This window comes from Pelmatolapia mariae, unplaced genomic scaffold (genome assembly GCF_036321145.2).
Source record: "Pelmatolapia mariae isolate MD_Pm_ZW unplaced genomic scaffold, Pm_UMD_F_2 NODE_ptg000742l+_length_55287_cov_1, whole genome shotgun sequence".
In the NCBI taxonomy this organism is placed as follows: domain Eukaryota; kingdom Metazoa; phylum Chordata; class Actinopteri; order Cichliformes; family Cichlidae; genus Pelmatolapia; species Pelmatolapia mariae.
In genome coordinates this window covers 1-55287 of record NW_027052419.1, presented here as the reverse complement: position 1 = coordinate 55287, position 55287 = coordinate 1, and the positions used below count along the sequence as shown (strand labels likewise).

Here is a 55287-nt window from a genome sequence, read left to right as displayed (position 1 = left end):
GGTTTCTGTTAAGCTATAGTCTCAGCAGTCTGGACAATGGACAAAAGAGGAAAACTGAACAATGTTTATCAATCCTTGCAGCTTACAGGCAGCTGCATTTATAACTATGTAAGTAAATGAAGAATGATTTGGTCTTTAAACTCTAACGATGTAGGGTTTAATGCCTAACCCAACCAGTAAGTAAATCGTGACCTTGTGCCTGAACCAAACTGGGTGAAGATTCATTCACAGGTTTAGAGACCAGCTGCTGCCCCCAGCTGGTTGGTGAGTGACTGCTGACAGTTGCAATGTGAAATTGCTCACATAAAGGTGAGCAATTAGAAATTCCTTCTCAGTTGCCTTAACCCTTACTCACATCTTGCATGAGTGAGGGTTGTGACCAGTTTCACTTAGCGACTACCAACAACGGAGAGGACATTTTTTTCCTAGCGACTCGTAGTTGCTGACTGGTTTCTAAGACTGAAGCCTTACTCCTATTCTTTAATGACTATATTTTAAGCCATAGAACATATTCAACTGAAGCAACAAAACAAATATAAATCATTAACTGTAAACACCTCACTGACTTAAGGCAAACTTTGACAAGTTTCTCAGACGCTGCTTTGTTTTACTCATAACAAGTGGTGAGAACTGGTATACCAGTTCACTAAGGTTCTTTCTGCCATTATACAATAGCTTTTTCCAGTCATTAGTAAGATTTGTTGTAGGAATTCTAAAACTGTAGAAAATAATCTAGTTATCAACACTGATGTACACTGTGAAACTGTTAACCCAGACAGAAGCTCTCCAGTGAAACTACAAAGTGTGTGCTACAAATCTCACTTCTCACCTTTCCTCCGCATGTGCAGGTCACATTGTTGGCTCAAAGCTCCATTCAGTCTACAAGTCTACAGGATGTTTACAGTTTGTTTGCCTGCTTTTGTCTGTTGTCACACAGTAACTGGCTGTGGGGAAGCTGGTCTGCCCTTTGAACTAATCCAGGACATAACAAAAATCAGACAGATAGAGATACAAACAGGGGTTTAAAAAAAGAAAGAAAGAGTCTGGGAATAACTGTACATGAATAACCCACAAACAAAACAGAAGTCAGAAATGTCTGTATAGGCCAGCATGATGCCTGCTATCTGAAAGGTTACTGGGTTACTGATATTAAAAATTGTAGGTACCACAGCATATGTGTCTATTTGAATATCAAATGGGTACCAAACTGTCAGTTATACACAGACTGGAAAAGCAGTCTAAAGTACACAGCTTGTAGACTGTGTCAACTGACAATCCCCTCTGACCAGCCACGCTTATAAGCTGCTGTGTCTCAGATGAATCATATAAATTGGATTAACAGTGCTAAGGCTGTCATTGATTATCTAAAATTACCATTAAGGAAAAAAGGTGTTTATTCACAGGCCCGCATCAAACTTGGTACAATTACAGCTGAGAATTTTAAAGAAAACATATATAATAGGACTTATTATACGACTAACTGACAGGAAAGACAGAATGGCAATGGCCCCATCCTGTATATGGTGCTGCTCATATAATCATCAGCTATTTATACTGGTTGTTATTTAATATGATTTCTGTTATTTGTAAACACTGATCTACTTATAACTCACAAACCTAAATAACTCAATTACTAACAAATTACTACTAAATAGGATTTTGAGCTGTGGAATTAATAGTATTATAAATAATAGGGGGGCTTTTTAATTGTAAACATAGAAATTAACATGGAAATGACAGAAAAGGCAAGGAATTACTGGCCACAACCCCTGTTCACAGCAACTACTTGGGGCCTTTTATGTCTATCATGGTTCTTTGGATGTAATAATATCTGGAAATATTCTCCTCTCTCTGTCATTTGTTCTGACTTTCTTTCACCCTCAGTTAATGGCACAGAATGATAAAGACACGCCAGATTAGAAGTAAAAAAATAAGTTAAAAATTGTGAAATTCTTAAAACTTAAACCATGTGGTGACTGTTCAAATGTATGTGTAATGTGAACATGAATGTGTGTAAAATGGTTACACCTTTTCATACACAAAGACACAGAAACAGTGCTTCTCATTTGAAGTATATCTTTGAATCCGTCATCATAAAGATTTGTTTGTTGAGGAACAAAGTAAAAAATAGTAAAAAAGTAAAAATTTTAGAGGACTTCATTAAATGAACATTAATATACAAAACAGCTGATTTGGGGTTTATTCTAACTGGCTGAGTAACTGATCACTACGATTTCAACATTTTCAAAGGTGATTAAAGGGATAATTTTTATTAGAAGTCATCTCTGGTGCAAGCTGACTTGCACCAGTTAATCCTATTAACTGTTCCACCCTAATTATTCTTCATCTGATGTTTCATCTGTCTAATTGCTCTGTTGTATTTGAATAACTGCATCCGGGTGGGGGTTGCCAGATCAGCTGATGCCTGTGCCTCTCTTTAAGACATGAGGCAACACTAGCAAAATGTCTTAACCCTCTTGAAACAAATGTGTTCAAAATTTTAAACAAATATGGAAATCACCTTTGATATGTTTGGATTCTAGATGGCATATAACCATAAAAAAATTGATAAACATAAACTTTTTTTTCTTTGGATATGTCATTCTAATCGATCAAAAGTGGATTAAAAAACAGTAACGTTGCCTTAAACGACTTTTTCTCGTGCGTTTTTTTTTTTCATGTTGAGAAGTCTTAATTTAATGACTCAGTCTGTTAACTGGCCTCTCTTTGCTCTTTTCATTTCAATGAGGACCACTTGTCTGGAAGTCACAGCTGGGAAAGCTGACAGAGATCCATGCTCCCAGCTGGTCCCCTCTTCACCCCTCCTTCCTCCTCCTCCTCCTCCTCCTGCAGGGCTGCTGATGCTGAGAGCAGCCTGCAGTATCCAAACACAGGCATCACACACCCAAGGTCTACCAATTAATCACACCTCTTTCTCCCTGCCTCCTCCTTTTCCTGTCTTCGTCTGTGTTACCACATGGCCCTTTGTAGCTTTATTCTAATGTCCTTTAATATTTACCAATAATACAAAAACATGTAACAAATACTTTAAAGAAAATACACTAAAATGTCTAAATAGGAAAATGAAATGAAAATATCAAAGAGAGTAGATGCAACTGAAGACAGCGTGGTCACTACACAGTATCACACACACACACACACACACACACACACACACACACACACACACACACACACACACACACCAAAAGACTACTAAAAGGTACAACTACAGAGAGTTGGGGACAGTAAAAATCACAAACGAACCAATAGGAATTTAGTGTCATTAAACCGCTATTTAAAAATGTAGGCAGTAAATAAAGCCCAGCACACAGCTTCCATCAATTTTTTGAATGAATTCAGCAACACACCCAGACGAACTGCGAGCAACTTGTTAAATAAGGTCTACGACCAGAGGCCGTTTGAATCCAGACAGCAGCTTACCTTTGTCGTTTTTCTCCTTATCCATGTTTCAACGGACAACATGGATAACTCCTCTCCAGCCGGTCACAATAAAGGAAGGGCGGGTGCACCCGTCAAGCACCCCCTCTCCGTCTCCTCCACCCTGTTCTGACAGCAAGTGAGTGATAGGAGCGCCGTCCAATCGTAGGCTGTATCGCGGGAGGCGGGTCTCGTGGCCATGTGGGCCTGGAGGACCCATTGTAGAACGTGTTGTGTAGCCAGTGTGTGAAAGCAAGTGAAAGCTGTTTGACATATACAGTCGCAACACACTGGAGCACCAAAGCACACCTAAAAAAAAAACAAAAAAAAAAACCCTAAAAAAATCTGCTGCTCTTTGCCCACACAAACTATGAAACTATAGGGCTCAGTTACATTCACAGTTTTTTTTAATGTTTAACCTTAAAACATAGATAAATAACTAGAAAGTATTTAACTCTGTGGGACTTCATCTCAAAAACAAAAAATACGTTTAGGAAAATTATTCAGCCTTTAGCAAAACAATACCATGTATTTTATAAAGCTTGTGTTTCTGACAGTTTTTTATTCATCATCAGCTCTCAGGTCCATTTCTGGAAATGAGACAATTTTTAAAGGGGAAAATAATTCTATAATATTCCTTTTTTAAACGTAAGAAAAAGAGACAATATTTATAGTTATTTACCATTTATAGTCTTCTTTTTTTTTTACAGTCATAGCTTTAACTACGTTCCTTTGCCTTACGTCATGGTGTAGATAGGAAGAGAAATAGAGTAGGAGTCATCTTGAAAGAAGAACATGTGAATAGGTTTGTGGAGTCAAAGAGAGCGTCAGATGGAATTGTGAGTTTATAGTTGGAAATCAAAGGGGAGAATGTAGCTAGAGCGCACTGGAAGTTAATCTGTAGCATGACTTTCAAAGTCAAGAAGAGGAGGAGAGTGAAGGCAGCGATTAAATGGTTGAAGTTGAAGGAAAGATGTTGCACAGAGTTCAGGGAGGAGCTGAGTAAAAAGTGTCAAGGTGGAAGAATTGCCAAATGACTGGGAAAGTACAGCAGAAGTGATGAGGGAAACTGTCAAGAAAGAAAATCCTCTGAACAGAAAAAAGAAGACAAGAAAATTTGATGGTGGAATGAAGAAATGCAGGCATTCAAAGTAATACCTTAGCAGTAGGATTGTCCGAGAAAGTAGACAGGAGTACTCGAAGGCAAGGCATACAGCAAAGAGAGAAGTGGCAAAGACAAAAGAAAGAGCATATAGTGAGTTGAATGTGAGGCTGAACACTAAGGATGGAGAAAATGAGTTGTAGTGATTGGCTGGATAGTTTATGTTAAATAGAACAAGCTCATTTTCTAATTAAGTCTCTAAGGAAATTATTTATTGATGCAATAGATCTCTGGATCTCCCCTAAAGGCACTGCACATCCAGTTTGGATTTAACTAGAAGGGATATTAAATATTAATGAAACCACAATTCTTTGGCAATAAATTCATGAACCCTAAGAAGTTTAGAAAGAGCTTGTTGAATTTGACCATGGTATTTTAACAAGATCCAAGAGTTTGGGAATTTCTTTCTTTCCTCCTTGATGTTCTACGAGAATACCAACAAAAAGTGGTATTATTGCAAAGTGGAAGCAACTATGAATGGGAGGCCATGTAGACTTACAGGGTTACTGAGTGTTGATGTAGTGCTGTGCGATACTACAAATTTTGGTATCCATACCAAACACACCTGAGCGTCCAGCACAGGACACTGGGGAACCACCAATGCACCAGTGGGTGGGGGCTTGAGGCACTGGCAGGGAGTGCGGTAAGGGCAAATAGGCCCAACACCTGGAGGATCCTGAAATGTTCTAAGGGGAGTCTAAGACTTGACCTGACACATAGACATATATGGCACAGACGACCCTCTGCCAGACAACGGTTGGCGTTAGCGGGAACAGCCAGAGGCCCACGATGTCCGGAGGAACTCACTCGCCTGGTGGAGCGCTGCAGCGAGGACCCCCTGGCCGAGCTCTGGATGTGCAGCGCCAGCAGCTAGAGCCACAGCAGCTGAGATTTTCTTTTTTTTTTTTTTGTAGTTAGGGGCTAGGGGATAGGCAGCATCTAGGGAGGCTGCCAAGACAGGCTCCCACATGCGATCACAACTGCCACTCACACACTCTCACACAGTACCACACGTAGGTACATGTGGAATATTTAACGGAGTAGAGAGATAGTCTCAAAATGATAAAGAACTACTGTTGCTCTCTTATCAGGAAGTTTTTCTTTCTTTACAGGAAATGCTTTACATGTTTTGAGTGAGGTTGCTGTCAACCTTGCAAGTTCACAGTGCAGACTCTCCAGTCACTATTCTGACTTTAGCATATGAATAGGGTAGGGAGCATTTTAACAAACAGTCCGATTTAATCTTGGAAATGACTTTGCATTACTTTTATTAATTATTAAAAAGAGAAAATGTTTGTATAGATGACATTTACCAGTCATTAAATTACTAATTCACTTGTTATCCTTAATCCTCTAATGCCCAAGTCAGTGATGAGCCCAATAATAAACATAACTCTATCAGAATATGTATGTTTTTTGTTTTGTTTTTTAATTAAATTGCTCTCCCAAGTCTTGGAAATTCACAGAAAAACTGTTCACATTTATTTTCCAAATGTCTTTGTTTTTGTCCAGAATTTGCGGTAGGGGTAAAGTTTTCACCTAGGACAAAGACAGCAAGGACTGGTATTATTATATTTATTTATTTTACAGAAGTCAGCTGTTCTTTGTCTTGCTTCTGTTACATACACTAGAGAGTACACATTGAACAAAGAATAGACACTCAAAAAAAGGCCTTGAAACAGCCCCACAGGGACACTGTTTGTGGTAAGTGTGACACATTGGTTCAGTATAGACTGATTTACTACAAACGTATTATTCCGTGAATAGATCCAGCACGAGCAGCAACATTAAGACGGTTGCATTAGTGTCTAAAAATGATGACTAAAACTTTTAGTGATGAAGACTTGTATTTGTAAAGGAGTATTTTAGAATGGATTGAAAGAATCCAAAAAATCTTCCACCATTAGTTGCAGTGGGAAAGATACGAGACAGACATTTCAAGATTTTGCTAATATTTTCATGTTAACCACTTGCATTTGTGACATAAAAGAAACCTATTTTGTGAAAAACTAGTGAGGAGTTTTCTTTACATTAAAACATATTTGCTGTTAATAATGATTATGACTGATATACTAAGCACTAGCAGTAGGTTTACCAATGGTCCCACACACACACACACACACGCACACGCACACACACACACACACACGTACCACTTACTTGAAGGTATCCATTAGAAAAGGGCTTTTAAAATCGCACAATTGTAAGCACTTAAAACCATAGTGACTCTGTAGTTTGGATAAAGCACTTTAATAGCAGATGAATATTAGAAAGAAGACATGGCAATGCATGACAACAGTTAGTGTGTTACTTACATGAGCAACATTTGACACTCAGATTAAACTCAAAATTTGATATGTTTCTCTTTAAAAGCACTCTTCCCTGACACAACACTCAAGATTTCAAAAATAAAATCCCTTCCCTGGTATTGCAATTAAATAAATACCTAACACAAGCTAATGTAAGGAGCTGAGCTGGGCACTTCATTTGACCAGAAACGAATCAATCACTCAAAGCACATTTATGATAATGTTGTCATTCATTTCTTATATGAGGTCAGTTGACAAACCCCATTTCCCATCCTCATGCATGCCTTAAGAGTTATACACCATGGCAGACAGATAAATCTGATATATATCCAGTATATGTTTACATACATGTTACAGTATGTTAGTTGGCAAGTTGATCGATTTACGGTCCAGAAAGTCGAGCAAAGCTTGAATGTATAGCTTTATTACTGTACGCAACAATACTTTCAAACAACAAACATACAAAGAGTTAACTCTCTAGCTGAGAAGATATAATACAGTTAGAGTATTGACTTTAAAATCAAACAAAACCTCTCTTGTTCAGCTTAAGTCTGATGCAGTTATGTGAAGCTTAGTCTGCAAGGATTAATTTTGTTCAAAAAAAAAATGAAAAAAGATGATTCTCTCAGCTGCATCCTCCTGACTGGTTTAATGATCCTTTTCAGAAGTCAAAAATAGCTTATAAAAATAATTGTATTTGTTTTTGTTTTTTTCATGTGAGTGCACGTCACCCTAGCAATGCAGCATGTTTGACATGTTTGTACACCCTGAAACCTTCTGTATTCTACCCCTCCTTTTCTTCCTCTCGCTGACTGTGATTCAGAGTTGTGGCTGCTATCCAGCCCCTGGCTACTCTATCTGGGCTGATTTATGAGAGGCTTGCGTGAGATATGGAGCCACATTCAAACGTACCAGAGCACGCATATCAAAACTATGTAGCCAACTTCTCTGATTGAATAGAACAAGAAGGAGAACCAAAAACAAAAGATGATGAGGTGGTTTTAGACAGTTTTGAAGTAAAAGATCACATATTTTTTGTTTTTTTATCCCTGTCTTTGGCCTTGACATGCTTGAACAGTGAATGTCTACAGTCTCTTCACTGTCCTAATGTAATGGCAAGGGTGTAAAAATGAACTGTCTTGAATATGTAACAGTAACCTATTGCAAGGAGCAGACACAGCAAGAGAGAAAAGGCAGCGCAGCAAACAGGTGATATGTAGAAAGAGACAAGATGGCAAAACCTCACAAAGAGAAAACAAACTCTGTACAGAAACAGAAACAAGTCAATACTGAGATTAAAAGAAGGTGCACATAAAACATTCCAAACCACAGAAACCTGGAGGAAGGCCTGCATGAGAATTAGAAAAAGCTGTTGTTTTTTTTATGGAGTATGAAAGCACTGGCATATGGGAGGGTCAGGGGTGGATGCAAAAACCACATAGGAGGCAAGGAGCATCAGCACAGGCCATGCAAACACAGCTCCTCAATCTCCATAAGGTTGTCAGTCAAACATTTGGACCACACTGCATACAAAAAGCTATAGATGCCCGCCGCAGCTTTGTGAAACTGTGCCCTCGCAGGGTTCCTCCGTGGCTTCACAGGCATGGCGTTTTAGAGGTGGAAAGTAGGAAGAAGGGGTATCACGGTGGTGCATATATAGATATTTCCGATGGGGCTTTTTTTGTATTTTGTTTTCTTCCCGATACTTTTTGAGATTTTGTTTAGCATTGTTTTTCTGTCTAAAAAAGGCGTGCCTTCTTCTTCAGGTCGTTCTTCTTCCAGAGAGCCAGGCGGTCAAACTGCTCCAGGGTCATGCCGAACACTTGCTGAAAGTCCTCTGGAGATAGATGTCTCTGGATTAGGAAATTGTGGCAGAAAAAAACATTGTTATTTAGAGTGGACAACAGTAATACCAGCAGCTTCTTGTGAACAAATTATAACCAAAGGAAACACTGGTGGTGGTTGGCGTTTTAATGATAAAGAAGCAGAGTGGGTAACAAGATGTTCAGACATATTGACCACAACTGTACTTTGAGGCGACTTTTGTTGTGATTTGGCACTATATAAATAAAATTGAATTGAATTGAATTGAATTTATTTATTTTTTACCATAAAGATCATACATCTTTAAACTCAGCAAAATAGTTGTCATATATTTGTTTTTCATCAACAGTTTTCTTCCATTTGCACACTTTCTCTAAAATTATAAACATTTTCTTTCAGAACAATACTGAAAAACTAGTTCATGCATATATTAGTTCTAGCCTAGTGTATTCTATTCATTTATATCAAGATGTCCTAAAACTCCTTGAAAAGCCTTCAGTTGATCCTGCAGTAACAGTACTGACAGGAACTAGAAAAAAAGCAGATTCTAACCATTTTGACTTCTCCTTATTGGCTCCCTGTTAAATCCAGAATTGTATTTAACCTCCTAGGACCTGGCGTCCACATATGTGGACATCACATTTTGGGTTATTTAGACCAAAATACTTAACCTTTCTCTACAGGGGCCTAATATCCACTTACGAGGACACTATACTGCTACTCTTCTATCAAAATTTTGAATGAATATCCTCATACGTGGCTCTGATTTTTCTTAGAAACAAAATTTAGGTAAAAAAAAAAATCTGGTAATTCTTTGTTTTTACATTCATCAGGTCCCAATCAGCCCAAATATCAAAGAGAAATTAATAAAGCATGCCATGGAAGAGTTCGGGTCTTAGAAGGTTAAAATCCTTCTCATCACATAAAAAGTCTTGAATAATGAGAATAATCATCTTATCTTAAAGACCTTATAGTATCAATCACCCCAACAGAGCACTTCATTCTCAGACTGCAGAATTGTAGTTCATAGGATATCTAAAAGTAGAATGGGACGCAGAGTCTTCTGCTTTCAGGTCTCTCTTCAGTGAAACTAGCTTCCAGTTGGGATCCAGTAAACAGACACCCTCTCTACTTTTAAAATTAGGCTTAAAACTTTCCTTTTTGCTAAAGCATATAGTCAGGGCTGGATCAGGTGACCCTGAATCCTTCATTAGTTATGCTGTAATAGGTGTAGGCTGTTGGGTGACTCCCATGATGACCTTTTTTCACTTCCTGCAAAAAATAGAGTAACCTGTGTTGCTTGAACACATGTATCATTCAGAATTAAGGGTGCCTTCACAGCAGTGCAAGCTTTGCAATGTGCTGCCATTGAGCTGCTTAAACTGATTAATCAATAGAACAATAAATTAATTTCTAACTGAAGCAGTACTATCTCTGGACCTTGGCCAGCATAATTTTTATTAATCTGGATCAGCTTCATGATCTAAGCCTGGACGCATATATTAGATGGACATCCTGACATGTTTGTGTTGTGCACACACAGTAAACAGGCATAATATAGCCTTCTGTGTTGATGTTTAATACAGTAATTTGAATTTTATCCCTTATAAGTTCTTCCAACCAAAACTATCCTAAAACCTCATGTTGCCAGCACTCACTAAGTTCTCTCTAAAAAACACACACAAAAAAGCGTAACAAAAACTTGCATGGCATTGATTTAAACCCAGAAACAGAGCGTAGGTAGCTTTATTATAAAATGTTTCCTGCACTGTGCACTGCAGGTGTGTGTTTTTTGTGGTCAAGAACTAGGTAAAGCTATTTCTGTGAAACAGCCAATCACCTGGTTTATATAAGCAAACAGAAGGAAGAATGTGGCCCTGTTGGTTTTCACCCCGAGGTAAAAATGTTCAGGTGCCTTAAATTTTTCACCTGCCAAATTGACAGGATAATGACACTGGTGATATGAAAAAGGGGGATACTCTTCTCCATTTCATATCACCACCACCACCACCAATAACAACAACAACATACTGTGATAATATTATTGTGTGTAACTGTAAAACCAATGACTCATGCCATTCAGTATGTTACACAACATGTTTTCTGTTAGCTGTCAGTAACAAAACACCTGGTGTGACATCACTGAATGGCATTCTGCTAAAGAGGTTGAATCCAAAGACTTTCAGCTTTAATTCAACAACTTTAACACAAGTTTTGCTTCAACTGTTTCAAAATTACAGCCATTTTATACACATTCCCCCATTTCCAGAGGCTCAAAAGTAGCTGGACAACTGCAAGTAGTTTAGTGGCCAAGTGAGGCCTATTTCCTTGTAATCGTATAACAAGATCGTATAATCTGGAGATTATGATGAGAATTGTATTTTGTAGCTTTTTGCTGAAATGTCAGTATGAGGTCCAAAGAAATGATTATGATGAAAGAGATGGAAGTTATCTTTTGGTGGAAAAACCAAAATCCACCTCTCAGAGAGGCTGCAAAAACTTTGGTTTTTAGAAAACATGAAGAAAAGAGAGAAACAGCTCATGATCTGAAACATACCACATGATCTGTCAAACACAGTGGAGGTTATGGCATAGCCATGTATAGCTGCCAATGGAACCAGGAAATAGTATTTATTGATGACATGACTGCTGATAGAAGTAGCCAGATTATTCTGAGGTGTATAGGACTACACTCTCTGCCCAAGGATACTCTGGCATTTATACTGGAGCAGCATGAGATCAAACCAGACACCTTCCAATTACTGGGTGACCTACCTCCTGGGCTATAGCCACTCCAATATGGACCTAACTGTGGGGGTTTACACTTTGACGGGCATCCTTACAGAGGGTCACACACTAGCTAAATAACAGAGTCATCAGTGTTTATCCAGATAATACATGAGCAAATATATCTGAAGGCATATTTGGGGTTGACTTTGGCTTAGGAGGTGAAGTGAGTCGTCTGCTATTTGGAAGGTCAGTGGCTCGATCCCCCAGCTCCTCCAGTCTGCATTCTTCAGTTATGAGTGCTTAGGCATAAAAAAATTACTTGCATGAATGTGTGGGTGAATTAGCTTTGAGTGCCCAAATGGAAAAGTGCTACTATCAATCTATTTACTATTTCAAAGAACTTGGAACTCTTTTTTCTTGCATTTCTATAATTTTTATATAGCCTGGATTGCAGTTTGTGCTCCTAAATTTACATTTTTCCGTGGCACAAGAACTACATGCGGTGTGTACTTACATCTTTTACTTTTCATTAAGACTACAAGCAAAGTTAAACTAAATCAAAATAAAAACCTGTCAGTTTGAGGTGTTGCATGGGTCAGGTAGCTTAATTGACCTAATCCTAACAAGCTTATTGATGTGAGTTTGAGCCTTTAATTATGTGCAATATTTTTGTTAAATATATTTAAAGAAAGAACATTAATATTCTTTACAATGATTCTCTGTATTTTCAGAAATAAATACATGTAAAATACTTTAAATATTTGGTTACAATAATAGTGAAAAAAGGTACTTAATATAGCAACCCAAGCTTCAAGAGAGACTAGCCGAAAAGACACATTTTACTGCCTTTGGAATTTATTTACAGGCAGTGTATGGTTTAAATGTGCATAAGAATAGTTTTCTTTGTTTTTTTGTATCACTTTTATATGTTTCCATCATATAAAAATTGACTTTTTCTCTGGGTTTAGCTGCTGATTAGTATGGCTAAACCTAAAACAGTTTGGGGTCAAGGATCAAGATCAGTGGCGGGTAAAACGCAGGTCAAACAGTTTCTCTTCTGCACACACTTTTGACAATAGGACTCCAGTCTGGTATTTCCAACCACAGAGGGAATCTCTCGAGTATCCTCAGTAACCTCAATATGGTCAGACTCCACTTGGGACAATATTTCTGTTAACTGAAAGCCTCACAGTGAACTCTCATAGTGGGGTTACTGAAGACTGAAATGTTTCAGAGGATGTTTTTTAGATAAAACCTCTCTTCCGAGGACTGAAAAACCATGAGCTCTGCACCACAACACAAACCACAATTGGATTTTTTTTTTAAATGGGTTCTTTTAGAGACAAAAACAGTTCATTTTTTTCAGCTGCTCAAACTTAATGAAAGTTTTGAATCTTTAAATGGGTAGTGTAATAATAACAGCAGCAGGAAATTGGTTATTCTGGGACATTAAGTCCAATTTCACTTTATTTCTTTATTATAGGACATATATGTGTGTTAAACTTGCTGTGACCTGGCACCAAATCAAATTAAACTACTGCAAATTATACTTATATTTCTCATAAAATCCCCAGATGTACTCTACTATGCAGATGATTTCTTTAACTTGAAGAATTTTCTTTCAGAGGCCAAATAAATAAAGACTTCCATTACATTTATATATAAATGCTGAAGATGTCTTTTTAAAAATCTAAACATTAATAAACCGATGTTGCAGATCTGTCTCCTCTGGTTTCTGATTTTTCACCAGCAGCCACAAAATCAAGGTCGGTTGTATACTGTCTAAGACCGTGCATGTCATTCGTCTTTTTCTCAGCCATACTGGCTCTGTCTTTGGCAGAGTACTGTAATGTTAATGACAGTGGCATGGCATGTTTGTTTCAAAGATTCATTTGTTTAATTCATCAGTCTTTATGTGTCTCTGTAGTAGTGTTCTGCTTCTTAGTTACCAAAAATAAAAAAATATAGGTTTACGTTGTGAAAAAAAATCAAGAAAGAGAGGCATATCCATATATTCCACTATTTCACAGTCTGCAGACATAGACTGTATATAAAACAAGACCTTAACCTGTTTCTAAAAGTCATCACTGGTGATGTGCCCAGCCCTAGTTTTTGATCTGTGTCAATTACAACGATTACTTACTTTGTCTTGGAGAACAGTTTTACTCTCTGAGGTCTATATCATCACTGATAAAGACCTCTAACCTTCATCCCTATCATTCTAATGGACACAAATCAACATCTACACATAATTTTTTTCAAAAGAGTAGTTTTTGGTTGTCTAAAAGAGGGTTAGTGTGAGTGTTTGGAGCTAGGATTTAGGTAATTATTGATCATGACTTGGACTTCAGAGAAGTAAATAAATACAATTATCTATCCTGATAGCAAATACACACACTTCATTTACCGTAAGTTACATTTATTTTCACTTCACTTCTAAGCACCTTTTGTATTTTAGCATACAATGTGTATACTAAGAGAAATCCCAAAATAGTTTATTTATTGTTTATTCACCACTTAAGTGATTGAAGATGGCACTTCTATAAGCTTTTGCTGATACTTTTATCCCACTTGGCTGAGCTGCCTAGCTCCTACCCAAACCACAAATTCTTGACTTGACAAAATTCTGTAAGCCAAAATTTCATATTTTCTCAGGTTTGTTAATGACCTACGGATGGAAGGAGGGAAACAACAGAGGGGAAAGTAAGATTAGAGCTCACCTCCAGTCTGGTGCGGTCTACATCTCTGGGAAGCTTCACTTTCACTCTATGCGTCACTGCCAGCATTTCATAAGGGTAGACCTGGCAACACAAAGTAAGCATTGTGGGAGATTTATTAGGGAATACAATTATAATCCAATGTCCTAACAGTGCTGCCAAGAATATGAAAGTATATTTGCAAAGTAGGAGCAAACTCTTACCTTGTACTCTGAGGAGGGAAAAGACAGAGACAGAAGGAATTACTCTGGTGGAACAGTTATCTTTTATTTGAATTCAGAGCTATTATAAAAACTAGCATAAGTTAGCTTAAAAATAAATTACACTTGCGAACCCAAATCTCTTCAAAAATATTGGGTTTCAAAGGCGTCAAAAAGCATTAGAAATGGTCGCTCTGCTCACACACACAGACTGTTATGAGGTTGGAATACTTTCAACTCAATCTTTGCCTCGGATACAGCCAAGACCGTACACGCACGCACTGGTAAACACACAACACTAATTTTTCGAGCTGGAAAAATGACATCATCCTTCCTCGCTCTTACTTCTTGTAACTGATCTGGAGCCAAAGCAACAGGGCTCTGCATGCTTGATCGCAACATATATGCAATGTTATTAGGCATTGTAAAAATAACCTTGATCTGACTCATAGAAAGATGATATGGTCCATTTAGTGTACATTTTATAGCTTAAGACTTGGCTAATATTTTTTAGAAGGAAACATTCAGTTTGGGGATGGAGCCTGTGAGATTTTGCAACAGTGAATTAGCAACGTGAAAACTGCATTTAAAACAAGCAGATAACACGCATTTAGTGGGGTTAGGTTAATTGGTTAACATGTGAATAGTGATTGTCTGGCTCTCTGTATTAGCCCTGCAACAGACCCTGTTCAGGGTGTGCCCTGCCTCTTGCCCTATGGAGGATGGGATAGGCTCCCAACAACCCCCACCTCCACTGTATCCACCTACATGCTGTTCTCATGTAAGAGAACAACTACAATACCGAAATTCTATTTTAGGTGAATCATCTAGTAATCAGATGACACTTCCTCAACAACACTTCCTTAAAAAGTTTTTAAATTCCCAAAGCCACGCTGTATTCAAAAGCAGATTTACAAGTTAATGAATGCACACTTTACAGGAAAGAAGATTTTGAATTTATTTCTAAATTAGTCCTCAAAGTTAAAATAGCAAGTTTCAGCTTCACTCAGCTGTTATTAACTGCCAAAAACAGTGAAAATAAATTTTCATAAATTTGCCAGGATGACTCACTGGTTGTTTTTCTCAAGCAAAACTCAGATAATTTATGTGGTTCCCCAAACTTAGAGGATAGAAAGCAACGGGATATTAAACGTGTTAATGAACAGACTTTCTGAGAATACCAACAGAGACCAAGAGACACCTTGTTATTTTCCATGCTGATGCTAAGCTAGCCCTAGACTGCAAAGAGGATGTTGAGCTGTAGCCTGGTCAGAATGAGTAAGGTGAGAGAACTGTCATACTACTAACCCCTTCCAGTATGGTAGTCTTAGTTGGTATATGATCGTGCATGGTTAAAAAAGATACCTATAGACTGCACTGGGTGTAATGTGCTATGCTGTATATGAGTGTTTTGCTGATAAAACCTTTAAAAACTTAAATGAGAACTGAAGATACATGTCCACTCTCACCTCTCATGCCTCCCCAGCTCTGGGAGTCTGGGTCCACTTCATCCTCCATCATCTCAGCAGCCTGCAGGAACACACACATTAAACAAACACAGAGTTAGACCATAATTCAGATATTCTGCGTCATTACGCCAAGAACACTGCTGCTCTTTATCAAAGCAAGGGTTCATCTGAAAGCCTTTTAGTAAAAGCTGTTGCCCTTGATTTGCTCACATTCTTTCAGAGTTAGCAATGGGAAGTGGATGTGACACTTCTGATAGGGAGTTTGGATTACTTTGCTCAGAGAGACTGAAAGCCAACTGATGAGACAAGGAGGGACCGATATTGTAAAGTCTCTGCTGTTTGTCCAGTAATCCATTTTCTAGTGTTAAAACTAGTGAAAAACAAATACTATTCTTTAAAATAAGAAAAATAATTTTTGAAAATAAATCGGTATTCGGTGATACTTCCCAAGCCTTTAGAATTCATGGAGCTGAACTGGCAGGGATATTGATATACGATATACACATAACTGGTAACTGGTGTGAAATGTGAGCGTGAATGGTTGTCTATCTGAGTGTAGTAGCCCTGCAACACACAAGCTAAGGGCAGACCACACCATCTAACATCTGACACAGGTAACTAGTTAATTAGCTATCTTGCCTGCCAAATTTAACATGGTTCCATGTTAAATTTGTCTCTATGCAACAACATGAAATGCAATATATGCTCTACCATCATGCTTGCAAAGTGGAAAAATATGGTATGGTAGCTAGAAAACTAATATACAGTGTACAGAGAATTTATTGGTGTCTGTAACTAAACCAAGAGTCAACCTAAACATCTGAGAAATCAAGCCAAGACAGTATTTCTTGAAGTATCTGTCAGTTCCTAAAATGACCAATTGAGACTAGCTCCAAAGCACAAAGTCTTAAAACTATCATTTAGGAATTATGGTCCAAGGAAAAAGACAAGCAGCCCAAGCATTTACTCAGCCTCTAAAGGTTCCCACCCTGATCTCACTGGGATGTGCTGTAAGACGCCTAATCTATCACTATTAGCTCCCTTGGTACCAGACATCAAAGGTCAACCTCTCCAGGTCTCAAGTTCATTCCTCAACAAATCAGATCTATTTAGCTACATAAGTAGTGTCCACATAATATTTGGCATGTAGCTTAGTTAAAGATCAGTCTTTTGTCTCATAAAAAACTCTACAGAGGAATATAAAAGCTATATTCCCATAATGCAACGTGCAGATGCCAAGATGCTTCTATCTTGCCAGGATATTAAAACTCCTTGGATACTTTGCATTAGCTTACTATGGTCTGTCAAAGATGATTAGAGTATGACAGGTAACTATTAATATTCAATATTGGAATTCCTATACTCTCTCCTGAATGCTTTGATAGCATGAAATCTTTCCTACTTATGTGTCACCTCTTCTATGTGCATTATGTTCCCGAGAGAGGTTTGTGTACACTGAGCACTGTATCCCAGCTGTTCTCTACCAACAAGACGATATCATCATCAGAACAAACTTCTGAACAAACTGTGCACCACTAAACTCTCCAATCAGCCGATGATAGTAAGTCTCATTCACTTGATTGTACTTGTAGCACACTAGATCCACCATGTTAACAATAATTTCAGCATGTGAAAAATAGTTCAATATAGTTTGCCATGACTGTGGCTCTTGAGCTTTCATTTCCTCTTCTGTTCTGTTTTGTCTGCCTGTCCTCTATCCATCAACAAACACCGAGGGAGAGCAGCTATATTGCATCAGTGGCTCATAGACTACCCCCAACGTCCTAAATAAACCAGAGCACTGCCTGTGTGGACTGAATGGTACTGACTGGCCCTGTGAAATTTGATACAAAAGCTGTGGGAAAAGGGAGGTTGATTTTTAAGGTAGAGCAAAACATTTAAATGGTTTATATGCTACTCTGAGGTTTCCTGAGTTGATTAGTAGTGAGTGGGAGGCTATACAAGGCTGGAAAGTGTTGGTTTGATAGAGCCATGGTGTTATCACATAGAAATGGAGACTCTGAATGGGAAACAGCACCAGCTAGTGGTCTAAATGGCAAAAGCTGTCAGATCCAGACATCTATTTGTTCTATATTTGCTCAATTAAACTATAGTAGAAACAGGATGGCAACTTCATTGCAAGTAGGAGCCATTGTTGGTACTGATTTGAATGTATTTCTTCACATCTGATCACTGATCACAAGTAGTTGTGGTGACTGCAATGTGAAGTGTTTGCCTGGTTGCCTGGTAGAAGGCAAGTTGTCTCTAAACAACTATGCTCTGGCTTGAGCCGACTGCAGTCAGTCACTCATTGACAAAGTTTTGAAAATTACTGCTTTAATTTAAAAACACAAACAGAATTCCAACACGTTATAGTTAATCTGACTCATTCTGTGCCAGTAAGCGTAGCTTGTCTGTTTTACCTCTCTTTGCCAGAGCGGACTTGAGTCAGCTGGTATTCCTACATACAAGCAAAGTCTGTCATTTCACAGTTACTGTCACTATTTGTGAAGGAAATTCTGTTTCATATCTGTGAAAATTTCACTGATCACTGAACGAAAGTAGTTAATGTGAATTTGTGTGCATGAAATTTGCAACAGGCGGTAAAATATTTGTGATTTTTGCTGATTTATCCCAGTCACCATGTTGAGGCACCAAAATAGCTTTGAAAACAGCAATGACTGCGAGTGGTCACAAACCTGGTCTCCATTTTCGAAGCAACCACTTGAAAGGCAACAAAACTGCAAGTGTATTGCACATAGTCACAGTAATTCTGGTCATGCTCCAGTCTCCAATCACTGTTTTCCCTAGTGCGACTGTAGCGTTAATGAAGCACCAAACTATGGTCAGGTCATCTCATCTGTAACTTTTAAAATAAGATCTTTGGCTGATCTACCAAAGATCTGAGATTGTGCATCTTGATGGCCATTCTATATCAGAATCTGTCTGCTCACCTTGTAGATGCCGTTTCTTCCATAGCCAGGTAAAGATGCAGACTTATTGTAAGGGAAATCTAAAAAAAAGCAAAGACAATTATTTTCATTTATGTCAGCTCTAGTTCAGCATCTAGCTTGTTAATAGATACTCACTAGGTTGGGAAGTGTCAGTGGGCAGACTGCAGGTTGATTTGCGGGGGTCCATGTCCTCTGGACCCATCTGACCATCAATCTCACTCTTCAAAATCATCCAACTGGTCCTCTACAAGGAGAAATTAAGAGACAGAGAGAAAAGGACAGAAAGATGGAAAGAGGTGATGGATGATGGCAAAGTATGAGTTAGTAAATTAGTGAATGGATGTACAGCATTTGTAAAGTTTAAGAACATGACTTGAAAAGAGACAGATATGGAAAGACGGATAAAGACAGAAACTGTACACACAGACCCACCTTGCTATCCTCACCATCCTGCCAAGATGTTCTAGAAGCTGTAAAACAGTCAGATGTTACATGACGTCACAGTTAATGTGCTGGATTATCTCTCTCGGCTCCCCTGTGCTGCACTATTAACACCAATATTAATCATCCCTGGACCCCTTTGCATGACATCATCGGCCACAGAGAGCATCCACAGGGAGCTCCACAAGCACAATGTTACAAAAATGGAGAAAATTCATACTTTAACTAAAGGATTACACTGTACACTGTGGGACATTGGCTTGTTGGCCATAAGAATCAGCATCTACAAGTCTAGTCACCATAAAACTCTGTATGTATATCCCTTGTCTCATGAGGATAAATAGAAATGGCTAGATATGACCCCAAAAAGCATTTCTTTTACATTTATAACCAGTTTGCTAAATGACAGATGACCATGAACTCTCCTGTGAATCATTACTGTGCCAGAAGAGAATCGTAATGTTGCTTCGACAATCTATCTTACTCAAGAACCAAACTTCAGCTTTCAAATTTATGTGTCAATGGACAAGGGCAACAATTTCCTCTAAAGAATCAACTCTTTGTATTTGGTGAATTTAATTTTCCAGTCCTGTAGTTAATACTGAAATAAATAAACCATCAACTGGATTCAAAACACAAAGTGCAACATTATTTTATTACTTTTACTTATAAGTAATAGTATTATTATATACTTATCCTTCTTTAATCTCTCTGTTAACGATTTCACAATTCTGAAAAAAGCAACGCCGAATAGCAAAACTTTCAACATGACCTCCGTCACAAAGGGCTTGGGACCAATTGGCAACCTCCTGGCAATCACAGATTGCTTGGGAAAAATATCTATTGGAGAATAGTTAGTGGAGGCTGCTGTTAGAGATAAGAAGTCAACTACTGTCAGCTACTCTCCGACTCGTGAAACAAAAAAGGCACAACACAAACCAGAATCAGAGGACCTTCGCAGTAAAAGTTAAAACTGTGACGCACAGTTTTAACCCTAAAGGCAAACATTCTCTTTTTCCTATTTACGTCACACTTATTATCTCTGCGCTAGCAAGTGTTTTCATAAAATTTCATCTTGGTTGGCAGCGCCATAAAAGGTGGTATCTAAGCCAGTGTGACTGAGGTCATAGTGAGGAACAGGCTAGTAGCTGTTTTGGTATTCAGGTGTTTACAATATCAATGTTGTGCATTCCTGGTGTCATTTGCACTTTTTATTTATTAGAATGCATTGCAACACAAGACAATTTCAGGAGTATAGGCACTTGATAGCCCAATGCAGTGTTAATTAATGTATATCTTCAGGTTGTGGGGCCAAGAGAAACTAAATCTTAAAATGTGTTGGTCACAGCCTTGTTGTAAACTCATCATATTAGCATGTGGAACTATTTGTGATGTTTCTGACATACTGACATTATGATGTTAAGTGAATTCATACGCAAGAGTGTGTAAAACATTAAAACTTTAGAGATGACCCCTAAAAAAACTGGATCCAATTCCCACAAAGTAGGTGTAGCCCACTGAAAATGAACTTAAGCTAAAACACATCACAAGTCTAAAGGCAGTTAGGAGATCAGTAAAGGGAGGTGTTTTTCTTTTTTTGGCAAACAGTACACTTTGTCAGTGATCTAATGTCTGCTTGAATGCTTCCAATCTAGTCGTCAAAAGCCAGCTCAGTTGATTTACATGTCACTGTTACTTGTTGATAGTGATGATGATATCCTTGTGTGGTAGTGGTGACATTAGCTCCTTGGAGTCCCGTGTTCATGCATTTTGGGTGACCCTGTGAAGTTAGACTAGATTTCTTAAAGTATGCAACATAGTCTAGGGTTACTAGAAGTGTAGACCAAAAAATATAATTTAGGTGCACAACACAATGATTAGGGTAGAGACACACAGAGACACTTCACCATACTAACCGAACATACTAACACAACATGATTCATGTGCCTGACCATTCACAGTGTACACACAGTTACAGCATCACCAATAAAACCAACCAATGAGCTGGTGGAATGAGTGCACACATGCAGGAACAGGATGAGCAAAAAACACCCATGGGCCCAAATCCCAAACAGCTCCACTCCCACATAGTTTGGATTAGGATGATGAATAATCAATGTTTCACTGTGTGAGATATTGAAATTAGGGGTATTTCTAAAATTGGTAAAAAAAATAAATTATAACATTGTGTAACAATGTTACCTACAGACCCAAAACGAGAGATAACCTGCCTTAAACTGAACAAAGTTGATTTAGCAAATGTGGATATATGTTTGATCGGGACTCACCGATATTTAACCAGAGATGGGCAGTAACGCATAATCCAATTACTTTTTTCAAGTAACGAGTAAAGTAAGGGATTACTACTGCAAAAAAGTAATTAGACTACTGTTACTTTCCCCTAAGCACGCTGCATTACTGCGTTACTAAACTGTGAGTTTGTTTGTGAGAGTGTCTCATGACAATGATGCACGAGCATGCAACGTCCGTGGTAACAGACGTGCGCAGATCAACAATGGAGTGTGTGGAAGTACTGACATTACTTTGAGTTTGATTCCGTAAAAAGTGACAAAAACATTAGTGTACACTCTGCGTGGGAAGAAAACCTCTTTCTACAGCGAAAAATTAAACTTCAAATCTGAGCGAGGACCAAGCACGCTGCCACGGGAATGTGAAATTCAGAGATAAACCCCCGAATCTCCCCATTGACATGACCGCTGTGGCACCGGGCAAACCTCCAGCCGCCCCACTCCTGCTAAACAAATGAAAATAGATTTAGGAGCGACAGGACTCAGTGCTGCAGAATCTTTGATTGATTTATTTTTTTGCTGTGTTTTACTTGCATCTATTTGAAAGAGTGAGTATAAACATAAAAAATTATTTTATTTTATATGTTGTAATATGCAGAAAATAGGTTTAAATGTTAAACTAATTTCTTCCAGTCAAGGACTGTTGATTATAATTTTTTCTTGATGTAATGTGCATAAAGTTAAAAGATTAAAACTAATAAAACACTTTTTAAAAAGAAAGTTTTTATTTGACTCCATTATATATGATGGATTATGTAGAAAAAGTAGAATTGGGCTGAAAGGTCTTTTGCTTTATTACCTATTCAGAGTGTTTATTATGTTTTTAAAAAGTAACTAAGTAAGTAAATAAGTAGTAAAGTAACTAATCACTTTTTTCAAGTAACTTGACCAACACTGTATTTAACATACCCTATTCTTTAGGTGCCAGTACCATCATTAAATGGGATAGTTCCCAAAAGCCTGTGATAAATGATTTCGGTAACAGTGAACACAAGTCATAGAAGTTTTTAAGCAATTTTAGGCAAACATGTTAGCATACTCTGAAACGCTGGCTAACATAGAGAGGTACATTAAATACTTGTTTCTCCTTAAAGGAACAAAAAGTAACAGAATAATGGAGAAAGGCATTCAAACTATATAGAAACTAAACAGGAAATATACAGAATAATAAATTATCCTAAATCATACATTTCATTTTCTGTTTGACATTTCAGCAGGAATTTTATCTGTTGTGTTGCAATGAAATGCAAACTGCACTGTTCATGACACACTGCTTGGATTACAGGAATTCTCTGGGATCCAATGCAATATTCTGCATCTGTAAGCCTTTAAACTAAGAGACGTGTCATCCACACCTTTACACTGCAGAATATCCAATTGGGTTTTAGTAAAAGCAAGGTCATCTGCTCTCAGAGAAGGGTCATACTGTAGGTAGCATCATGTAACTCACACCTAAAATGTTTGATCAGAAACTTTGAGGGTTTTTTAAAATGATTATTTTATTTTTGTTGTTAAATTGCCATAGCATTGCCCACCATCCAATTGTTCAACAATCATGGATTCTGGGTGAAGTACACCAGTTCTATGCATGTAGATCCATAGAGCCTTCTAGACAAGCGCAGTTCTTAGAACATAAAGGAGGAGAACTGGAATGAATGACGTGACTGACAGGCAGCATGCAACACATCGTGCAGAGACCAGACCAGATAAAGAAGTGTTAAGGACAAAGTGGACTGTACCATGCTGTTTGTAGATGGGGGGTTTTCTATAGATATTATCTTTGACCATAGTCTCTGAGATGGGAACAGAGCAGAAGAAAGAAAATGGAAGAAGCCAACATGGGCAGGGTAGAGAAAGAAAGAGAAAATGGAGAAAAAGAAGCATGAGTTAGCAGTTATTGCGGGATGAGATATATTTAAGAAGCAAACGGGGGAACAGGAAAGCTGATTCAACACAAGTCATTTGTCATTTTCATTTTGGCACCTCAGATAAATCAGCAATTTTAAATTCATGCAACATATTCAAAAACACATTAATTTATTGGTCACTGTTTAAGGGGAATGGCAGGTCATTTGATGCAGAACAATTGAATGATACTGAAAGATTAAAATCAGCAGCCACACATAATCCTCTGGCATCAAAAAGTCCACTTGTATTAGCAGATTTGAGAAAATTTCAAATAAAATCATTAAAAAATGGCATCTAAATTAATAACATAAACATTAAACATAAGCCCAAAGTTGAAGGTTTGTTCAAGAATTGTTGCAAACACTGCAGTGCTAGATAAAGGACCTGTGCAGAATGATGAGGACTGTGTGTTATCCCCTAAAGCTGATCTAATCCATCTTAGTGTCAGTGAACCTGTCTAGGCCTCTGATGGAGATGCTTAGTAACGACTGTCACACATTAAGACACGGCAGAAACAAGACTCACAATAAAAAAACAGATGCTGGTCATTTCTCTGGATTGTTTCAGTGCCTGCCAGCATTTGAAACAATATCCATATAAAAGCAATAAGAGCAATGACTGTGAAAGCCATGAAGTGGATAACTTGCTTCCAGCATGAGGATTTTTTTCCCCCCTTCTCCATGACTGACAGTATAATTGACAATGGGAATTATTTTTCCATTTCCCTCTTTGAGAAACAGCGAAGACAACACAGTTAAAATGTGACTGCTTTTCCAAATGTTGGGATCTTGTGTCACTGCTGTTTGATCATTTCTGTGCAGTTATTCTGAAATTAGTAAACAGTAAGAACACTGTGAATTAAAGTCCAAGAGTCTAACAGAACATAAAGAAGTAAAGTGCTAAAATAGTCTGCATGAAAAAACCATAATAATCCTGTGAAATTTATAATTAGTGTCTCTTTTATGAGTAAGAAGAATCTTGCCAGTGTTACCAATTGCCTGGTCCTCAAAGCCTTCTGTCCAGGTAAAGACAAACTTTCCTCTGCTGTTATGGATTTCTTTGAACTCATGTATGAAATAACTGGAAATGAAACTTATCCTACAAACGCAGCAGAACATGTAGCTTTACATGGCATAGTTATTTACTGGTGGCATTCATCAAGCTGTTTCGGGCCATTTAGAAGAACCCACTGGCTTAATAGAGACACTGACACTTGCTCAAATAATAATCGAGCTCTATGTCTTTGATCTTCTTAATAGTGTCAAAAGCTTTTCTGTGCAAATTACTGGAAAGAAATTGCATCAATTAATTTCATTTTATATAACTAAATAAATAAATGAATAAGACAACTAGACACCCAAAGTGTGTGAATTCCACTGGCTGAGATTTTAACTTTCCTGCAGTTAATCTAACCTGAACCTAAGTTCACAACAGACTATTACAGCAAGTTTAGTTTAGTTTAGTTTGATCAGGATTTTATAATGGCTACGGTTAATGATGGCCTATTGTCTAAAGCGGTATGATGTGAAAATTGTAGGCTGAGCTGTGAGCTAAGCAGTCCTGTATGGCCTACCTGGTATGTGGAAATGCCGGGGAGCAGCCACGTATGTAGAAGTAGATGAGGGGGATTTGCCATCGGAATAGGTGGATAAGCTGGGGGTACTCCGGCCGCTTTCACTACCTCCAAACGTGGAGGGCATTGAATATGGAAGGCAAAGGGGAAAGGTTTTGGGAAAGGAAGGGGAAAAAAAGGGAATTGGGGGGGGGGGGACAGAAAACAGTATTATGGTAAGGTTACTTATACAGCTCAGACATGCAGCTATTACTATAATACCTTATCCAGTGACTTGATAACCCAGCCATTTACAGTGTCTGTATTCATTATATGCTGAATAATCAAATTTTTGTGGGATGTTATTTGGGTCTTCTACCTGCTAAGTGATGAGATTTATAAATAATTCTTGCTAGCACTTTAATGTAAATAATCTTACACTATGTCGTTCATCAGCCCAAATGAGATATTTTAGATATTTACGGGGATTCCCAAGCACAGGAAGATATGTCTGTCGCCTAGTGTACTTTCCTTTAAAAGTATCATTAAGAAGCTAAATGCAATGTAGAGTTTCAGATGCTCATTTATCTTAGGCCACTTACATCTCAGCCTGTAGGATTCAGATTGGCATTTTTTATTACTCTTTTTTCAGTCTTACTGCCAGCTTTACAATACAAGTCAAATTTACCTCGCATAAAGACATTAATACAAAACTTTATTAATTTAAGAGTTTTCTTTAAATCATGTCAACGTATGAGGCCAGTTTAAAAGTACCAATTGTGGGATGTCCACAGAGTTCTTTACATGTCTGCCATGTCAGAGGGGTCGCACATTAAGATAGAAAAGGCCTCTTGCAACTCTGCACAGGACAGCAGGAACTTGTTTTTAGTTTGTTTATTCTGATGCCGTAGAAGTCATTATTGAAAACCAATCAAGTGATTTACTTGGAACATATAAAGCCCTCGGAGTCCGGCCAGTTGTCAACCCCATGCTACTCTATGGTTTCAGAAAATCCTCCAAAATGTTTGGAAACAGCTGTTGAAAAGCTTCTACCACACATCTACTACAAATCTTTGTTTGAATTATAAGTGACCTTATTATTGTAGGGTCTTTACCTTATAATATAAATGTAAAAAAGACAATAAAAGTCAGTATCATAGCACACCTGAAGGGCGGATGAGCTCTCATCACGTAACATTTTCCATGTGCTAAGTGTAACAATGTGACATGCTTTCGCATTTTGCTGACTGCATGCATTTGGGTGCTGCATATCTATGATCACAACCAGGGCACACCCACTGTTACAACACAAGCAGGCTGGGTGATGGAGTCACTGACAACAGTGAAGCCAAAAGTAATAAACACTCTACATCCAGAGCTTTGAGGAAGAACTGAGACTGTGTCTCTGTGTGAGAGTGTTAGCTGACTGAACACACACACTCATCTCCCCTTAGACACAGAGGAATTATCATCAGGGATCTGGATGCAAGTGGATGAGATCACTGTCACGCAAGTCTAAGTGATCCCCTTCACACACATAAACACACACATACACACAATAGTACTGTTAGTGCGGGTCTAAATGTAGGGCAGAACATCCATACAAACATCTGGAGCTAAGACACGAGGCTAAGAGAGTTTGGGAGGAGATGCATTACAGTTTATCTGAACAGATTACACAATGGCAAAGTCATTCATTAATCAAAAACCAATAACACAAAACAAGATATAAAAGATGGCTTGGGATCATTAACAAGGAATCTGGGGATTAAAATGAAAACATGCATTTTTCATCCTTACAAGGTTCTTTCCTAAATATCCATCATCAGTGTCACTTCATTTCAAAACACTTTTTGCCCCTTAGGGGCCAATCTGCAGAGCAAAACATCTGGATAACTTGAGTGCAGCTGACAGCAAGTCTTAATACTACAATAAAACATCATTAAAACACAAGTCTGTTGCATAAAGACAAACAGCAGTTCTAAGGCAACACTACGCTGCATGCCACTGCAACTGGAAACCAGATCCCAAATTACAGATCAGTCTGCTTGGTCTGTTTCATTTCTGTGTTACTCCTCTCTTTCATCTTCCCCATAAAAGAGTTCCCATCTCAGCCTCTTCACCCCACTGTGAAAAAAAAAAACCCCTGGCCCAAGTGCTCGTGATTTTCTGTGCAAAATGTGTCTCCACCTCTTAAATCACTCTACAAGTACTCTTCAAATTGCATTAAAAATTAAAACTACTAAGCAAATATTTGAGCTTAATAGTCCTTGTGCAGCCTTTTGAAGGAGTGGGCATTTGTGACCTTGCATGCCCTTCAGCCATCAGTAAACTAGGCTCTCTCTGATAGTGCTAAATGCTGAAACGACTGGAAAAGTCAAACTGATAATGCCATTTTACAAGAGTTTTCTCAAGCTTAAATTTATATAGTTCTAAAAAAATTATTAGCAGCTTATCTAATTATCCATTTGTTCATTTTTACCCATTAAACCAATATGGATGTGCTCATGAAACTACGTTTAAAACAGCAGCCAAATGCAGCCCAAGGCACAAGCAGACAACACTGCTAACATGAGTTTTAATGTTCATATTATTGGATGGAGCAGGTACAGTAGATCAAAACTGAAATGGTAAGTTAAGTGGTATATTAATATCAATTAATATATTATTATCTATTGTGGGTGATACATCTTTTTATACACGTGTATGATTGCCTGAAAGTGTCAGGGTGGGAATATCTCTAGACTCCACATTCACTAGTGCACTAGTTTGTGTTTATAGTTTTATTGCTGAATCAACTGATTACTGGTGGTATTAAGCCAAGTGTTTTTTTAAACCGTGTCATGGAATATTTTATTGGGTCCGTTGCTGAAAAACTGACAATATCTGCAGATGCAATCATATGAAAAAGAAAGTTTTCACAGGGCTTGATGCAGTCCTGTGAAAAACTGAACACACACATGAGCATTTTCTTATTGTACTATCACGAACTTTAACATGTAACATGTTAAGCAAGACCTATAGAGTCTGTGATGTAGCTCCTGGTGTGTGCGCCCCTTCCACTCCCAGATTGTGGTATTGTGTTAACATATACCTGAATACTACTGAACAATAAACTGCCAGAGCTTTGAGTTTTGGACACACTTGCCAATGACCAACTATTCAAGCACCAAGCTGCTTCTTATCCTCTTAATCCTCTCTGACACAATGTAGATCTCTGACGTACACAACAGACTTTTCCAATGATTCTGTGTTAGGAATTTACCATTTGTCAATCATCAAGTAAGAAAACCTACATTGTCTTCAAGATTCATATCAAATTCACGGTGATAAAGACTGTATTATGACAATGAACAAGACATCATTCAAGAAAAATAGCAGAGTGGATCTAAGATCAAAGCTAGGCAGAACAGACAAGCGCAAAAATGAAATCGCCCTTAACCATTCTCTAAAAGTTAATACCAGATGTATCAGGGTCACAAACAGGTCTACAAGGAGTTAAACCATGCACAACAATAACCACATTCACAGACACAAGTGAACAGAGCAAGCAGAAGGAGAAAAAAGGAGCAGTCCTAAAAATATGCCTTGATGCATCCCATGAAACCTGTTAACACCACAATACCAGAACACAACATCACAAAACCTGCTATCCATTCCACTACAGGGAGAGGAAACACAGAGAACAGAACTGCTATTGTCTTTACCGTTAGGAGGAGGTAAACTGAGATGCAGGGATGTCCTAGGTTTAGGGTCAGGTAGGGGGTCCTGTTTGAACCCTGAGAGGTGAGGGAGATCAGGGGATGAAGGAAAGCGAGCTTGTTGAATAAGCCCCCAGGCAGGGGTTACATTATGCGAGGGAAATGTGAAAGGTACTGGTTTGTGATGTTGATTTCAGGGATGTGTGACATTAAAAACCGCATCAGTGGTTTCATGGCTTTAGTTCAGGAATCAGTGAGAATACAGAAAATAAAGTTTCATGAGTGACCCAAAGTTTACAGCAGTTCACACCAGTATAGTCACTCTGTTTCCCATTATGGCTCATAATTCTATGGTAAATCCAGGTCCTCAAAGACACACAGTGAGAGTTTCCAGCACACGGTTAAACTGTTGGTAAACCCATGCGAAGTCAGGTCATTGGTCACAGCACTCCATTCTGTAAGACCTTAGATCTTAGTCGAATACAGAGAGGACTGGTTTGCTGCTGAATCACCAGGTTTCCATGCTTCTTTTTCAGGCATCTTGGAAACCAGCTTTTGGGATGCTTTAAAGCCTCTTTTAAATATTTAAATATATAGATTTTTTGTTGGTTTTTATTATTTTTCTCTTTTTAAAATTTTAGCAGCAATGATTCTAGCAATTAGTCCATTGTCTGCATTGGACCATGTCTTAGTCTTTAGTCACTAATACCTCTAAAGTAAGGGATATAGTTGTGCTGCTGCAGCATAGCCAGGGTGGTGGGATTTAGGTGTAAAGACAAGCCTGCACTACCACCTGTTGGTGTAGGTGAGTACTTGCCACAACTACCACCACTGCTCCCTTCAGCCCCACCAGAATAGTACATGGGTGGGGAGGATGTGTTCCTGGCCCAGGTGGAGGGGTACTTAATGCCACCCATGAGGGCTGGGGGTAAAGCCTGGCTGCTCTGTCTACCGGGAAGGTATATCTCTGGTCCTAGGTATCCAAGCAAATCACAGGAGAGTACAAAGCATAGGATAAACTTATTAGGATACGAAGTTTCTTTAAAGCCTTTAAATCTGTTTGGAAAAAGGGTAAGAAACCACAAAGTAATATATATATATATATATTTATATATACATATACAAAAAAACACCAGTATATTACAGACCACAGAAGAAAACAGTTCCTAGGCTTTTCTTATCACTACCTGCGAATATGCTAACATATGTAATGACTTGATGAAGAGCATACAGGTGGACGCTGGGGTGGTGGTGCTGCAGTGATGCTGTGCAGCAGCATTAACATGTCAGAAAGATGTGTAGCTTAAACAGACCACCAAGTTGGGAGAGTGTGTTTGGTCTATGACGAGAGTAAAGCATGTTACATATATATGATACAGCACAGCTTGAGATCTTTGACTAAACTAGCTTGGAGGCTTTGATTTTCTAAATAATAAATAAATTTGGTATTTCTGTCAAGTTCTGTCAAGACTATCCCTGCAATTTTAATGCACTTGTACTTTACTTGATAATGGTGCAAATGCAAGTTTTTGTATTGGGACTTTACTTAATTCTGCAGTCAACCGAGTGAAAACAGTGGCACTCTGCAACTTTACTTTTATATAGTAATACAACCAAAAACAACCATTTATAAATTAAAAATAAAAAAGTAATGCACTCAGTGAGCACCCTCTGTCCTATTATTAGTCTAGTGTGACTGAGCCATAAACTGTTGGATCTAATACAGGTTAAACCTGGACATAATTGGAGAGTAAGACCTTTCAGCTTTTCATAAGGCCACAGTGATGTATGGATTATGGGGTTTTGCTAATACCTGGTCGGCTGTAGTTCTGAGGGGAACGACACGGGGTGTACCGCCCATAGCCCCCCAGGGAGCTGTTAGAGCTGGGGCTCGATGGCCTCCGTTGACGGGGTGATTTTTCCCCATCACCCTGAATACACAAACACAGAAGATAAAAAACAGAGTGAGTACATTCTATGCACTCAGTCCTTAATTTCAACATCAGAGAAAAAATTTCTAAAATATTAATAGTGAGGCAGCTCAGTTATGTTGCATAAGTCACACCAAGGAGCGAAGATAATATAACGTCAACATAACAGGAGTGAGGAGAAATGTGTGCGCTTATTGTTATGATTAAGAGCAGAACTCATTTCAAATATGTATCAACAAATGGAGCAAATGGTTTGGATGTTTTTCAAACTTTGAAAACAACATGCATGTTCAATTTTAAAAACAATCTGATTACATATATTTTTATTGCTTGTGCTGTTATACTAATCAGCCAAGAACTGAAACTGAAAAACTGTGACTCTAAGAAAATGAATCCTGCACTACTGATATTAGCCTTTGGCAGGGAAAGACCAAAGAGCATGCTTTACTCCAGGCCTCAAGGGCCAGTGTCCTGCAGCTTTTAGATGTGTCCTTCATCCAACACAGCTGATTTAAATGGCTAAATTACCCCCTCAACACATAGTATAATGTTATCATATCTGCACATAATCCAACAATTAAAACACATCCCACAAACCATTTAAAACTGTCAATTACTCTAGAAAACTCTTATGTCCCAAATATGGCAAACAACTTGTTTGTGTCCACAAACACATACACTCACACACAAGCAGCCACTGATGAAGTATGATTTACATCCACATTGAGACACAGTGCATCACATTACCTCAGTAGGAGTAGGAGAAAAGCAGCTGGGGAGACTGCAAATGAAAATGGGGGAAAGAGCCAATGATTAGGAAAAACTCATATGTGAGAATATATGAGTTAACCAACCAGCAATGAGAGTGGGAGTGAGCAATGATGTCCAAATGCAAGGACATTGCTGATGAGTGAATGAGGAAGTTTACAGTTCAGCTTATAAGGTCAGGGCTGTGAAGCTGTGGCTGAACTGCAAAGGATTGCGTCAGTGTGGCATTAATGAATGACTTCACTGTGATGATGGAGGATGAGGAAGGTGAAAAATAAAACGAAAAGACAGGGAAGAAGCTACACAAGGAAGCTTTCTCGCTCAAATTGCATTCATTCACTGGAGTGAGACAGAAAGCAACCTGTGAACAAATCAGTTCTTTAGAGATAAAAGGATGATTGGATGTATTAAATCATTAGAAAAAAAAGACACATTCCTCTGGTGTTTAAGTTTAAGTCTGGATATATGCTGCATACATTCAAATTCACCTTAACAAACAATATCAGGACAGAAACACTTGCTCCATATCTCCCATATTTGGCTAGTCTCTGGCTGACACTCATTAAGCAGGTAAGAATGTGTGTAGTGAATTCCATTTACTCTTGTTACTGTACCAAAGTTATGTTTACTTGCTTTCTGAGCCATTTAAAACCCCTTTAGTTACAATTTTACTGAAACTTAAATTTGTTTTATAGAAGTATTGTTCTACTCTCATAACGGAGTCATGACAAACCATAAGAATTACTAGGGAAAAACTTCATCACAGCAGCGAATGAAAATGGAGTCGGAGTTACCTCTCCATAGTGCCTCTCGTCAGATGGGTAGCTGACATAGGGAGAGTAAGACAACATGTCAGGCCTATCTATGTTATAGATGGCCTTGGTCTTTGGAAGGGCTGCCAGGTCCTTGTAGTCCAGCATCTCCTCTCCTAGCTTGGCCTGGCAGCAGACAGGAGACAGATTTAGTTTTTATTTGCATCCTACTGACACTTGGAGGAGCGCAGAGGTACAAAAGGGTGAATAGAGGTGATGCAGTCTTACATAGATGACTCTGCTGGGAGAGCCCGAGGCGCTGGATGCCGGGACTGAGGTGATGCTCTCTGATGAAGTCCGGGTCACCTGGAACACACACACACACACACACAGCAGTTTTAAACACACTGAATTATGACAGGCTAAGAAAGGTGGAATTCATGTTATTACTGCCATCCATTCAAACTCATGCGTAGTAAGATATATTATATACAGCGTTATATCATATACATTTTTTATTATTCAAAGCTGCCCTTTCTTTTCTTTAGGGTAGTAATGTAACAACACAGAAAATCCTATAAACGTCTTATCCTGAATGGCTGCTTCAACTGCTGCAAGTTTTTTCATCATTATTGATAAAAAATAGTAAAAACAATCGTCTTCCCAGAGAAGTGTCCTCTTAAACTCAAACCTCAAAAGTTTTGCACTTACAGTGAAATAAGTCAAGAAGCCGGACCACAGTTGTATCACAGTCATGTTTTAAAAAGTACAGCTTTAAACCTTAACATTGTAATAATAAAAACAGAATTAAAGTCAAAGGCCAATTATTTGTCAACTCGCCCATCCATCCAGATCACCTCTCTACAAAAACTGTGCTCCTTTAAGGTTAGAGTTATGCCCAGCTGTGGACATGGACAAGCAGAAAACAAGGATTACTAGTCATTTCTGTTATACTTTTCTCAAGTCTTCTTTAAATCCATCCAACAGCCAATCAGATCCATGATAAGACTACTCTCCAAGAGAAACCATAACATCTGTAGAATTACATCATGTTAGTCCTGCTTTGTGCCCGTCATAATTTCCATGACCACTAGGGGACATTGTCGTTTCATTATACCGTTGACTAACTGTTACTCTTCAAGTTGCTTGAAATTTGTAAACAGATGGAAATAAACTTCTCCTTAAGCTACCTTTGGGAACATTTTTTTCATTTGTTTTATGCATTCAAAGACTGGACCTGGACATGATGTACATGGCGTTTACCTTATTGCTGCATTATTGTTCATGCCTTAACAGTCCCAATGGCTTTATATAAATATTGCAAACACTCAAACTTAAAAAACACATTTGACAGTATAACTGAAAAGATAATATGTGTTAGACACAACATCTAGAAGATGGCAACAAGAGAGAACTAAACCATGGAGAAGGACGACAGGACGACAGTAATGTTAACCCAATGCTGAATATTTAGCAGGCAAATGGTGAACTGTAATTCTCCAACACTGTTTTCATGACAATCAACCTGGTTAAGCCGTATCATACATGAGTGTATGTAAATTGTAACAGTTAGCGTTGATATTATGATCACACTTCAGACTCAACCGGTTAGCCTAGCTTAGCATAAAAACTCAAAGCAGGAGTAAAAAGTAAAAAGTTCAGAAATATGCTAAATATCACTTCTAAAGGTTCTATCAATTTTATTTATATAAAAAGACAGTTTGAGGTAAGTTTGCTAGAGAATCTAAATCTTCTCATCTCCCTTTTTAATTCCACTTCTGCATAACTTGAATCATTTTTCTGTTAATACAGGGGCATTTTGTTTCACACAATAAAAGAATACATTTTAATTCCTCAAAAATTCAAACAGCAAATACCTACTTAACACAGAGAGCGCAGTGCCTGTATTAGTGAAGCTGTACTGGGATCAGTACCGATGATGTTTAAGTCACAAGTTGAATGAGAGAGAGTGAACTTTCCATCATACGGCAAATTAAATATTTGGAGAATTGTAACAGTTGTGTTTGATTTTTTTTAGCACGTTGAAACAAGACAGAAGCATCCACTCTGTCTGGCCAAGCTGTGTGAGTGTTGCCCTCTATGGATGCGGCCACTGCCACATCAATCATAATCAGAACTGCTCAGGGGACCATTCTGGGTACATGCGCAGACAGATCCTCAGCTTCTTTAGTCACATATGTCAGCTCTGCATAGCACCAGAGTAAGTAACAAATGTAACTTTAACACTTTGTGTTGCTGTGACTGCTTCTCAGCATGAAGAAAATGCAGCACTAAGTTGTCAGTTCTAAACAACCCATGCAGCAGATGGTTGTGAGGCGAGGGGAACTGAGTGGGGTTTTGGTTGCAGGGACGTACAGGAGCACCGACCTGCTGCTCGAGGCCATCATTGAGCTGTATCCCGGACCTGCTTCTGGGAAGGAGAGGGGTGACGATGAGGAATGAGGAAGGGAGATGGAGGAAGGATGCAATGCTCAAACCAGAACCTTTTTTTTTTTTAAACTGACTCAATTACATTTTTCTTTATTTAACTTCAGCTTCACACAATTTTCTTTTGATGGTGATTCTTGTTATGCATTGTTGTTGGTGACATTTTTGTCTCTGTTATTACTCTATAGTCTGTATAAATTGTTGTACTACTTTAATGACTGAAAGGGACCAGCAACAACAAAAGGAATGACATGAAAATATTCATTGGAATGTTCTTACTGTTGAACATTTTTATTTACAAGAAACAATTATGAAATGTTCAAGTTTAGAAAGCTAAATGAAAAAATGCCAGATGAGTTGTAAAAATGTTCTAAATTATTATTGTTGTTGTTTTTTATTTCAGTAAATATTGCAGTGGACACTGGGATGTGTTGGTACCTCTACTTTAGGTATTAGGTCTATTTAGGGGGAAAAAACAAACTTTAAAAACAAAAAAGACTTTTTAAACAAAAATTTGTAATAAGATTGAACTGTGAACTGCAGTTCAAAAAGACTGTCAAATCAAAAACAACCAAAAGGTGACACTTTGAGGCCAGAGCCTGCCTGTGCACCAAAAAGTCCTGCTTTTCTTTTTGGCAAAGTGAAACAGCAACACAGCCTCTAGGGATAAAAAAAAAGGGCAAAAAGCTCCTGAAACTGCAGTTCAGCAGTTCATGTTAAGAACTCGAAAGAAACCTCAGTGACTGTCTAACACAGACCCAAATTTTCCTCCTGTTCACTATTCATGTACACAAGAAGGTTGGAGACCTCCATTATAATTTCCTGGGACTATGAAAAATTCAGTTTTTGAAACTGTTTTTTGGCTCTTGTGATATTCCACTTTCTGTATTACAACCAGCTAAACTCATCCACTGACTGTGCTATATTCAGAGGTTTTTCAAACTCTTCCTTTTTAACTTCTGAGGAATTCATGACAAGGGAGTATCAGAGCTTTATCTCTTCTGTCATTTATTTACAAATATATATATATCTCTGTCAGGACTGCCTTTACCACCCACCTTACTCTTCTCCTCCTGCTTGGCTGCTTGTCTGCATGGAGGATGCCAGATAGACGATCCTGAAGACACAGAGACAGACAGCACCATTTGCACTTTCATGTTGTTGAAAGTGGGTCAAATATTAAAACATGGTTTAGTTTAATGAACTATTTGATTGATTTAAATCATACAGTATGTCACGACTATAAAATGCCCTGATGAGTCACAGCAGTAAAATCACCACAGGACTTTGCGTCAGAACAGCCAGATCCATGGTGGCTCCAGGCTAAAACCCTCAGACCCAAACGATCTGCTGCCAATAACTTGGTACTAGACATCATAGGACACCCCAACAAATCCCGTCTCACAAGCGGAGCCTTCACAATAATAGGCTGGTATTGTGGCTGAGAAGCACATATGCATAACTCATTACTTCATAAATTGGAGTGACATATTTTATGCTTTTTAAATCAGAAATAATTGAATTAATTTACTGTCTGCCTTGTGTTAATCACAGCAGCCGTTGACAGAATCTCTGTTACTAAACTAATGTGACTCAAGCACACATGTGCCTGATTTATTCACCAACACACATTGGGTTTATGAAACAGAGTAAAAGAGAAAAGAGAACGTGGTGAACTAAAAGTGATGTCGCGACTAGAAAATTATCTCTTATTGCCTAAGAATAGAAAGCAATGTGCTTTAGTCTAATAATAGATCATGAGTTTTAGCACTGGATCCTCTGTGGTTAGGCAGGAAAAACTACACTGCCTATCCTGACAAGTAGGGGCTATAATAAGAGATATGAAGGCTGCTTCTACCTTGCAGATACATTTCCTCTCCCTCTGCAAACATCTGCTCACACCGGACACAGCGTGCACATGTGGGGTGGTAATGCTTCTCGCCAGCCTGTTGATCAAGAAATTAAAACACATTAGCACACTGCAGCAGTTACTATTTATAATGTCTCCTAAGAAATGCAGACCAAAAAGACACGTTCTAACAAAGCAGAAGAGGAAACAATACATTGCTTTCAGATGGCAAACAGTATGCTTTCAAGCCTGCAGTTTAAATGTTCTTTTCATTCAATGAACGATGTGATTTATTCCCTATGCCTAACACATTCATTGAAAGACCTCTGTGTTAGCATCTATATTTATATACATAAGCTCACTTAGAAAATGCATAATTACCTCATTATGAATTAGTTGCAAAATGAACAGTGAGTTTCAGGAGTGTTGCTGAGCTAAAGCTAATTCAGGGACAAAGGGAAACCGCTTTTGTTAAACTACATGTTTTATCATTTAGCCACAAGGTGGAGACATTGCCATTCAGACAGAGCACTGCAGGAGTAACACATAAAATCCTTTTGACAAAAAGGATTTAAAATACATTTATGACATTCAGCTTAATCCTGTATTTATACAAATTCCCCCAATACGTCTTCTCCATAAATACCATGAAGCACTGTGTATGATGGCCTGTGTGTTAAGCATGGAGCTCCTTGTGTGGTTAGTATGGAAGCACATGTTATCTCCAGAGCTTCTCAGAATCCACAAAGCGGTGTGATGGGAGGGAGTTGTCACAGTGAGGATGAATGAGTCTGTGATATTGAGTTTGAGGCATAGTGTGGATTGTTTCTTGACTTGTGAAACTGCTAGTCTATATGTGACCTGGTCAAGTGCTGGGGACTGTCTGGGTTCATTTTTGGCTGTGGAAGCTGATTTGACTGACACTGACACTGTGTGCATGAATCGTTTGGGTAAGTTGTCCACTTTCTACTTCCATCCCTAAGAGCAAATATTACATTTGGTCAGTGGCTTCCTCAACAGGAACTCAGAGGGAGTTTTCCTTTTCTTGACAGATTTTTCAAGCTGTTTCGTGGATTCAAACTAGCAAACCTTAAAAAGCGTCCCATTCTCTTAAGTTCCACAGTCTTTTGGGTGATTTTCTTAATACCAGATCCTTATTCTGTCTTTTTTCATGGCAACAAAAACCACCATTAATGAAAGTGAGCAGAATTGTCTCATTCTTGGCAGTTTTTCTTGTCCTAAAACACGTATGATTTATGACTCAGTAATAAACAAAACAAGTCAAGATGGAGGTTTATTGCAATTGAGTCATTCTTTGCTCTCCATGCAAAGAGATTTCATCTTGCTGTAACAGCGGTCTGATTATGTACAATACCTCTGAGGCTCCTCCACTTTGCTGCGTCATTCTAATAGGGTAGGATACCAGAAAACAGGATGTCAACACCATATTTCTTGGCTAACACCCTGCTTAATGCTTGTCTGAACCAAATGGACAGCAGATGGAAAGAGGAGGCAACCAGGCACAGAAATGTACTTAAAAAAAAAGCAAGAAGACTCCAAGTTTAGGTGTTACTGACAGAAAAACAAAAGGCCATCTGTTTAAAAACTGATAGACAGTGCAGACGCTATGCCAGAAGTTCATATTTGAACTGAAACTGAGAGAAAAGAGGAAGCTGACCTAGGAACTCCAAGAACTAAGAAGATAAAAGGCCGGAACAGGATTGAAATTCAAACATGGAAAGTATGAGAGAGGCGGAAAGAAGATAGAACTGCTATCAAATCCTTCCTTTCTCAGCACAGGGAGGAGAATGATCTTATTCAGTATCCTGCAGGACTGGCATATCAAGGAAGAAGAGGGGGGCTCAGGAATGGTTTGGAGGGAAGTTGAGACTGAAAGAGTCTAATTTGATTTTTACTTAGGAATGGGGCTGTAGCTGGTCAGCCAGGGTTGAAGTTTGTGGCTGAATCTCATGCAGAGTATGGCTTTAGATAATGGGAGAGCTGCTTTTTATATCTTTACTACCTACAGTCCATATGCTTTCTCAAAATTATCCTACCTCTAATGCTCTCTCCATTTGCTCATCTCGCAATTCCAGGAACCAGTCAGGTGAGGGATGTGATTCATTTAGAAGACTGGAATAAATTTGTGGCAGTATGAACACACAGACACAGAAACATGGTCTATGGTTTGCAATCCAGTTGATTGCACATACATCAAGCTCTGTGTTGCATCACAGATTATTAGAACACAACAGCAATGGGATCTATATGCAGCTCATGATTTTACAGCTCAGTTATACATACTGTAAGAGACAAAAGTACTGGCACGAATGCTGCGTCATCTGATACTGAAATCAAAAGTTTACCTCAGAATATATTCAACTTTTAAGTAAATGGACTGACATCCCAGTCTTACAGACCACTCAAAGTGCTTTAGAATACGACTCATACAGCGCTTCTGTTGAATACACTTATCTACTCATTCATTCAAATACAGAACCTTATTAAAAAGTGACATTCATATCTCCACTGTACCACAAAGTGATCTTTAACACTGAAACCAACTGGTTAACCCTCTCCAGGCAGGCGTTGCCGATTTGCAACAGTTAAAAACTAACAACCTGATTACCCCACATACATATTTTATGAGGTTTTTTTTTTCTTTTGATAATTTTCCCCAAATATCAGATTTTTCCTGTAACTAAAACTTAATTTGAGCCTGAGAGGGTTAAAAAATACTGAAGCCTTGTCTCTGATGTTGAAGGTAACACATTTAATGTTTCTACCGTGTTTCAAACTAACACTGAACTTAATAGTCAGTATGAACAGTGACAGAAATAAAAAGGCCAGTGAAGCAAATTAGGCAATGATCAGTAGCACAGATGCTTGGCTGACAGCAGAAATGCTTAACCTCATCAGGTATAGTTTGGGTGTTACATATTGTTTTCCCTCAGCTCAGTAAGTTTAAACCTTTCAATAATGTCCGTGTAGGTTCTCAATCATCCAGGTCATGGCAGTGTAAAGTGTTTAAGTCAAATGAGCTGAACTACCTTGGGCTGCTCATCCAAAATGCTTCTTCATTTCATGTCCTTTCATATTCCTGCATCGGCTAAAGATGCAGAATACAAGACAATATGTCTGCCATCCTGGTTACATATGTTTCAAGTGCTTGGGTCAAAGGCATCTAGGCTTCTTGTAGGTTCTTGGTTCTTCTTCGTCTTTTTGTTTTACTATTCCCAGTTTTTCCAGTTACTTAGCATTTATTGCTAAGGTCAACTTAGACTGCACATTGCTCTTGCATTGTCCTCTATGTCCCAATTTCAGCCAAGCATGACACATCACAGTGTCTACTCTGACTGTTTCACTGACAAAGTGACTGACTGCCTAACATCTTGGATGAGAAATAAATGCCATGACACAAGGAACACCGGGCAACAATAAACATAGCTTCAATTCCATTGCTGCCATCTGCAGTTACTAACTCAGTGCAGTATGACCTCTGTGTGCTCTCTGATCTCAACCAAATGTCATGGCATTTTGAAAGTACAGTCTTTCAGTTACTATTTCAAAGTGCAGCTTTGCACAGCTAGAACAGCTGGAATGGGTCCCTGAATCTCACACATGAGACAGCATCATCATTCAACCCTGAATGTTTATGATAAGGCAGTAATAGCCCAGCTAACTATTAGCTAGCTGAAGTTGTCTTTCTATGGTAGATCCTATGGACATTTGTAACTTTATTTGCAATTCCACCTCGTGCTGCTAACTCTAGTAAAGGTGTTAAAATAAGGATCACAAATGCCATTGTTCTGTTGTTCTGTCCCTCATATCTGATGACACACTTTAAAACATGCACTGCGTCATCACGCTCACCGATGAAGATGAACCAATGGTTTAAGTCAAAGAAAGTGATCATTTGAGGACACTGAGGTGAGAGGCAGGTGACAGTGTGCAATCTGTGCTATAGCTCCATTTCTAAAACATGAGACTCAGTCAGACTGCGCTGAATATTCAACAACAGAGCAGATCCTGGCTGCGTGATTCTCTGTCACTCTTCTTTTATTTGTTATTGCCGTATTCCTTCTTCCAGAATGGGAATCATTCCTTTAGCACTTATCAACGCACGCACCATCTGCATCTGCTGTTGCAATGTCATTAACTTGTGTTACATCATATCACCCCGGAGATTCAACTCCCTGTAGTTTTCATGCAACAATCAGAAGTCTAAGCTTTGGCAAACATTTTATTCTGATATGGGTGTTTGTTTTTGCTGGAGTTATGAAACTTGTTATGGAACCACAAAAGCAGCACTTCACTTTAGACTACGTGCAGTTCAACCTGGATATTAAGTATATGTTTCCTGGAAAGAGACGCACCCTTAACAACTATAGTATGCTCAGTAAACACCAGCAATTACAAGAAAACTAACACACACAATACCTTTGGCTGTTTTAAGGTATGTGGTGTTACTGTAAACCCCCATGGCAAGAGGTTGTACTACATGTCTATGTGCGCCACAATGTTAGAAGCATTTATAATGTATTTGCATTTGCAAATATGATGAATTTTTAATGGTCTCTTTGGGGAAATGAGGTCAGTCCTGGAATCAGTTAAGTGGAAATATGAGCATGAGAAACATGTAAAATGCAACTCGCTGTGTTTTTCTGTAGCCTCTTTCTCTGTCTCCGATCACATACTTACCCACTCTGTTTTAAGCTTATAGGGCGTTGATGGATTGCTGGGGGTTTCTCTCTTTTATATTATAAAACGCAAAATAAAGCATCGTGAGGCAACTGTTGTTTAACGCTATATAAATAAAAGTGAACTGAAATGCACTGAATTCTGCGGGTAAATGCGGCTTCCTCCAAAGGGTGACTGGCCTCTCCATATGAGGAGTTCAGCCATTTGGGAGGGGCTCAGAGTAGAGCCGCTGCTTGAACTGGCTCGACCTCACCTCAACTGAGCCAGTTGAGGTGAGGAGGCAGAACAAGGACACACTGGAGAGATAATATCTCTTGGCTGGCCTGGGAACGCCTTGGTGTTCCCCCAGACAAGCTGGAGGAAGTGGCCAGGAAGAGGGAGGCTTCTCTGCTTAGGATGCTGCCCCTGCGACCTGGCCCCGGATAAGCGGGAGAAGATGGATGGATGAATGAATTAAATTGATCTGAATTGAAAACCAGTCTAAGTAAGCCATTTAATGATGACTTTCTATTAATAATTCTTTAGCTTGTGTACAGGTTCACTGTCTCATACTGACCTTTATCTTAAATTATTTGCCCTATGACAGAACATTTAAACTACCCAACAGAAACATCACTACAATGACCTGCAGAATCATATCCTGCAGTTCACACTGGTATACAAACACTGATATGCCTCATTTAGATGGCAGTTGTGATTAAGTTGTACTGTCAACTAGAAGCCTCTTGCATTAAGTATAATGCTCTCTCACTGTCAACAGTGTAATCTAATAATGCAGCTCTTGGAAGGAACAAGCTTATTTAACAAATTAATTGTCGGGTCACTGAGAATTAGACAAGAAGCAGTTGAACAAAGTAGGAAAAAATACTGCAAGCAATCTGATTTTAAAAAATGAAGGTTATCAGCACATCAGTGCTGTATAGTTGTAGAGAGAAGGAATGGCCAAGTCTGAGGTTTAACTTCCTATAGCTGTCCAAGAAATACCACCTTACTGATGATTTAACTACTGTGTAAACTAAACACTGAATAAACTGAACCAACATTCTTGGATTAAGTGGGATTATCGATTCAGATTATTCAGTGTTTTCAACAGTTATTCCTTTTGTGCATTTATATTTACTGTAATTCCATTATTCTTTTTCCCATACATGTTCATATAGAGTAGACAACAAGTCAGTTGAACCACATGCTACATGCTAACAGCTAAAAAAGGTTTTGTTCTTAATGGAAGCCAGCAGTGCTGTACCTCAAGGACTTTCCCTGTAATGTACTTCTTACAGCTCTCACACTGGATGCCAAACATGGCGTGGTAGTCCATTTCACAGTAGGGGATCCCGTCCCTGTAAGAATGACACAAGACAAAAAAGCAGGTTAGAGACAGGTGCAAGCATCTATATTAAATATAAATCTAAATAACAGCGTTAATGAAGTATTATGATAATGAAAGTATATTCAGCCAGACTTACTTGCTGATGTACTCGGCATTGAGCACCTTGTTGCAGACTTTACACTTGAAGCAGCCCAGGTGCCAGTGCTTGTCCAGTGCCACGAGTGACTGTTCATTCTTAAATTCCTTTCCACAGCCGCAGCAGTCTGTACAGAGAACAAAATAACAAAGACTAGGTCAAATTTAATGGAAAATGACACTAGAGTTTGCTTTCTTTTAGTGGAAAAGTTCTTTGATTTAACTCAGTTGAAGGGCAAAAGAAACTTTGGACATTTTGTTTTCTATGAGGAAAACACAATTTAGGAAAGTGCCAATTTAAGTGAAGGAACAAACAATCCAAAGTTTACTTATGGCATGAGTTATGCTTTCAAACAGGCAAACAGAGGAGAAGAGCACTGACTGTGGACAGCCTGTATGGGCGCAGGGCTGTTGGCGGGAAGAGGCTGGGTACACTTTTGGCAGATACACTCTTTCCCATTAAATGTCACTCGGTCACCGGCTGGAAATGGCTGTCTACAAACAAAGAGAAAAACAGTAGATGATCAGAGGGGTTTTACAGGTACATTACAGTTTGTTCTACTCTGAAATAAAATGTCCATCAGGGTGCATAAAAGGCTCCTCAGAAGGCCCTACAGACCTATTAGTAATATCCTCCAACCCCTGAAAGTATTTTCAGGCTGATGACTTTCACCTGTTAGGAGGATCTGTCATCATACCTTTCACAAGAAATGCTAGACAGCGCTCTAGAAAGTTAGAAATGCTGAGGTCATAAGACCAAGCTCTAAGCCTACTACTCAAAATATGTTTGACAATTCACCAGATACTCAACTAATTATTGTTACATGTTCTGATAACTTAATGTATTTATTTACTTTTCTCTGCTATTATGTCTAAATGCAATCCCCTGAAGACTGATGTAAAACTGGTTGAATAGCCATTAAAAGAAAAACCTAAATCTTTCAAAAGAACTGTTTATATACTAAGCTAGTCAGCTGTTGTTGGATATTTTTATTGGTTATTTACATCAGGTTTATTTTCAATTTGAAACTTTTTTCAGTCGTTAACGCATATATTTAGAGACTTGAGACTTAAGTCTCTAAGAACCTGCTGTATTTTCTTTGTCACTATTTACTTAAATAGGTTCTGCCTGACAAAGTGGAGATCCTCAAATCCCAGCCATCATGCAGCAATCCAAGGGAATTTAAGAACAAATGAGAAACAAAATCATTGCGATCTCTCAGGCTGGAAAAGGTTATAAAGCCATTTCTAAAGCTGTGGGACCACAGTGAGAGCCATTATCTACAAATGACAAAAACATGGAACAATGGTGAACCTTCCCAGGAGTGACCGGCTGACTAAAATTACCCCAAGAGTGCAGTGACGACTCATCCAAAAGAACGCGACCCCAGAACAACATCCAAAGAACTGCAGGCCTCACTTTCCTCAGTTAAGGTCAGTGTTTATGACTCCACCATAGGAAAGAGACTGGGCAAAAATGGTTCCAAGACGAAAACCACTGCTGAGCAAAAGGAACCTAAAGGCTCGTCGTAGTTATGCCAGAAAGCATCTCGATGATCCCCAAGACTTTTGGGAAAATACTCAAATGACGAGACAAAAGTTGAACTTTTTGGAAAGTGTGTGTTCCATTACATCTGGTGTAAAAGTAACAGCATTTCAGGAAAGGAACATCATTCCAATAGTAAAATATGGTGCTAGTAGTGTGATGGTCTGGCAGCTGTTTTGCTGCCTCAGGACCTGAAAGACTTGTTGTGATAAATGGAACCATGAATTCATGAATTTTAGACCTCTCTGCATTTAATCACACTTGTTATTAATCTCTGTCTCTCTTCCCACAGCATGTCTTTTGTTCTGTCTTCTTTCTCTCACCCCAACCGGTCGCAGCAGATGGCCCCGCCCCTCCCTGAGCCTGGTTCTGCCGGAGGTTTCTTCCTGTTAAAGGGAGTTTTTCCTTCCCACTGTCGCCAAAGTGCTCGTCCATAGGGGCTGATATTACTGTTGGCTTTTTTTTCTGTATGTATTATTGTAGGGACTACCTTGCAATATAAAGCACCTTGAGGTGCATGTTGTTGTGATTTGGTGCTGCATAAATAGAATTAAATTAAATTCTGCTGTCTACCAAAACATACTGAAGGAGAATGACAGGATATCTGTTCATGACCTCAAGCTGAAGTGCACTTGGGTTCTTTTTAGGAGCACTATCCAACACCTATGGGATAAACTGGAACAGTGACTGAGTACCAGGCCTTATCACCTAAACAACAGCCTTGAATCCCACTAATGCTGATGTGTCTGAATGTGGATAAATCCCTACAGTCATGTTTAAGCATGTGCTGGAAAGACACCAGAAGCCCAAAACCTGTAACAGTGGGCTGGTAGTGCATCGGTTTTGGATGGAGATCTTCGTTTTTGACATCTCATGTTCAAATCAAATTTCTGCGTTTTCTTGTTTGTAATATCTAGTAGGAAATGAAAGAGGTGCAACACGGACACTGGCTTCACTTACAAGCCAAAGACAAATGCCATTATACAGCTAAAGAGTTATTGCAATGACAATGAAACAATGTTAATGTCTACTGGCTGTTTGTGCAGTCTGCTTCACAAACAGCTGCCGTCATCGAGTCAAATGCAGAAGGAATGATGACTCCTTGGCAGAGCTGGGCTCTGACTTGCTGCCACGTGCAGCTTCCTACAGCTCTGAAATGTGATATTAGGAGCTGCTGTCACACTGACACAGCCAGCTACTGAGGGAGGAAGACATCCTGGCAGACTGTGCATGGCTGAGATTAAAGATGACTCATGCATAAATAGACAAAAAGTTATGTTTTCAAACCTGACCATTGTGAGTTTTTGTAAGTCTTGCTTACAGTTTAATTCTTGCTATTAGGTTGATGGAAGCGTAAAATCTGAAACCCATCAACCCATTTTTCCTCATTACTATTGGTTTATTACTGCATTAATGTCATCATATTACCATGTTTATGTTAAAATATTACACAAATATCATTTTATCATTTTATTGTTAGCAGGTTACTGTCTAAAATACACTATTTTAGTGACACTGTTTGTAAATGGTTTTGACTCATATGTAATTTTAACTGCCATTCATACACACCAGCAATGCTTTTTTTACTCAACATTATATGTTTGAACAGGAGAGTAGCATTTTGTGATTTTTGTTTACAAGATACAAAGACTACCTGCTTACAATACCAGACTGCAGGATATTTTTTTAACATTAGCTGCACCTCCTGTTCACACTCACCTCGGAAAAACTCGAATATAAACACTTTGCTGTCCACATTAAGCTTTTAAACCGTTGTATTTCTCTGTCTGCAGCTACTCTTGCACACGTTCTTCTTAATTTGTGATCATGTATTATGTGTCTTTTTCTTATGTAGCTGTCTATCACAATTTTTGCATCTGTCTCACTAAAAAAAAGGCTAGATCTCAGTGAGACTACCTGTTTAGTTAAAGGATTTAATAGTTTTATTAATTCTCATGACTCTTTTATATGCATTATGCGTCTTCCACAATATGTCTTTTGTCCTGTCTTCCTTCTCTCTCCCCATCCGGTCGCAACAGATGCCGTTTTTCCTTCCCACTGTCGCCAAAGAGCTTGCTCATATTATTGGGTTTTTCTATGTATGTAAACATAAAAAAATATATGCTTGTGTGTGCAGATACATTGCATGTGGAGAGACACAGACACATAAAGAAATCCAGACAGCAAAATGAAAAACAGCTAGATTACTAAATAACTGATGATTGACACAGCCTTTCACTGTGACATACATACGAAAAATATACAAATCACAATATGATATCTCATTTCAAGCAGCACTTGTCCTATTAGCCTCATTTTTATATTGCTCACAAAAGGCCCGTGTAATTTACTATCACAAAAGCACCATTTGTTGTAAGGGAACTCCAAATACCACACTGGAACATTCTGATCTCAGGTTCAGCAATGGGATGACCGAAGTATGATAGGATGAACACACACACACACACACACACACACACACACACACACACACACACACACACACACACACACACACACACACACACACACACACACACACACACACACACACACACACACATGTCTGGTTTGCTATCCTCGTGGGGACATCCCATTGACATAATGCTTTCCCTAGCCCCTTACCCTAACCCTAACCATTAAAAATGAATGCCTAACCCTAACCCTTACCCTAAACCTAACCATAACCTAATTGTAACCCTGACAGTAAAACCGCATTTTGAGTGTGAAAACTGCTTTCAACCCCGAGGGGACCTGGATTTTGGTCCCACGGTGCAGAAAGTCCCCACCAGGATAGTAAAAGTCAGATTTTGGTCCCCACCAGGATAGTACGAACCCGTACACACACACACACACACACACACACACAAACACAAACACAGAAAACCCACCCCCAGCTCAAAAGACACTTTACACTAGCTGTGGGAATGGGCAAAGTGGCTGCACTGACTGACCACACACTTAAAATTCCTGCCTGCGAGAGGCTTCCATTACCTTTCAGGGCCTGGAAAACAACACTCTCACAAAGACACACTATACATGAGACGCATGCACGTAGATTGAAAAAGGTGAGCGCAACTGTTTGGTGTGCAGTGACACGTGTGTCCTATATTTATACATGTATGTCTATTATAGCTTTATGTGCTTGTAAATGACACCAAGAGAGATGTGCAAAACATACTTATGAGATGTCTCCATCTGTAAGGATCGTTTGATTTCAAGTTTTCTTTATAATAGGACAGTGCAATTCTGAAACACGATATTTTTCCAGTAAATAAGATTTAAAAGTAGTTGACCTGTGGGTACGGTGGCTTTGTAGGGCTAAACATAATAGGGAAAAAAGTCCTCTTACCTTAAGAGTATGTAAAAAGGTGAGTATTTTCAAAAGGGTGGGACTGACCTAAATATGTGTGTCATATATTCATCATGTGCATGAATGTCATGGCAATTTGGAGCTTTTAATGATTTCAGGAAACAGTTTTGGGTTTTCTTAAAGATTTTTGGCAAAGTGTGTGACATATACAAATAACTTGTACTTGTAACCAGTTGAAATGAATTGAGCCAATGATCAGAATTTACAGATGTTTAGAAATGACACCAAGAGACCTTCCCAAATGGGAAGTGAACTTACAGTTCTACGCCTTAGATTTTCAATGAGTTACTTGGACTTTCCTCTTGCTCTGCATATTGGTCAACCCAACGACTGCTATCAAACCAATCTTTTATATGCTAGCAAAAAGAAACTACCGGTTGTATTCACTCATCGCCACTAAGAAGTTAATAGCACTTGTCCCTGTCAAATTAAAAGATACTGTAAAACCTTTAATCTACTGAAAGCAAAGAAGCAATTAAATAACTTAAAATTGCAACACTGAAGAAAGAAATATGTTAAACAGTCTTGTTACTACATACTGTATTGTGCTGAGTACATTAATAATTCATCACTGACGGTCTTCACGCTTTGTCGGTTTGTATTTGTTTTGGGTTTGAAAACTAAGAAAAAACCTGTCTGTGTATAAACATATGTCCATCCATCTCTTCCTTAGCAAACTCCACATCTGCGCTTGCTATTCACAACATTACAGATTCTTTAGTCATTTGGTTGAACTATTCTCATGTTTTTGCTAAAAAACAATCTTTTGTTCCCCTAGACTGACTTGTCCACTACTTGGGGAGAGGGACATACACATGCACTGAAATGCTTGGAAGGATGCTCATTGCAGTTCATGCAATCTTAAGCGTCTTAATCTAAAGTTTAATCACCACAACTAAGTGCAAAATCCTTATACTAAACCTAGCAAAACCTAGTTCGTCACTGCCTTTGACTTAAGCGCTAACTCATTATCCACTTGTCACCTACATCCAACGCTTAAAACAACAAATCCTTAAGAAGTATTTTGATTGAATGCTTTTAAAGCACCATTTTTATATAAACTGTTCTGGTCAAATCACTTTGCTTATGTTAAGTCAAGGCCTCTGATGATGCATCAGAATGTGCAGGACACCTTTTCATGTTATTGTATGCTTTCAAAAACACATCTCAGTTGCAAAGTCTCTAAAATTTGGTTGCTTTTGTCAGTTTTCTGTTAATGTCATGAAGTCAGCAGAACTGCAAAGCTCCTTTTTTAAGTGCCGCCAGCCCGATTTATTGACACATGGCTCAGTGGTGCTTAGATGGTCACAGTATATTAATGGCAGTGACTTTATGTGCTAAATGAATAAGCTGGTCTCAGAGCCATGTTTCTCTCACTTGCTAGTTTTAGGAAATACCAAAGTAAAAACTGAAATTTGTTATTTGGATTCTACTCCACATGCTAATTTCTTACTTGCATGAGGTACAAACAAAGCAGCGTGGGTGGTAGGTCTTGCCCAGCGCGGACACGACCTCCCCCTCAATGAAGTCCTGGCAGCTGAAGCAGCGAGTTCCATACAGCCGCTGGTAGTCCAGAGTACAGATGTATTCACCCTGCCGCACAAAGAATCCTCCCTGGGCCAGCTCACAGCCACATACTGGAAAAAGAGAGAGGAACAAATAGTCAGAGGTTATAGCCAGGAGAAAAGAAACATGTAAAAGGGAAGGGTGGATTTAGGAAATAACCAAGGGGATAAAAAAAGGGAAAAGAAGCAGACATCAGAATTTGTTCTCCCTTTTTTCCTTAATTATCAGTTTTTAAAAGCAAGCCAAATGAATATATAGTGCATAGGTTTAATTCAACAGACATAGGACTGTATAGTAAACAAAACAAAGATATAAAAAAACAAATTAATTTTATACTATAATTGCATTGCTCACAGTGAAAGAGGCAGAAAATATTGCCTTTTTATCCCTTGGCTATTTATTTAAAAATAACTTAACCTCAGTTAGTAACAGCTCCACAAAAGGCCAAAATAAACAACCGTGGAAACTTGATGATAGTGGATGAATTTGCATCTGTTTTCAGAGATCTAAAACAACATATCAGAAACCTGTTAGGCATCCACTTTAATAAATGCTACACCCTGGAAATACAAGAAATGTGGAGAAAAAAAAGTAGGGGAATGAACTTTAAAAAAACCACCTGACTGGGAGAATACACATCGGTCACATGCAACACACTCACCAATCAGCTGATTCACAACCTGTGAACAACCCAGCAATGAAATTAGGGCGCATAAAAATACCAAAACCAAAATCATGCCAAACTGGTGGTGGATGCGACACAAAGTCTTCCTAAATTCAAAATGCATGCTCTATGCTCAAAGACAAATCTGCATGCACCATTAGAATGGGAACTCCACAAGTTACTTTAAGAGATGAGGGTAAACTTTTAATCTAAATCTATACAGCCACTTCTATTCTTTTATAATTAATTTCTTTTATATTACTTTTATAAAACAAAGAAAGAAAAATCCACAGAGTTTAAAGTAAAAGAAAGACACAGTATTGTGGTACGCAGAGCCAGTTTGACACATCTGATTGTTTTCTTCAGTAGGGTCACATGAGCATGGGTGTGTTATTAGCCCGCGTGCAAATAATGCAAATAATGAACCATGTTTGTCTGCCTTTGAACAAAACATGACAGGATCTCACCCTGATTACACACAGCAAACATAGCAACCATATGACATCACAGAGCTGCTACGCCCTGAGGGGAAGCTTTGCTTTATTTTTCCTCTCCATTAGCAAAAACAAAACCCCTCCTGCCTTTCCCCCCAATTCTTTCTTTCTGGAAAAAACAACAGGAAAGACACATGATAGAAGTTTGTGCTGCTTTGTGTCATGCCTGGACACTGCTCAGTGAACCTTTACACACACTTAAACTTGCAGGGATGTCCAAAAGTTCACTATATGGACAAAAGTGCCACACCTCTTTATCTTTGAATTAAGGTGTTTTATAAATTCCATTGCAACAAGTGTATAACATCAAGCACCTATCCATGCAGTCTGCCTTTACAAAAGAATGTGAAAGAATGTTTGGTACTAAAGAGCTCACTGAACTCGAGTGTGGCACTATAATAGCAAGTCAGTTTGTGAAATTTCTTCCCTCCCAGATATTCCATCGTCAATTGAAACTGGTATTGATGCAAAGCGAAAGCTTTTAGGAACCAAGTGGCAGACCACGTAAAGTTGTAGAGTGATGTTGCTGAGTACAGAGGACATAGTGGAAGAGAAATAGCTAATGCTCTGCTGACTTAATAACTTCTTCTGCCTTAACATCAGCACAAAAACTGTGAACCAGGAGCTTCATTGCATGAGTATTCATAGCTGTGCTTTTGTCCATGTAGTGTCTCTAGCACATGCTCTTAGCACAAATTCAGACACATACTTGCATGAACATTGGAAGGTGTGTGTTAGCAAACTTGCATAAAAAGCGTGTTGATGAGTTTTTCCAGTGGTAATTAAGATCCATTTCACTGGTAGACAGGTCAAACCAGTAAATTTAACCAAGCCTAAGTTTCTGTCATTAACTGGTTAATGACCAGCTCCCTCATGTGCTCAAATCAGTATATGTTTTTTATTGTTATCACATAAATTTAATCAAAATAAACATATCAAACAAAAAAATGTCTGCATTCATTTTGCTTTTTAAAAACATTAACAAAAAGAAAACAGTATCCTCTGTAAATCACCACCTTAGTGTGGTAGAGGTGTGTCCAAGTGCTACTAGGGGCTTTTTGTAGGGTCTCTCAAGGCAAATTTGTCAAAAAAAACAAAACAAAAGAAGACTTATTCACATGACCCTCTAAGTAAATATCAAGGGACCCGGGAACAGGGATACCAGGGTCAAACTCTGGAACCAGGCCTGGGGAAGGAGCTTGAAAGGAGATTTAGCCCACTGGGTACAGCAATAATTTTCTTCATTGACATACATTAAACTAAAACTACAACATTTTACTATGATTCTGATCTGAACGATACAATTTCTCTTTTTTTCATCAAGCTCTACCAGGGCTTATGATGTGCTAATAAAACAACAATACAAGCAGGAATGTTTTCGCAGGAAGACAAACTTTTCCAGCAGCTGCAATCAATCCCTTTCATCCGGTTCAGAAATTTGGCAACCTGTCTACAATGAGATAATGCTCAGATTTGATGGAATAAACACCACTACATGGTAACTCTGAGTGGATGGATAGGTGGAGTCATGTTTTGAGGAATAAAATATAACCACAGAAACAATAACTCAGCAAAGCCTCTTTTGAAATGCTCTGAGACAGTCAGTATAAAATTTGGAAGCCAAATGCCCACAAAGACACTACACAAGGTTCTTTTGTCCTTTTTGTCCAACACCAAAAGGACAAAAGGACTAGTGATAGGACTCAAGTAATTCTAAGAACATTAGGATTTTAGAACAGGTTGCCTGAGATTCAGTTAAATTGGGAAAGAACAGCTAAGAGACTGTTTGTAAATGACTTAAGACTGCTTTTAAAAGACTTTGGACTTGAGTCTTCAGAAATGATTTGGACTTCTATGAGACATTTAATGTTTCGGAACTCAGAATCTTTGAAACTTAATGTAAATGTCCTTTAATACACATGAGGCTTGATTCAGAATTGTTTCAAATGACATACGTCTTGAAGTAAGACTTTAGACTGACAGACTTGAGACTGTGAGAGAAAATAAAACAAGAAAACAGTTTTGCTATTGAGCAACACAGAAAGAGAGATAGTGGGCAGAAACGTATAGAGAAACAGACATCCTCACTCAGTCCTAAATGCTGTTTCCCATCAGCTCATCTTTCAATCCCTGTATATTTATACCTACACTGCCAGTTGGCACACAGGCTTTTCTCCTCTCTGTATCATAACTTATTTGCTTAAGCAGCTCAACACTTGAGTCTTTATGAGCTCATCCTTCATTGATAACTCTTCCACAAATCATTAAAGGTGACAGCACACTAAATCGTTGTATGTTATTTGTTTAATGGGAAGCAGAGTAACATAGTTCATATATTGCAGATTACTCAAAGTTACTGTAAACTTGCCTCTAATGCAGATCAAAAGGTTTTTGCCTGAGTGCATGACATACCATCTCATTGCAAACTGGAATGTGTATTAGGAATGCAGTGGGTGGGGCATATGTTGAAAGCCAGATAAAGTTGAATAAATTCAGTAGACATGGAAGTAAAAATCAGTAAACTGATTCGTCCATATTTAGAATTCTAACATCGGGGGTGTACTTGGTAAAACTGTAACTTGTTATAAAGTAATACAGAAATGCTTTCTATCTTTTTCCATGGAGTTAAAGAAAAACTGATGTTTTAATTGATCTGACCAAAAATGTAAAAAAATGTAAAAAAAAACAAGAAAATGTTAACAGCCACATGAACGTGTCAGAATTAGCCTTGAACTCTAAACTCTGAACTCAGAAGAACAAAAATGGTGTCATTTTAGAATCATCTAATCTCCATGACAACAGAAGGTGAATTTGTGGGTGTTTTCACTGGACTCGGACCAAAGAAGACGAGATGATGATGCATCTTATTAGACACGTTGTCCTGAGACTCAGCTGATAAGAACAGAACATGTCTGGGCGCTGAACTGCAAAAACACAAAACTGCAACAAATACAAGAGGTTTTCAACTTCTTAGCTCGGGCTATACAGGAGTGCATCTGTTTGCACATAAATCCTTTTAATTCTCTGACACACCATAAGCATGGAATATCTATGTCATAATTAGAAGCAATGACAACATCAAGAAAACTACCTGCTCTCAATATGTCAGCGTGATGTAGGGTTACGGGTTACACTACAGTAGAAAGATGCTTACAATGTTTTCTGGCTGACAGATATTACTTTACAAAAACAAGATTGTTTCTGTCTCTGAAGGCTTATCTCATGCACAGTGAAGGCACTTGCATAACTCCAAATGACTTGAGAGGAATTCAGTGTGTTGTGAATGTGCTTCCCTCATGCTAAATGAGATCTGTTTAGCTTTTCCTCGAACGGAATAGATGGATGTACAACCAACTTACCCTGTTGTGGTCTATAAATAAAATATGGTGCATCTGTTTCCTCATGTACAAATGAGGTCTAGTGAGAGAAAAAAGTAACAGATTTAAAACTCTGGAGAAGAAACCAAGTCAAAAATAATGCTGGGTATCCTAAAAATATCCTACTAAAAATATTAAAAATGTCCTAAATATATTTAATTTTGACACAACAAAATAAAAGACGGCTAGCAATGACTAACTGGCTCGCTAATCAGATTATGGTCTTTTTTTTGATTCACTTCTGATTTAAAGCTGCATTGTTGATATAGATATAAAATAACATTCTGCTTATCTCCAAAGTTGATTCTGTTCATCTGGACGTAGCGTTTTCAGTGGGAGAAACGTTTCGTCACTCATCCAATGGACTTCTTCAGTCTCAGCTGACTGCAGGTTTCCCCAATCTTATAAACAGTACATTTTGTATGTGTGTGAATGGGTGAATTACTGAATGTAGTGTAAAGCGCTTTGGGGTCCTTAGGGACTAAGTAAAGCGCTATACAAATACAGGTCATTTACCATTTACCATTTTACATTTGCATAATGACTGAAACTGAATGAACAAAGGGCTGTGAGGTGATATTAAACATTCTGTTTAATATAAAAGCGATTGTTTAAATCTTTACAGATTTTACAGTTTTGTAGGGCAACTTTAACCTTAACCTTTTTTGGCTCATTGTTTTAGTTGTTCAGCCCAACTACCCACTGTTTTGGTTCACCGGCTAGCAACAGCCGCCTCCTAATTAAGTACAAAAAGCTAAGCTAAACTGCATGCCACAAAAGAAAGATAAAAGAAAGAGTTAACAACTGCCATAAAATTTAGCTGTATATAGTGCAGCTAAGAAGGCAGATATTTTTCTCAAAGGAAAAACAAACAAAGCTAACATGCTGTTGTTCCTTTATGTGTCAAGAGCACCTGGCTGCAGCCACTATGGAGCTCCACAGTGGCAATAACAGGTGTGGACCTCAACAGTAAGCGGAAACACGTGGCCTCCGCACACAGTATGGTTAGGGTTCCATGTTGGTTTTTTGGGGGCTTTTTACGGCTTTATTTGAAAGGGTAAAGTGAAGAGTGACAGGAAAGCTGAGGGAGTGAGAGCGGGGAACACATGCGGCAAAGGTCCATGGGTTGGATTCGAACCCAAGATGGCTGCTCTCAGCCATGCGGCATATGCGGCGTCTATATGAATGACTCTGTCCTAGCCTTTACGATACACTTGCGCGATTTCCACGGTATCTATTCAGGAGCTCCAGATTGGCTGCAACCCTTCTCTTATGTGTTCTGGATATACTCATAAACTCTTCAGCAATCGGTAAACTAACATTGAAAACACTAAGCTTACAAGACCTGTAACTTTTTTGCTAATTTGTGGTTTGTGTTATTTCAATGAAGCTCAAAATAGTAACAGAAAAGATAGCTTTCAGTCAAGATTGCATCCACTTATTGCATTCACCCACAATATTTTTTACAGTTTGAATTAAGACCAGTTTCAAGAAAATCAGTTTTCAAATGTTCACAAGTAAGTTACCACAAGTACTGTTTTGGGATTTTGTGTGTGTGTTTTTCCAAAAAACATTAAGATGTTCTATCTTTATAATGTCCTTCATCCTCAGAGACCCTACATACTGACATGCTGTG

General features: G+C 38.5%; 1 pseudogene; it reads right to left on the bottom strand.

Annotated features, from left to right (window-relative positions):
* Window positions 1–6204: 6204 nt before the first annotated feature.
* Window positions 6205–49187, bottom strand: LOC134623551 (actin-binding LIM protein 2-like; annotated as a pseudogene).
* Between the last annotated feature and the right edge of the window lie 6100 nt (window positions 49188–55287).